Below are 72,089 nucleotides of genomic sequence, written 5' to 3' on the forward strand. Positions count from 1 at the left end.
CCAAAAGTTTCTCTCTCTCTCTTCCTCCAATGGGCCAGACAGGCCCAGGCCGCCACCACCAGTCTGCTCTCTGCAGTCTCTGATTCTTCCTCCTTTCCTAATGTATCATCTTCCAGAAAGGCACACTATGAGGACTCTCTCTGCCTATAAGGGCATGGCTGGGGGAGCAGCCAACATGGTTTATAGTTTGTATATATATATAGTTTATTCTCAGTAATTTCACAAATCTTGTCTTTAATCTTTATCCAAAATAGCTTTACAATATAGCAATTCCACGAAACATGCAGAAAATTGGCTTGGTCCAACATGTATTTCCAGCAATCACTTTTCATATTTCTATTCATTTTAGTCAGCTTTACTGGTACATAATACTGCTGAGTTATAATCTTATAAAGTTTTCTTTAAATGCCACATTAACATCAAAGAAGTCTCAGTGGTACAAATGTAATTCTGATGCTGTTCAGGAATAACAATTAAGAGATCTTTCTTTTATTGCCTCTTAAATATATCTTCCAGAGGGACTAATTTCATAAAAATATCATAAATAATAACACTTTACATGATCTGACATTATCTAATAAACAAATTTTATCACAGCATTCCTAATGTTATTATTTCTTTGTGTCTCAGACATATTTTTCAGTTGTACACACTGTATTAAAATATGAAAGATTAACACTGAAACTCTCTCATCTCACTTTATCAAAAGTGGGGAAAGAATTCTTTGTGATCAAATTGCAAATTTGAAGTAATATAGCTTTTTCCGTACTGAAAAATTACAAATCGTTCTTACTGTTAAAAACTCCTTATAATATATTATGGCAGAAACAGGTAATACCACGGGTCATAAGAAAGAAAGAAAGAAAGAAAGAAAGAAAGAAAGAAAGAAAGAAAGAAAGAAAGAAAGGAGGGAGGGAGGGAGGGAGGGGAAGAAAGACAGGGGAAGAGCAAGTGGAGGAGAGAGAGAAAAAAGGAAAAGAAGGGAGGGGAAGAGAGAAAGGAGGAAGGACGAGGGACAGGCCCGAGTCTGTCAGCGGCCTGAGGGGAATGAGCAGCCATGGTGTTGGCGGCAGCAAGGAAGGGCCCAGTCAACCACTGCTGCTGTCTGGGGCTACCAAGGCCATTGGCAGAGGGAGGCGGGTGGGCAAGGGATGGGCTTGGGCCTGTCAGTGGCCTGAGGCAAACAAGCAGCCATGGTGTGGCGGCAATGAGGAAGGGCCCAGTCAACTGCTGCTGCTCCTGTGGGGAAAAGCAAGAGCGGGGCTCGGGTGAGGGTGGGGAGGTTTCTGGGGATAAGTGGGTTGTAGCTTGGCCAATAGGCACCACAACACTGTAGCTGTGATCAAGAGGGTTTAGGGAGGAGCAGTAAAGGGATGGAGGAATGATCACGAAGGGAAAGGGGGATGGAAGCAATGGAATGGAGGAGGAGGAGCAGGAGTGCAGCTCAGGTGAGGGTGGAGAGATCTCTGAGCTGAGGGGGGCTTTGGCAGGGGGTGAGGGGAACAATAAACTACTAGCACGAAGGTGCTTTGCATGCATTAAGCTAGTTGTTAATATAATAATAATAATAATAATAATAATAATAATAATAATAATAATATTATTATATTGATTGATTAAGTGCGGTCAAGTTGGTGTCGACTCTTAGCAACCACATAGATAGATTCTCTCCAGGATGATCTTGGACTTTAAGATCTCTCGGTGATCCATTCATTGCTGTCGTAATTGAGTCCATCCACCTTGCTGCTGGTTGTCCTATTCTTCACTTTCCTTCAACTTTCCCCAGCACCATTTTTAAAATGTTTTCAAAGCAGTTTCTAAAGCAAATAAAATGAAATAACATAAGAATTATTATAATTGTGTTCACATGAATGACATGCCACTAACAGCTGCATGTTGTTGCTAATATTTAGGTCTCAGGGCATGATCTGCAGGTCTAGGTCTCATCACAGGTGGCATACCCTACGTTTCACTGATGAAATAGACCCATCAGTGATGAAAATGGTCCACAACCTCATGCCTGTGGGCCAAAGGCGTAGCCAAAAGGGGGCAGCCAGGGCACATGCCCTAGGCGCCACTCGAAGGGGGTGCAATTCCATGCCCCCCATGGCCCCACCACCCCCAAAATCCAATTTATTTATTTTTTTAAATTCTCCCTTGGGCGCCGCCGGGCGGCCCGCTGCTCACAGATGCTGCCCACGGCTGGCATCTTCTCTCCGGCTCTGGGCACTGGCGCCCACCCCCCACTCGCACAGACGCAGCAGCAGCACACACGCAAGAACTCTGAGTCTGGACGGGGTGGAGGGCCAGCACGCATGCCCACAACCTGACCATGTGGGTTGAGACAGGGGAGAGAGTGAGCAACTAGCAGCAACGGCTGGGCGCGCGTGCTCTTCGTGTGCTGTGCAGTGCTGCCATTTTCATTGTTCGTTCCTGACTGTTTTTGTTTTTGTCCTTGAGCCACCATTGCCTGCCCAGCATTCTCTTGATTCTTCCTTCCCCCAAGTCCCCCCAAAAAGTAAGTAAACTGCTCTTGAATGAATTAGAATGGATTAGAAAATAAGTGAATGACGAGGAAAGGAAAGAGGCAGCATCTACTCTGAAGCGGGTTTTCTTTTTAAGTCAGGGGGGGGAGGTCCTCTCTTATAGCTCAGTCCTATGCATGTTTACTTAGAAGTAAAGTCCCTGTGTTCAATGGGGCTTACTCTATGCAGACTCAAAAGTCCCTTAATGTGGATTCCTTAAAGGTAGTGAGGGCTGGGCTAAACCTCTTGTGGTGATCAAAGCACAAAAAAGCAAGTGGGCGGCAGAGAGACTGGAGAACCTTTCCTTTTCCCTATCCTTGGGGCGTGGCCGGAGTGCAGATCTGCTGTCGCACCCTGCTGACGAGCCCAACATTGTGCTGCTGCTCTCCCTCTCTCTATGCCTATTTGTAAACCCACCATTTAAAAAACAACAACAACCCACCTTGAGTGGGCAAGGCAAGGCAGTCACAGAGGGGCTATTCTCACGATTAGCAAAAATCGGGCTAAGAGAGCCCAGCCCGATTTTTGCTAATCGTGAGAACCACAGGGCTCGGCTGCAAGCCTGGTGGTTCTAGAGTGGGTAACCTGCTCCTGTAACCCTCCCCATAGCCTGGGTTTGCCGAGCGAGCACTCTGCAAACCCGGGCTATCTGATCGTGAATAGCTGCGGCTATGGACGTGCGGACCGGTCCGGCGGTTTGGCTTAGCCCGCTCTCCCAGCTCACCCTGCAAAACTGGGTTTCACGGATCGTGAGACCCGGCTCAGAGAGTGAGAGAGAGACATGGAGAATTGGGTGCTCACAAGGAGCCTTCCCCTTCTGACGAACGGAGCAGAGCAGGCACCACCAGGCAGCACAGTGCTGAGTTGCTGCTTATCCTGGCAGCAATTTCATTAGCAAAGGGAGGGAAGTTTCTTTTAAAACTCTCCCCTTGCAGTTTCTCTCCCTCCCCCCCCCCCACCGTGTGTGTGTTGAACTGCCTGATTTCACTGACTTTGGTCTCTCTCAAGCTTTATCCTGAGGGAATAAAATAAAAAGAGGGGTGGGGGTGGAGTGGAGAGGGGGATTATTTTCTCTCTCCAGGCAGCGTTGTTCCATCCTGAATGCATTTGTTTCTATGGCTAAGGGACGGGAGGCTGATTCCTGGAGCCTTCGAAAATAAGGGAGAGGCATGTGGCTAAGAGTGGGGAGTGCCCGCTTTTCGTCTCCTGATGACGTGACGCCTTGTTATCTTGGGAGCTCCGCTGAGAGGGAGAGGCTGTTTCCTGGGAACTGAGTTCTTCTTTAAACGTGTGTATTAGTGATGTTCAGGCCACTCACTTCCTTCAGAATAAATCATTTAGGTTTAATAAATACCTGCCAGTGGGGGGTGAAAATAAACAAATCAGGGCTCAGTCCTCTTTGGGGTTTTAGGTTGGATTTCTCGTCCCCAGTCCACACATCTTGAAAGCAGTTGGAGTTCTTTTCATATTGTTTGGCCTTGGGATGGCTCCTCCTGTGACTTCCCAATAGATAGTTCAAGTTGGATTTCTCTATCACTGCATACTCATGCCGGAAAAGTTCCATCGATTAGTTTTTTACCTGCCACACGGTTCTTAAAAGGTATATGGAAAGCAAAGAAAGGATAAGAATCCTAAGCGCAAGGCAGCACAATAGTGAGGGGAATTAAAACATATTTTGTTTAGTCTTGAAAGTTTATTGAAACAGTATTTCTCCTAGAAACTGTACAGCCTTCATCTGGTGTTTTATATGGATTCCATCTATATTACATGTAACAAACTTGGGTCCCCAGATGGAGTTGGACTACAACTCCCATCATCCTCAGAAACTGTCAAATGCCACTGGTTGGGGATGATGGGAGTTGTAGTCCAACACCATCAGGTGATCTTGTCTATAGGTGTTTGGTATTGCACCTAAAAATATACTTACTGATTCCTGACTTCATTGCAGTTAGGAACATAGGAAGCTGCCATATACTGAGTCAGACCATTGGTCTATAAGCCTCAAGTCACCACAGAATTGGGTTTGGATAAGGAGCGGGTTGTTGGGCCAGGAAGAGCAGGTTACATACACGAAGGGAAGTTGTTGTTGCCCTACTGTATAAATGCATATTCAGCAGGCCAGTGAATCTAACTATTTATTTTTTAACATTTATATCCTGCTCTTCCTCCAAGGAGCGCAGAGCAGTGTACTACATACTTGAGTTTCTCCTCACAACAACCATGTGAAGTAGGTTAGGCTGACAGAGAAGTGACTGGCCCAGAGTCACCCAGCAAGTATCATGGCTGAATAGCGATTTGAACTCGGGTCTCCCCAGTCCTGGTCCAGCACTCTAACCACTACACCACGCTTGCTCTAACTAGCTCAGCATGAACTTTAAAACGAGACACAGCAAGGCACAATGGACTTCTTTTCTCTATATTTATTTGTTTATTTTTTATTTGTTCGATTTTATTTGTTCGTTTTTATATTATTTTCTTCCCTGCTGGGAAACATTACAGCTTGTTGTCCAAGTGATTTCTTTCATTACCAGAATTGTTGCACTTCATCTGTGCTTCTTGAAGTCCCCAAGCAACTACACATTATGTTAAGTGCATCCTTGATTCTGATACCCTTTGCTTTTGTTTACTAAATAGCAGCTTTGTATTTTTGAAATGTTGTATTTTTGAGCTAATATTATGGTAAAAGGCAAGTTTCCTGAAAGATGCATGTCAGATGTTTGGGCAGGGCGAGCATGGACGGGGAGGGGGGGGATTTTGGTGCTTGCCCTAGGCGGCATTTTCCCTATTTACGCCTCTGCTGTGGGCTGCAACTCAGCAACCTTGGTGGCAAGGCATACAGTTCTGACTACAAGCATGCCGCAATGGAAAGCAGATAATAAAGAGCATGCAAGGCACAATCCAGAATTCTTACTCAAGGCACAAATGACCAGGCTCAAACTATCATACCTTGGACACATTTGTGACATTATGTGAAGACCCAGCTCCCTTGAGAAGTCCATAATGCAGCAAAAAGTTGAAGGAAAAGAGAAGAGGACGACCAGCAGCAAGGTGGATGGACTCAATGAATGCACCACTGAAGCAATGAATGCATGACAGCAATGAATGCACCACTGAAAGACCTAAAAAGCCAAAGATTATCTGAAGACAGATAATCCTGAAGAGAATCTATCTATGTGGTCGCTAAGAGTTGACATCAACTTGACGTCACTTAGTCAGTCAATCAATCAATCAATCAATCAAAAAGGCACATTATTCTCGATCATCAAAATAGATGAGTCAAGTCCATACCCTCCAATATTTTGCAGCTGAAAATAAGGATATATATACTTGCAACAACTAATTTGCAAACCAAGGATGACTGCCCAAGCCCTGCACTTACCTGTGGTGTTTCCCCTGTACAAGCCTCACAACCTCTGGGCATACAGGCCTCAGAAGGATGGGGACTGGGTTGTAAGCCTCTATCTGCCAGGGAGAGGAAATGCCTTGCTCCTCCCCAGGAGGCCATACTGGCAGCCACCCTCCATCTCCACTGGCCTCCTCATCGCTGTCTTCAAGCCCATTATATATGTTCACAGGGTCAGCCGACATCCCTCTTAACCCCTCCTTTCCCTTCCAGCATGGTTACTATTGGCTTTGTCCATGGCCAGGCAACCCTGGATGTTGACCTTCTTTCCGCTCGGTCAAGTGAGAGCCCCGCCCTGCTGGGCATCGGGGGAGAGTCCCAACACATTGCTAAAGATTAGTGTCCACCAACTATATGCTGTGTACTGCATAGTGCCTTAGTGTTATGAAGCCATTTACATGCAAGTGCACTAGATACATGATGCATCCACCCATCCACTTGGAGTTTTCATTTCTGGACAGGGAGCTAAATCTTGAAGAATGAAAACTCTAGCAACTTGTCTGGGGGTGGGGGGCTGAACATTTGGCATCCCAAGAGACAAAAAAAAAAAAAAAAGGCAGTGATTAACCAGAGACAGATTCCATAATAATAATAATTAATAAATAATAATTAATTTGATTTCTATATCGCCCTTCCAAAAATGGCTCAGGGCAGTTTACACAGAGAAATAATAAATAAATAAGATGGCTCCCTGTCCCCAAAGGGCTCACATTCTAAAAAGAAACACAAGATAGACACCAGCAACAGTCACTAGAGGTACTGTGCTGGGGGTGGATAGGGCCAGTTACTCTCCCCCTGCTAAATAAAGAGAATCACCACGGTAAAAGGTGCCTCTTTGCCCAGTTAGCAGGGGAAGACAGGGAATGGTAAATAGGAACAGCTGTAGCCTATTGTGTAACCACCTGGAAATTCCAGGTTTATTGCTTTGAGCTCCATAATAGAATGAAGGTAGGATATAAATACACACATTTGAAATCCTGGGGCACATTTAAGCAATTCTAAACCAATAACTAGTTCTCATGATCAAAAGCCATTTGGAGGAGTGGCCAGTTAATATTCAAGAGTCGTGTGCACTCACGAAAATTGATCAGGTGGGTAGCAGAAATCCAGGAGGGAGGACCAGTAAATGATCATGTGCTAAGCATAATTGTATTTGGGCAGCATGGGAATTGGACCTCTTCCACTCTAGATCAAATCTAAGATTACCAATATCTGCTTCCTGTGCTGCCCAACTATGGTCATGCCTAAGATGTGATCACTTCCAGGTCTTTCTCTCGGGACTTCTGCTGCTGACACAACGAATTTTTGGGAGTGCATATGGCTTGTGAATCTCAGCTGGTTGCTCCTCCAACTGGCTTTTGATCGTGAGATCAAGCCCATTAATCATGGTTAATTCTACCCTATGGATGTTCTTATCTCAGTATTTGAAACCAAGGTATACTAGTTGATTAAATAAAATGATCTTGTGATGATTTTGTTATTGTCAAAACATAACATGTGAACTAGCACTCAGAGTACATGACTATACACACTATTATCATAAGCCTAATATAAATAAATAAAAGAAATGTATCCTTTTCCAGCATGGAAACATAACATTTACGGAACCTCTGTCTGTCATGCAGCTGCTAGGGATGTGCACGAACTGATTCAGCGTTCTATTCCTAGAATGCCGAATTGGTTTGGAAACCCTGCGTTTGAACCAGATCGAAAGCGGGGGAGGGGGGGTGTCACTTTAAGGCGCAGGGAAGGTGCCCTTACCTCCCCTGCTGTGCTTCTCCCTCCAGTGCTGCTTCCAAAACTACTGGCAAGGGGCGACTATACCTTCTAGCCACTCCGGTCAGCATACCAATCGGAAGTGGTGTGTGTGCATGCGTGTATGATGCACACCAGGGGCCCACACCAACCGCCCCACACCAGCGGTTTTTGAAGCAGCGCCAGAGGGGGAAGTGCAGCAGGGGGAGGTAAGGGCACCTTCCCCACACCTTAAAGCGACCCCTCCCACCTCCAGGGTGTGCACGGAACCAATTCCATGCACACCCCTAGCAGCTGCTAAAGCCATACGGAAATAAGGTGGCAACCCCATACACAGATGGTGTTGGTGGTTCTCCAAGCTAGGTTTTAGAGCAGAACCCCTAATGTCTTTAACCTTGCTTCTGACACTCATTTATCTTAACAAACACACTACTGAAGTGGTCATTCAAGTCTTCCTCACAATACTCCCTGCTGGTGTCTTTCATTCATCAGCTGGCAATGTCAATGGGAAGCAGGAGGCGGAAGGCAGCACAATCACCCAAGGCACATCCAGGTCTTCTGAGACTCCCAATTAAAGCCAACAGCGGATGGAGGATTCCAAACCCCAGTGTAGACTGGGAATAGTTGGACTCCTCACAAGAAGTAGGAGCAGTGTTCTCGTTTCAAATCTGTTAACAGGAATCAAGTTTCACAGCCAAGAACAGCGTGTGCTGGCTACATTACAAACATATGAAGGCCAAGTAAGCTATTTTTCTTCAAGGCTACTTGTCTTTAAAAAGGGCCTTCCCCCACATCACTGGCAGCTGAAACCTTGCTAGGCTCAGTGAGTGAGTTTTTGTATGCCATGTTCTAAACCCTAAATTGATGTTTCATAAATAGCTATTTACAGGTATGATTCCCACCCTCACCCCCCACAATAGCTCTGGTTACAAATGATAAAAAAAGATTAGAGAAGGAGACTCATAGGAATGTTATTCAGTGATAATAGCTCAGGGAAGATTTAAGTGTAGCCTAATAACTACAGATACAGAAAGTACAAGCTGCTTCTTAATGGAACGTAAATGCAAGTAACTATGCAGCCTTGTCCTTGATGACCATGGCTTGTTTCAATAGGATCAGGAGTCCTAAGCCGTTTAGATTTCAGCAGCACATAAGCACAGTGGCAGCAAGGTGCACTTGAAGGCTTGGCCCACACTATGCCATTGCACCACTGGGATATATTGGTGCAAAAGACCAATGTTGCTCAGTGGGCCAGACAGAATTCTTCACCCTCAAGCAAGAGTACAGGAATTGGGTCATCGTAATCACACACAGGAACCTCCTTACATTGCTGCTCCACCAGATGAATTGATTGCTGGCCCTGTCAATACATCAACTGGTCTTAGAACAGGAAATGCTTAATTTATGACTTGAAAAAAAGGCAAAACGTACTGTTAAGTCTGTTAAGTTCTACTGTTAAGTCCTTGCTCTAAAAAGAAATGCAGAAACTTTTTGTAGGCCTTGGAAAAGTAGGCTGTCTTGGAGACAAAGCAAATACAGACTGAATAGGAAAAAGAAAGCAATCTCCAGAACAATAAAGGGTGGAATTTTTGGCTCTCTTCCCATACGCTGAATGCTTAATATTTAATTGTATACTGTAAGCCCTGTTCATACACTACTACACCTACATTAATGAAATCTTGTGGCACTGAATTTGTTTTGTTATGTTTTGAGTGGTAGGCTGTTTCTTCCTCAGCTGTGGCCGTGGGCACATTTATGAAGACTGGATGCCAATGCTAGGCCTCTCTTTGTTTCTTGTGCCTGCTGGGTTTGGCAGAACCAATACAGCTATAGGGCAGGAAATGTGTACTGGGCTGGTAGGCCTTTTAGACTGAAGAGAGTATACAAGCTTTTGCACTCTGTTCCTTGCCATGTATGCAAGCAATTACTCACTAAAAAAGAACAGTGCTCAATATCCACAGTTTCCTCCTGAAATGAAGAGGAGAATATTCAGAACTGACTCTGAAATTGCAATGTAGCTTTTTTGACTTCACTGGCATTTCCAGTAATGACTAGGGATGTGCAAACTGGTTCGGTTTGAAGGTTCAAACTTGGACCAAACAGGGCATTGCTTTGGCAATGCCAGTCCAAGTTCAAGCCAATCGAGCCTTGTTCGGTTCAAACCAATTCAAGCAGGTTTGAAGGTTCTAGAGGCCATTTTAGATGTTGTCCTCCATTTTGTGTGACTTGTGTTGCTTGATTTCATTGGCTGAGCTCTTGCTTCCCTGATTGGCCAGATGAGTCTGGCTCTCTGGTAGGCTCTGCATTGTGCCAGCCCTTGAGAACAGGCACCCTATTGGCCCAGGGGGAGGGCAAAGGCGGGGGCTCCAAGAGGAGGAAGTTTCAAATCCTATTTAAAACCAAGCCTCTGGCCTAGCAAAATCACCCTGGCTGGAGTCTTTCTTGACTTCCTTCTGGCCTGCTGCTGGTCTGGTAAGAGTCTGCCTGGCAGACTGCTGTATTTTTGTTCCCAGTCCTCCCTTCTGCCTGTTTTTCTGCCCCCCCCCCCATTCTCTCCCCTGCTTTAAACCCCTTTCCCCCCTGGTGTGACTGTGTTTGTGTTTGTTCTGCTTCTTTAACCACCCCCCAACCGTGAGTGAGAGTCTCTCTCTCTCTCTCTCTCCTGGGGTCTCTCTGGCCCATTTCCCTAACCTAGTCTCCACTTTCACCAATCTTTTTTGCTTTTGTGGTGGCTGCTGCTTTTAAATCTGTTGGCTGAGTTGAGATAGAGAAAGTCCTCCTCAGCTCAGCAGCCACTGAGTTTATTTTATTCTGGGGTTTTTTTGGGGGGGGAGGGGGTTCCTTGTTTTTTCTGGAGCAGGTCCTTTTCTTTGTTAATCCTTTTCTTGCTGTGCTTAGCACAATGCCTGCTGCGGAGTCCAGCACCTCTGTCTTCCCCTTTCCCCATCCCACAGCCTTTACCCCCACCAGCCTTTTTATTTATATAATCAGGGTTTTTACTTGTTTGTTTGGGTAGGTGAAATAGTTGGAAAGCTTTTCATTCTGCTTTACCCTCCCGCCGCCACGGCTGTGCCTGCCTGCCTGCACTGCCACTGGTCTGGAATGCCTTCTTTTTTCTCCTGACCAGTGTGTGGGGCACAAAGGCGTATCTAGGGAAAATAGCACCTAGGGCAAGCACTGAAATTGTGCCCCTATCCAAACAGGGATGATGGGACTTGTAGTCAACAATATCTGGAAATCCCTGTTAAAAGGAACACTGTACCCCATCTAGACATGGTTGTTGATCAAAATCTGAAAACATGAGCCATCTCTGTTAAAGACTTAGAACAACAGTCAGGAGTTATGTGAGGCTTCCAAGTGTCATTTTCTCTGTCTCATCTCATTCTTTTTTTAAAAACATGCATTTGTCCTAGAGGATCACGTGCCCAAATAGCCACTAGCAAAATAGGGGAAGAAGAAGGTGGCGGGGCGGAGGGAGTCTATAAACCAGTGAATGATTCCTGCCATCCTTTGTCTTGTGATGACTGTTGCCTCATGATGGGATATATGTGCATTCACCACACTAGTGCTTACTTTGACACCAGGAGGGAGGAGGATACATTAGTTTGCCACACTAGACAGAGGAATTTGCAACAGGAGCAGACAGCCAAGTTCTGCCAGGGCCAAAACCAGCCCCTGCCAGACTAAGAAATCATTGTAATTTGCCCCTTCCTGTCATAAGCAGTGTGCTGTTCTTTTATTATTGACTCTAACTCTCAGATATCCCAGTCATGGATGGAAAATTCAGGGTCAATTTACAAGAGACACATTTTCTATATGGACGTTCCTTCTGTGCAGGTGTTGTGCAGAAACCCATGTGCAGTGATCAATACATGTGTATCTATTCCACCAGGGGAATAGCAAGGTTGGAATGGGCCAAGATGAGATTTTAAAATGGGCCCCCAGCCCCTCAGTCCAGGGTCTCCACACACCCCAGGCCCCCAATAGGGGTGTGCACGGAACTGCAGAGCTGCGGTCCGGCACTGTGGGGGGGTTCCTTTAAGGGTGGGGGAGGGTTTACTTACCCCTCCAGTATTCTATGTAGTAATTGGGGCAGCAGGATACCTCCCTGCTGCCCCTTCTCCCACTTGAGTGCAAAAGGCTGCACGGAGCCTTTTGCGCACGCGCATGTCGCGTGCTTCATGTCTCCCCGACGTGCGTGTGGCCACGTGCTCACACGTCGGGGAGAAGTGAAGCGCGCGACGTGCGCGTGCGCAAAAGGCTCTGTGCAGCCTTTTGCACTCAAGTGGGAGAAGGGGCAGCAGGGAGGTATCCTGCCGCCCCAATTACTACATAGAATACGTGCGCTGGAGGGGGGAAAGTGGTGGGAGGGGTAAGTAAACCCTCCCCCACTCTTAAAGGAACCCCCCCACCCGAACTGAACCGGCCAGGTCCGGACCAGTCCGGAGGCCTTTAGAATGGCCTCCGGACCAGTCCGGGCCCATCCAGGCAAATCCCCAAGGATTTAAGTCTGATATTTCAAAATAAGTATGCTGCCTGGAAATACATTTTACTGAATACACACACTCACACTTCACAATATATAGTGATATACATTGAGTACTATATATTTGTGCTACTTTTACTTTTACTAGAAGCACTAATTATTAAAATGGCCCCCTTGCTGCAGATTAGCAAAGGAGACTTTCAGCCATGCAGGGTGATCCTATGTTTGTTTTCTCAGAATTCTGAACAAATTCTGTAAAGTTTTATTCCAGGAGGTTTTTCACACGGGGCTTTTAAAGCCCTTTAACACACATCTCCTCTGGAATGGAGGAACTGTATTCACATGTTGGCCAGATTTACCCTGAAGTCCCTGCAAGTTATTGGGGAGCAGTTCACACATAAGAAAAGTAAAACAAAATAAAACAAAAGCACAACACATACTTCACAGTTCTCACTCAGACCTTCTGGCTTGCAAAACAACTTGAACATAAGTACATTTATGAATGAATGAATGAATAAATAAATAAATATAATATTGTTCTAGAAGTTTTTGTAATTTTCTTCTATGAAACAAGCTACTTATAGGGCTTTTTAGATAGTTTTTGTTTTTAAAGACAGCAAATTTTCCAATCTGTTTTAAATTAAATATTCAGAGGCTTCTCAGTCTCCCCCATACACCCCATATCAAAGCCCTATGGCAAGCAGATCCCTATATATGGGGGGGGGAGGTAACCATAAAAAGAAATTCCCATTCTATCTGGCAAAAGCTGTGCTGGATGGTCTGGGCAGAGGGTCTTCTGCTGCAGAGAACTCTGCCTGCCTCCTTCCTGGCTTGCTTGGGGCCTGCTGAGTTCAGGCTTCAGGGAGGCCTGCACAGAGGCCTCTCTGTAAGCCCCGCTCACCTGCCGATCAGCTGAGAGGCGGGGAGAGAAGAGCTCTGCATTTTTCAGGCGGATCCTAGGCTGGAGGGCAAGGCAAGCAGGATGGCAAGTGGCTGAGGGACCCTGGGGCTGGGCAGGTGGGCAATGGGGTGTGTGGGGGGCAGGCACTGGCATGGCACCCCCCAGTGGCACCTAGGGCACGTGGCCTGGCTCCCCCCCCCCAATTATGCCCATGGTGGGGCAGAAGTTCTCTAGGACAATGAGGGGGTAAGTGATTACTTTTTGTTGTCCCCATTTGTCCCCTTTCCTTAAATAGGGCCTCCTTTCGTGTTTGGGTGTGGGGAGGTATATTTTCTGTGCTTTTTCTTTACAGGTTGTTGCTTGTTTTCACAGGTTCCCCTTTAGTTGCCCCCCCCTTGTGTACTTTATTGCATTGTTTTTTATTGTATTGCATTTTTGTGGGCGGAGTGGCTAGGTAGGCATATTTTTAAAAGGGTTTTCTTTAAATAGAGTTTTTTTAAAGGTCCCCTCAAATAGGTGTTTGTTTTTAAATTAAAAATCCCCCCTCCATTTTATTTTATTTTACATTTTTCCTTTTTTAAAAAAAGCCCCCATGGTCTTTGGGAATGTCTCAGTGTCATGTGGCAGGGTGGCAGGCAAAATGGGGAGGGGTCCCCAAGCTAGTGCAAGAGGCCGGGGTGCAGGACAGAGAAGAGGCCATCCTGGGGTCCCACAGGTCCCCATCAGTGAATTTTTTGTTCCAAGTGAGATGGTAGCAAGAAGGCTCTCCTATCTAGAGCCTGCTGCCGCCGAGCCAGTTCCTGGACCATTGGGTGGTGCGCCACCAATGTTGCCACCCCATGTGTAGCCTGGCAGTGCAGGGGGCTCTCCTGCCAGGGAAGCTTCTTCTGTGGTGGAGGGCAGGGACTTGATGTCTGGCAGTGCAGCCAGATTAGGGTTATGGACCTTGCCCCCGCCCCTAGGTCTGCCATCATCCAAGAGGCCCAAGACAGCACCCAGGGAGTCGGAGGCCACCCAGAGCAGTGATGTTTGGCAGCATTTTGAGGTCCCTCAAGATACCCCAACCACTGTTCACTGTGTCCACTGCAGGGCACAGGTCAGTCGGGGCAAGGATGCTAAGCATCTGGGGACAACCTGCACGTGGCAACACATGCAACGGCATCACCTGGATCTCCTTTACTTTGCTGGCAGCACTAGTGCATCTTGTACAGAACTCATACACCCACCAAGAATACACTTTCTGTTTGGACTTGCTGTGTATAAGTTGTCTCAATGAATCCCTATGAAGATCTGTCTGTACAAATAGATATATACAGACCAGAGAAGCTACTCTAATAGAGGTAGACATGTTTAAAGCACAATAAATGAAAAAAATTTGGGGGGGGGACCATGAACCCCACCAGCTTGGGGCTTCCTGGGGGGAGTTGTGGCACAACCCACCATGCCCCAAGACCCATTTGGGGTACCCTGGCACCCCCCAAAGGGGGTGAATGGGGCTGCCTCAAATCTCTATTATTCCCTATGGGAGAAATGCAAAACTTAGGGAAATCTTCACAAATTCATTAAAAATCATATGATTGCTTTGGGGTTCAGTGGATGGTTGGCACCCTGGGTGCCTACCACTCACCCCAGTTTTGTGCCCCTAGGTGCTCTACTTAGGGAGTAATGGGCCAGTTCGAGACCCCTTTATACTCTATGTAGAACCTTTTAGAACTGGATCAAATTCTGTTCAAATTCAAACCGAAGCGGAGGGGGGGAGGTTTCCAAGCAATACCAAAACTGAACCTTCCCACCCTGGTTCAAAGCTGGTTCAAATTTGAACCAAACAGGCCAAGCCGGTTTTGTGCACATCCCTAGTAGTGACCATGAATATGACTTGTGTGTGTGTGTGTACTATGTGTGTTTACGCACACAAATCATTGCAATAGTATTACTTCCTCAGTTCCCCATAATTCTGGGTTCCTTATTATTCCCCTCTATTTTCTTTACCACCAAGAACAAATTGTTTGAAGAACAGCTAGAAGAAAATAGGAAAGAAACAGATTGGCAGCATTACCCTGGGCTCATCTGCCTTTATTATCTCTTACGGCAATGTTTTCTTTGTTATTTTCTGCTGTCCCAGGGGATTCTCTGTGATCTTGCAGAGCTTTTAATCAGAACCACTACACAGGTTTGTTTTTTTAAAAACCACTGTGTCCCTGGGGTTTTGTGCTGAAGCTAAACTTTGTAGCTTTCCTATTTGCTGCCGTTTTAGTTGCCCCTAAATGATGCAGCTAGAAGTGCAAAGTAACATTTTGCCCTACAATATGTATTAGAAATATAAAATAGGTTAGACATTATCTTTAGTGAAAAAACGTTTGTCTGTTGAAAAATGTGAAAGTATCCATATTATACAGAGCTCTTTATCTGACATAATGAAAAGAGGAGGATATCAGGGATGGCCAGGAATAAAACAAAAAGATACTTGTGCAGCTAGTTCCATGATCCCTAAGGGGCTTTAGTCATGTTTTTTCTTCAACAACTGGCCTTAATGGAACATGGCAAATTGCTTTTGAAAGTTAAGGAAGTTCCAGAAACAGGTTGTGATATTGAAATCATGGGGGCAGGTGGGGGAGGGGGGAGTCAATGATTCCAAACCAAGCCTTTGGCTGAGTTTAAAGTAGTTTTTGAATATCAACCATTGTAATTAATGACTTCTAACAAAGTTATATATTCCAGCACTTCTAATAGTTTGTTAACTTGGGGAATGCCAACTTTGAGTCTGCCAAAAGTTGTTGGACTACAACTCCCAACATCCCCAGCCAAAGTGGCCTTTGGCCATTGTGGTTGGGGATGATAGCTGTGGTCTAACAACATCTGGAAGACCCAAAGTTGGCAACCCCTGCAGGGTCCTTGAGCTCAGAATTTCTATCTGAAGGCTGAAACTGAGTGTCCAGTCTTGCAGGCGTTGTAAAAGTTGATCTCCGAGGGAGCTACTGCCTATTTATGTATTTGTAAATAAAGCAAATATTATGAAGACTCTAGTGCTCTTTCATCCAAAGGAAGAGAAACTCTATTGTGCCACCCTAGAACATTTCACTAATCTGACATTTGGAGTGTAACACTATGAATTTATGAGATGAAGGAAGCAGGGTTATTTCATTTCATTCAATTACGTCTGTGGTGGGGGGGAATGGAATGATTTGAGGTGAACTTGAAAATAAATGGGATGGCATCTCACCCTATTTGGAGCACTGGTATTGAATGTAAAGCTGTAGATGAAATAATGGTTTTTTATGACAGAGGAGTGATAAAAGAGTTGTTGCGTAGTAGTTCGGGGGCGGAAATATGAAGATGAAGAGTCAAGACACTTTTGATCCATGAAGATCAAGGACAGGAAGCAGGGAAAATCAGTTAAATGTATGAGGAGAAAGGGTTGTACGTAAGGGAGAGGAGAGAGAGAGTGCACATGAATCAGAATGGCAGGCAAATAAGGTAATTTTGACTGCAATGTTTTGAATGGCCGGAGGAGAGATGAGATGCAAAAACCAAGACTGCTGTTGATGAGGAGAGACAGAGTGCAAATGAGGGGGAGGGAAAGAACTGAGAGAGCATTCAGAAGAGGCTTGAGCAGGCATGTTTGGATGAGAGAAAATGGAAAGAGAAAAGAAGCCAGTAAGCAAGAGATAGAGAAGGTTGAGAGGGAGGGAAGAAGCATAAATTATTTTCCTCATTTATATGTACTTCATACCCCTTGCTGGCTTTATTAGACTGCTAATGAAAAGTCCTATTAACTGCCACATCCCCAAGTTCATTTGGGAACAATTGCTTTTCATTTTGCTCAGCAGAGATCAAAGATCACACTTAGCAGAGTGTGTAAGTATAAATTCAAAAAGAATAGATTATTGCCTGGTGGGAGCCCATTTTCCTTAGCAAAGTTTCACTGTAACTTCATGGCCTGAAAATAATTCATGAATCATGACTGAGAGTTGGATTCAATTTTGGAGAACCATGTGCCCCAGGTATGCTAGGACTCAGAAATGAAAACCTCTCCGTTTCGCAACATGAAAGTGGCGTTTAGGTAAAGGTTTTATATACTTTTTATAAGTATATAAAAGTATATACTTTTAAAGGTATATACACCTATAAAAAGTGGTGTATAGGGTCATGTGCTTGAAGTTGTTTTGCTTATATGCTCCACATCTGCAGCTAGAAGCAGGGTGGGGGGACACCTTTGCTAGGCAATGGAAAACACTGGTTTCAATTAGAGCTCTCCTGCCCCTTGTAAAATAAGTCTCCCTATTAAAATAGCAGCCAAAGGGGCCTCTGATCTGAACAGAGATGGAAGGAAGGGTTACTGTTAGGGATGAGCCTGAAGCATTTCGGTGCCTCTTCAGAGAGGTGCCTAAACACTTGGCTCCCTGGTGCTGAAATGCTTTGTTGCAGGGCAAGGGGTTCCCTTAAGAGGAGGCGGGCAGGTCCTACCTGCCCATCCTCCAAGCCCCTGCTGCACCGCGCTGCCCCACCACAGCGCTGTTCAACCAGAAATACCTCTGTCCAAGCAGCAGCTTGTGCCTCCTTCCCCTTTAAAACACCATGCCTCAGCGACAGGATGCTTCACTGGCATTCCTCACGGGGGGACATAGCCTTCTCTTTTCATTGTGTCAGATAAAGAGCTCTGTATAATAGGACTTTTCGTTAGTAGTCTAATTCAGGAGTTCTCAAAGTGTTGTTGGATTACAACTTCCATATAAATGGCATCAGCGCTGTTCATTTCCAGATGAACAGCGCTGTGTTGGGGCAGCACGGGGCATCAGGGGCTTGGAGGACAGGCAGGGAGGACCTGCCTGCCTCCTCTTAAGGGAACCCCTCACTCTCCTTGGGATAGCACCGAAGCGTTTCAGTGCACATCCTTAGTTACTGTCCCCCCGTCCTCAGCCATGGACCCAATCTGTATCAGGGACCTATGCCATTAAACAAAGGGGTGGGGGAACTGCAACTCTGTGTGCCTACAATAACAAGCCAGTGGCTTTCATTTATGAGTGCTAGCATACCTAGAGCACATGGTTTTCCAAAGCTGAATCTAACTCTCAGTCATGAATAGTTCTCAGGCCATGAAGATCTAGTGAAACCTTGCTAAGGAAAATGGGCTCGCACCAGGCCCTAATCTCTCTCTTTTTTTTAAATTTATACTTATACACTCTGCTTAGTGTGATCTTTGATCTCTGCTGAGCAAAATGAAAGGCAATTTTTCCAAAATAAACTTGGAGACGTAGCTTTCTCTTTTCATTGTGTCAGATAAAGAGCTCTGTATAATAGGACTTTTCGTTAGCAGTCTAATTCAGGAGTTCTCAAGGTGTTGTTGGATTACAACTTCCAACATCCCCAGCTACAGTGATTGAAGTATAGTGGTGTAGCCTGTAAGCTCTTTGAGAAGGAATAGTGCCAATTCCATTTTCTGAGTGCATTTCCGAGGGCATGTTAATGATAAATACATGTTGAATATATTTACTGTTGGCAATGTATGTATTCCCCACCAATATGGCTTGGATAAACTCCTCAGGAAGGCATAACATATCAATAAAACATCAATTCAATAAAATACGCAACATTAAGATGAGGAAGTGGTTATGCTTGTGGTGTTGTACTCCAATAATTTCTTATGATTTCTCCTCTCTATAGTTTGTATACACTTTGTTACCTGCTTCTTTGTCTTTATGCCATCAGAGTAATGTTGGATGCTGATGGAAGAGCACATTCTACATCTCCAGACAGTAATTTTGTAAAATCTGGGGGCTGGGGGAATTGGCCTTCAGATCCTGCAACTCAGGCATGCCTAATATTTCAGTCAAGACCCCTGAAAATTCAGTGTGTGTTTTGTATGTGTGGTAGTGGTTCCAAGACAGGCCTGCAGAGATATTCAGTCCTTAATAGCTCAGCTTTTGAAAAGGCAGGGCATAATAGCTTTACAAACATATCCATGTGAAATTGCTAATTGCTTGATATTCTTGCATGTTTCCTGCATATAATAAATATTCAGTGTGGATTTTTTTCCCACTTCACCATGCCGTAGGCAGACAAGTCAGCCTTGTAATGTTCTGTCGTAATTGAAAATGATGAAGTGGAAGACTGGAGATCTGTATTTCAGTACTATAATCTTATATCTAAATGCCATAAGGCAACAGAAATCAAGGTAGTTTTTTATATATTAAAAAGAATGGGGGGGGGGATATTGGGCAGCATCCAGACCAGTTAGTCATGACTAAGTATCACTGAAAATAATGAGGCAAGTTAATCATGACTAATTAAAGTGGCTGACAAGATGAGGAAAACTACTCAAAGTAGTCCCATTGAAATCAAAGGACATATTAGGCAATGCTTTTTAATTTCAATTGGACTACTTTGAGTAATTTCCTTAATGTCAGCCAATCTCATTAATTTTGAAGGGTTTAGTGATGACTAATTTCATCTGCCTATTATGTTCCAAAATGATCACAATCATAAATATTTCTCTATACCATTTTTTAATTCCTTGCACTGAAGACTGTAATGTTACATTCTTCTGGCTTTCATCTATTTATCTTTCATTGGGTTCACAAAAGGAACAGACAAATTTTATGAATTTTAAAATGTTCTGAATTAAAGCATTGCAAGGTCTTTGTTTTGGAGATACAAGTGAACAATAAAATATACAATTGCAGAGGCCTAGCCTTAAGTGGCGCAGCGGGGAAATGCTTGACTAACAAGCAGAAGGTGGCTGCTACTATATCAGGCAGCAGCGATGTAGGAAGATGCTGAAAGGCATCATCTCATATTGTGCAAGAGGAAGCAATGGTAAACCCTTCTACCAAAGAAAACCACAGGGCTCTGTGGGCACCAGGATTCAAAATCTACTTGACGGCACACTTCACCTTTACATTTAGAGTCATATGTGGGGGTGGGGGAGAGGTGGAGACAGTTGCAAGTTGTTCAAACTTACCATCATCAGGGTCTTTTTTAAAAAACCTGATAATGTCTTTAAGACATACACTGGCTCTCCATACTGTGGGTGATTACATTACATCACTGCACCATAGGCTAGGGGTATGCATTAAATGGATTTTGCATTTCATTTTGAGTTTGGAACAAAACGCAAAATGCCCAAAATGTTTAGTTGAAACAGCGGCCAAGTAATCTGTTTTGACAAAAGAAACTCAAAATGTTTCACGTGTTTTGAGTGTAATTTTGGAGGGCTTTTTTTTCAGTAGAGCTGGTCTACTGATTGGGGTCAGCAGGTAGACCAGTCCTCCGAGGCAGGCCAAGGTGCTAAGTCTGGAGCGCAAACTTGGTCTACCCGTCTCATGCAGCTGCCTGGGTTGGAGGCCTGGTCTACCTTCCATGTGAGGTGGGTAGACCAGGCCTCCGCTCTGGACTTGGCATGTAGGCCTACCTCAGTGGACTGGCCTACCTGCTAACTCCAATCGATAGATCATCTCTCCCTGGATGAAATGTTTTGAGCTCAAAACATTTTTGCACAACCCTATTGTAGGCAGGAATCACTAGCTTCCGAATCTTTGCTAAAGATTTAGCATCTGAATTGCTGATACATAGTATCAACCGTAATCAGATATGCATATTCCAGAATTCATTTGAGTCAGGAGGTCATTTATGGGTTAACACTTTCACTGTTACATATTTAACAGGGATTCAAAAGTGTAAATGGGTGTTAAATCTGTAATTCCGCTCTCCTGTGTAATATTAGACCCAGCTATTTCATTTATTGCAAAATAAACATGAAAATTCCACAGCTCAGACAAGCGTTCTAAAAATTCACTGCAAGATGAATACATTATCCTAAGTTACACTATTTATGCAAATGTTGTTTGATAATTTGAGCTAATAAATCAATTGGATTAAATTTAGCAAACTCAAGCAGTGTCCTAATTGCAAAACAGTAGAAGGGGAAGAGAAGGTCAGAAGAAGGGGAAGAGGGACCAAACACATAATAGTGGAGAACAGAATTAGGGGCAGGAGACTGAAAAGCAAGGAACTGTATACTCTAAGGATCTATTCACACAACTGTGTTTGATAGCCACAGGAAAATGTTGAAAATCTGCCATGTCTCTTGGGCTTAATGTGTACATAAACATTGTCTTTGTTCTTGCCATTGATGTATTGTATGTATATCTGTGTATAGGCTTGGGGTAGAGTTTAGAATGTTCACGTCAGTCATCAGTTCTGTAGACTGATGGGTCAGTAGGTATTTCTTACTGGATGCTTGAGATCATTATTTTTCTGTTAGGATGATCTTTCACTCAGAGTAGGACTGCTGTTTATGATTTAGTAATGGTTAAGTAATAAACCTTAGTAACTTTGTTCAATAAACTTAACAAGCCTCAGTTTCTGCTCTGTCTGGACCTGTATTATAAAGTTTTGGTTAAAACTGGTTTTTGCCAATGTAGGCCTGGCTCCCTTGGTAATGACTGATGATTTTAATCATAAGTGGAAGACCTTGCTTAAAAATAAACTTCTTCAATTTGGGTTCTCCCATGAGGAAATTCTTAGATTAGGACATGATCAGGCCTGGCAGGTTATTAAGCAGCGTATTGCTGATTCATAATTACAAGTGGATACAGCCTGTCTAAGGAGTGGTATATGTTTGGGGAAACAACTTTTTAATTCCAAACTGGCAGCATATTTAGATAATATTCTTATCCCTAAATTTAGGCGTCTGTTTACTCTTGCCTGCCTAAACGCCCTTCTGACGGCTATCAGGAATGGTAGATATAAAGGGATTCCTTTTAACTTAAGGATTTGCCCCTGTGGAATGGCTGCGGAAGAAACTAACCCTCATGTTATTTTATAATGTGAATTTTATAGTGATGCTCGAGAAATCTATAGTGATGCTATAGAGAAATTATACTAATTTCTCCTCTTTTAGGGAAGTTTCCAGGTCACTCTGATGAATTTTATTTAGAGTTTTTGTTATCTAACTTTTGCTACATTGTTTGTATCACACGCTCAAGTCTTATGTAACGTTTTTTGTTGTATTATCTGGGCTATGATCGTAATAAAGTTTATTCTATTCTATTTTGCTCTGTTACACTCTGCTACATAGAGTTACAGTATGGGGCCCATGTAGAGAGAGAGAATGGGGGCAAGGCACCATTTGATGCTCCGCTTCAGGCAGCAAAATGTCAAGGGATGGCACTAATAAGATCATTGGGAAGCAAATTATGAATATGCACTGAACGATTACAACTAAAATAAATTAAATTTCAAATCAATATTTCACTGTACCATTTGGAAGTTGTCTAATTTGTATTACCTGTACAAAAGGGAATCTGGTGCTGTTGTGCTTCTGTTGTCCTATGTTTTTGTTTTGCAGTCATCTAGCATACATTTTGTGCTGCAGCTTGCGTCAGCAAGGAATTGACCTTCATTTAAGCTACAATGACAACAGTGTATGCATACTTGATGTGTAAATTACAAAATGCATGAAATGTTAATGCTGGTTATACTATACAGTTCTTTTATACTTGTAGACTTGTACATGCCAAAGTTGATATATTTGATCCTTGGAGGATACTGCAATTCTAAAATACTGCAGTGAATCTCTTCTCCACCCCTCTTTTAATCTCACTCAACCAGAAACTGTTTGTTGGCACTTTTGGACATAGCATGAAACCACAGGTTGATGAACTTGAAGTTAATTCTCAGGGCTTCTTCAGAAGCACTTCTGAAGATGAGGAAATTGGTGAAAAATTCTGAAAAGTGCGTATGCAGGAGTGCATCTGCTGCTAGGGGTGTGCACAAAACCGCCTGGCCCAGTTCGGTTTGAGTTTGAACTGGACCTGAACCAGACTGGGCAAGTTTAGTTTCCCCCCCCCACACACAAACACTGAACCATGCCCCATTTTGGTTTGGGGGGAGGGGTTCCTCAAACTTTTTTCATTTTTTTCTTGTTTCTTTAACTTACCCCTCTGGGGGCTTCTACAAGATGGTGGGGGGGATCCGTGGTGGTTCCCCTCCCCTACTGGCCTTCCTTTATGCAAAAATCATCCCTTTCCAGGCCTATTCCCCAGCTCTGTGGGCATTTTGAAGTCTGCCACACATGAACAGTGGAACCTTGCATGGCTTGGATCATGACCTGGCCATGCAGGGTCCTACTGCACATGTGTGGTGGCCTCCAAAATGCCCACTGTGCCAGGAAATATGTCTGGAAAGGGCTGAAGACCACCCAAACTAGGCAATTTTTGCTTGAAGGAAGGCCAGTGGGGGAGGGGGGAACCTCTGTGGACCCCACCACCACCTCGTAGAAGCTCTCTGGAGGGGGTAAGTAAAAAAGAATTCTTGTTTTTAAAAATGGCTTGACAAACCCCCGAACTGGGGGAGGGTGTTCAGTCCAGGGTCAAGCCAAACCGGGAGTGGTTCAGCTCAGTCCCGAACTTTTGAACTGAACCAGTTTGATATTGAAGTGGTTCAGATTCGAAACTGTTTGCACACCCCTATCTGCTGCACAAGTGCTTCTTGTGGCTGCACACAAATAGCACTGGTTAGGATGTCCACCACTGGCACCCCTTCCAAGTTAGACTTGTAAATGGCCCACAATGATGTCATTGGTAGCAGTTTATTCAGTGTGCAGAGCATGCCAAATGTCAATTTGGAAAAAAAAGGCAAAAAATAATATAAAATACACATGGATATATGAAATCAGGATGGTTTTAATAAGACTTTTTAAGACTCTGGTCCCAGATGCTGTGTCGTCACGGCACTGGAAGATGGAGGAATGGAGAGAGAGCTACTGTCTGCACAAGATCTGCCTGGCACGTATCTCTTATGATATTTTATGCCATTGCCCTCCTTTAAGCTAGAGGCTTCTATAGGAATAGGAGCGATGGGTGGGTGGAGTCAAGGATGATGTGGTGAAAGTGGTTTGGAAAGGTGGATGGAACTTGCAGCATCTCCTGAAGAAGGGGGATCCACCAAAAAACATGTCTTTTCAGAAGAGTAATTATGAGGAAAGCTAGATTCAAAACTGATAAGGGCAATTCCTATGGAAGTTACACTGTCTATATAGTGACAAACACACAATGTAGACATAGTTCATGGTTACAGCTATTGAGACATTGAACTGAATCTCATAAGCAACACTAGTTAGCTGTCCATATTGAAACATCCTGATTGCATTTTCTTCCATTTCAGAGCAGTTTCCCTACATCCTGAGATCATAATATTGAATGTTATTAAAATGTTATTTCTTATAACACTATTTTATCTAGGGAGAGGGAAAGAAACCTGACATACAATGAGACACCAAGTTGAAAGGGAGCTCGAAGAGCTGGTGTCTGACAGCTTATGCATTTAATTACTGATATGTCACAAGAAATACATGGGGAAATAGTAATGAGATGGCAGGCTTGCTAACAAAGGGGAACATTGTCTTTTTACATCTGGATCACTTAAAAAGACAGTGTGTAGATCTACAACCCCAGTTAACTCTTTAGGTTACACTGGCATTGTAATAATGCTTAGCTCTGAATCTTAAGAACAATCCAAGGCTCTGTTGCAAATGCATGTGACCGTGTCGGATTGTGGGCACTTGTTCCTCAAAAACTGATCTCCACAAAGTGCCATTCACAAATTACATTGTATGTGTGTAAAGGTGTCTGTACACATGAGCATATTCTTGCATGAGTGACTGTACATGCATTCATTTAAAAAATGAATTTGGGTGGCCCTCTCAAATGTAGGTTATGGATTGTGTGTACTGCTGTGCGCCAGTGTGAACATAATGTGTGAATACATTTACGTGCATATAACTACATCTGAGGGGGCCAGTCCATGCAGTCTATGTAACTTTTGTGTATAAAACATGTGTAAATATCCTAAAGGTATCCATGATATATGTCTAATTTAGTGAGGTCAAAATCTAATTTAAAAATGATGAACGTGCAGCCTGAAAGCTTATCTAATAATTTTCCACAGCTCCAGGCCATATACCTCCTCTATGTTTCAGGGATGGAATTTCCAGAATGAAATAGAATTCAGCCCTGAGCTACACAGTAAGATGTATGTGTATGGAACTATATTTATATAGTTCCATAGACAGACAGGCCTATTTTCACACCCAGTCTGTAGTCTAGTTCTTAGATTATTAGGAATGCTATATTTCTGAATTATTAAACTCAGTAAAGGAGTCAACAATTACTACAGTAGGAATTAAAAGGAGGCCAGAGTTTGGGCCCAGAGATTGAGGGCAGGGGGCAGAATATCCTTTAACTGGAAACTGAGGGAGCCAAATACAGTTTCCCTTCCTTTGTGTTTTTCTGAAAAAAGGAAGCTATTCACACGAATGTGCAAAACCGAGCTAAGGGAGACCAGCCCGGTTTTGCACGCACATGTGAACCGCTGGGATCTGTCCATGGTGGCAAACCGACCATGGTGGCAAACCGACCTATTTAGCCACCCAGTACAATAAGGTTAAGGAAGCAAGCACTCCATTAACCCTGTTTTTTTGCTCATGTATCAGCCATAGCTGGCACACTCAGGGAGGTGGGATTCCCATAATACACCATGGACTTGTGCGGTACATTATCAGAGCTCCAGCGAGGAGGACGCACGGTGGCATGACCTGGCACCCTGACCCTCTGAGCTACCAGGAGAGCCATTGCTCATCTGGGCGGGCAATCCTCCCACCCAGGGAAGGGGAGACATCTGTGGGAAAGGTAGGTTTAACCCACCTTCCCCACGCCCATGGGCTCTTCTCACGGTTTGTGGGAAGAAGCTCAAGGAGTTCTTGCATTGAAGGAAGATTCCTTGCTCCAGAGGGCAAGTTCTGGAGAAAGATTCCTTGTTCTGGAGGAAGGGAAACTGTGGATGTCATCCAGGCATGTCTTTGAACATGCAAATCTTGGGGGTGGGAGGGAGAGGAGGCTTTCTCTTTTGTGTTTCCTTATGACATCCAAAATAGGGATTTGAGCATCTCCCAGGAAATGTATGGACTCTCCCTGTATTAGAAACCCATCTCTCCTCACAGGGGAGGTTCTCCACAGCCCCCTATTTCGGATGTTTCAAAAAGCATGAATGAAAACAGAAAGTATTTACACATGCTTCCTGGCTTCCCGCCTGACATGCTTGAACCCAAAGCCACTTCAAGTCCCTCAGTGTTACCTCTCTGTCAGACTCCCAGAGGACAGGGTGGGCTCCTAGCACTTCTAGAGAATGACTGGGTAAACACCAAGAAAGAAAGAAGCCAGCCTCAGGAACACCTGGGGAAGAGGTTGGTTTGTCACCTGAGTCCTCCTCCTGGCTTGCTGCATTCAGCTAGTTACCTCTCCTGGAGAACTCCAGGCTTCCATACTCAGAAGCAGCTCCTTGTCATCAGTTGCCTTGTCTTTAAATGCCCCAGCTGACAGGGCTTAAAGCCTGCTTCCAGCCCTGCCCCTTTCCTGACCTTGCTTCCTGTTTCCTGTCCCACCCAACCTAGATGTCTCCCTGGAGCTGTTTCCTGCTGATCTCCCTGCCTTGCTCTCTCAACCCCACTGAGATCTGACTAGCCTGGACCCTTCTCATCTTTACTGCTCCCTGAAGGGAACAAAAGCTGCATAGGAGGGATACTACACCCTTCTCCAGACTCCACAGGGCCCCCTAAGCAACCAGGTAACATGGCATCCTGACACCCTCCATAGAATTTGCCTTTCAGTGGAGAGGTGCACCTGGCAAGTTAAAGGAGTGCAGACATTCCATCCTGTGTAGTCCTTTACATGCATATTTCATAGTGCACACGATTCAGGGGACACGATTCATGGGGAGGACAACTTCTCAGCAACAATTGCTGTGTGTGTGTGTGTGTGTGTGTGTGTGTGTGTGTGTGTGTGTGTGTGTTGCGTCCTTCCTTGGCTGTTATTCATCCTCAACTCTTGCCATGCAAGCAACACATTACAGTATAATGTTGCATGACGCAAGGCTGTGGTGGTGATGAGAGATACATAACAAAGGAGTTTTTATTCATGCTCCCAGACCTTAGTGTTAGCTAGTGGATCAATAACACCACTTGCAGAAATGTTTACAAAGCCAAAGTTTCAATCCCAGTGTTGTATTCTATCTAGCAAGTGTTTATGTTTTGTTTATTAGAAGTTTGTCCCAGTTGGGATCCTGTAGCAAGTGTGTGTGTGTAGGGGCGCGCGCGGTGGAGTCAGAAAGGTAAGAGAGGGAAAGGAGGAGGAGAAAAATTGAGTTTCTAAATAAAGTTTATTTAAACAAATATAAGATTGCTTTGTGTTTATGAAGGAAGCAGCTAATGTACACACCCAGGTACACTACTTTTGAATATAGTTAAGCTCAAATCAGTATAATTTATCTATTTCCAAACACAATATTGTCAAGGTGCAAGAAGAACCAGTTGCGTACAGTAGTCTGCAGTTATATTGATGGATGAACTGCTTCCACTCTTGAGGATTTCCTTGCAAAACTGAGTCTAGACCTGAGAAAATACTGAAGATAATTGTTTTAAAAAAACAATTGCAGGAAACTTTGTTGCCCAAAATTTCATTATGGGGTGGGGAATTACTGTGGGACTTCTATCTACATTTATCAATGCCCAGCTTCTCATTTTTAAATATCTGACAACTATATGTTGTTAGTACCTCATTCTCTGTGTTTGCTGGGAAGCCTTTAGACAAAGCTTCCTTTCACTGGGATTGTAAAATATTTGAAGTAGTAATTAGTGAATGCCAGAATTAATTTTTCTCTGATAATTATTCCTCAGGCATAGTTGACAATCCCAGGCATTTACTTCACTCATTAAAATTCAATAACAATTTCTCCAATGGCTTTCACTCACAGTAATGACATGCATTATTATGCACCACTAATTTCTGTGAAGAACAATAAGGGACTGTTTTCTTGGCATCCACAATTCTACTAATCTATGAATCTCTGTTCCTGTTCTACACTGTTCTAGCAGGTCACTTAAGCAATAACATGGCAACCTATTTAAAGACTGTTTAAATTATTATGTAATATGAGGGACCAAGAAGCTATACAAACGGATATTCCTTACTATTTCTCCAAATTATTCTGCATTAGTAGTTCAGTGGATGGGGCATTCAATTAAGAATATAATTTTAAAGAAATCTGCTATGTATGTTATAATTTCTTTTACCTTATGCTTAATTATTCTTTTTCAGTGCAATGGGTCAGCAGAGTCCTCAAAGCATCTTGAAAGAATAGAGTTCAACTGTGTGTTAATAGCTTATATTTGTGGTATTGTGGTTTTATTTCCACAATACCACAACATAAACGTTATGGTTTCTCGATATTTTGAACACTTTTCTGGTCATTATAATTCCACTCACAATGCTAAGGTATTATTCTCAATAGGGATGTGCACAAATCAATTTTTATTTATTTGATTTGTGCCTGAATTGAATCACACCTGATTTGTTTTTTGCCTGAATCTTCCCCCCGCCACAATCACCCCAGATTTGATTTGGATTCAGTTTGCTTTGGATTCAGATCAATTCAGAGCACTTATAAAGGTGCTAGGGGTATCAAATTTGGGTGTTGGGTAGGTCCCCATGGGTACCACCTACCAACCAGATTTCAAGGCAGTGGGGCACTTGGTTGGTTTTGGTTGGTGTTGTTTTTTTTAACTGATTTTGTATATTTCCACCACAGGAAATAATGGGGATTTGAAGTTACCCTATCCTAACCTTAATATGGATCTCCAGCTTATTTTTAATTTAATTTAACCTTTAAAAGCTAAGCTGTAGCCCTTGTATAAGTGGAGTTGTGGAGCAAAATGTGCAGTCACTATTTTTCAAGTGTTTGGATTCTTTGGTGTATAATAATTTTAAATCCCTAGGATTCATTGCACCCCTTCATTTCTTCTGTTCATTTTGACTGTCATTGGACAGTGCCAAATGTCAACTGCCATGTGCCAACTATACCCACCCCACCCCACACCTGCAAGGCAGTAATGTACTCAGGTTATTTTTTAGGAATAGTGAAGTGTTTAGATTCTTTGGTGTCTTAATTACACACCTTCATTTCTTCTATTCATTTTGACCCCACTGCTTGCGGGGGGTGGATTAGTGGTATCACATGTGCCTACTACTCCCCAGCCCACAAGCCACTGGGTACTCAGTTTATATTTTAGGAATTTGAGGTATTTAGACTCTTTGCTGTGTAATGAATCTTCATAGGGATTCATTATGAGCAAAGGTTATTAGTCACCAAAGAGTCTAAACACTTGAAAAACTTCCTAGAACATAAACTGAGTTAGTACTCCACTGCCTTGCGGGTGGGAAGGGAGTGTAGTTGGCACATGGCAATTGACATTTGGCACTGTCCAATAATAGTCAAGCTGAACAGAACAAATGAAGGTGTGCAATTAACCCTCAGGGATTCATTATGAGAAAAAGTTATTATACACCAAAGAATCCAAACACTTGAAAAATAGTGGCCGCACATTTTGCTCCATAACTCCACTTCTACAAGGGCTAGAGCTTAGTTTTTAAAAAAATGAAAGCTGGGGATCCATGTTAGGGTTAGGATAGTGGGGAAATGACTTGACTATTAAACCAGAGGTTGTTGGTTCGAATCCCTGCTGGTATGTTTCCCAGGCTATGGGAAACACCTATATCGGGCAGCAGCGATATAGGAAGATGCTGAAAGGCATCATTTCATGCTGCATGGGAGAAGGCAATGGTAAACGCCTCCAGTATTCTACCAAAAACAACCACAGGACTCTGTGGTCTCCAGGAGTTGACACCGACTCAACAGCACACTTTACCTTTGGGATCTTTATAAGTGGTCTGAATTGATCCGAATCCGAATCAAATCCAATTTGTATCTGGGGTGATTCAGGGGACAGATTCGGACACAAAACAAATCAGGGGTGATTTAATTTGGACACAAATCAAATTAAAAAATCAATAAATTTGTGCACATCCCTAATGGTTTGTTTGTCTTCTCCTTACTTGCTGCCATGGATTCAAACTGAGAGGTTCTTCCTCTCTCTGCACAAGAGACTGTTAGCCTGTTTATTGTTTTCTTAGCTTATGTTTAGTAAGTAATAAATATCACACACTTGTTTCTCGTTGAAGTTGTCTCCTGTTCAATTACTTATAGAGAATAAGTAATTGCTTTGCAACATTTGGTTCGATTTTCATTTTTTTAAAAACATATGAGTCATAAGCACCCTCAAAACATGGCTGAAAGCCCCATGCCAATGCTGTTGTGCTCTGAAATCCTTCTCCCCTGCTTTTCACAGTTAGAGTGTTTGTCTGCAGAGACAAATGCTGTACTCATGGAGAAATTATTCCTGTGATTAGAGTGCTCTAGTCTCCAGTATTCACGGGAAGGATTTCTTTGCAGACAAATGCTGTAACCATGGAGAGTGGAAAGGCAGGGTTTCAGAACACATTAGTACAGGGTTTGCGGGTGCACTTTCAGCGATGCTGTATGTGGATTCAGCACTCCCAGATTCCATAATTACTAAACAGGCTTTATCAAATCACACATGATTTCATTTTTGCAATCCATTAATTACTGATGATTAATTACTGATGAATGGATCATTGACTGATTTGGAACTCATCATTTACTTTTGCAAGCAGCAGTGCACCACCTCAAAGCTACTGCCCCTAGTCCTGCTAGGATGTAAATGATGTATAAAGAAAGGTCCTGAGTTCAAATTTCACCTCCACCATGAATTTACAACAAGTTTGAACATTTTAATTTTATTGACATAGTTGTTGTGGTTTCTTTGCAAGTATGCCCCTTGCACTTTCCAAAAATTTACTTTATGCATTTTCGAGTATGTTTGGAACATAGGAGGCTGCTGTATACTGAGTCAGACCATTGAGCTATCTAGCTCAGTATTGTCTATACAGACTGGCGGCGGCTTCTCCAAGGTTGCAGGCAGGAATCTCTCTCAGCTCTGTCTTGGAGAAGCTATAGAGGGAACTTGAAGCCTTCTGTTCTTCCCAGATCGGCTTCATCCCCTGAGGAGAATATCTTACAGTGCTCACATGTGGTCTCCCATTCAAATGCAACCAGGGTGGATCCTGCTTAGCTAGGGGGTCAAGTCATGCTTGCTACCACAAGACCAGTTTAATTTGGGACTTTGTGAAATGACATATTTATGAAGTGAAAATGTATATTTTAAATTTGACTTATACTGAGTTTTTTCGGGGAAAAGAAAGGTAGAAAACAAAATTTAAAATGGTGGTATCCAATATTGTATACACACACTGAATTTCTCTCTTCTGTGCCACTGTTAAAGATACATAAGTTCTGCTTGGTTTTGTTTTGGTTTTGTTCTCTTACCGGAGTATTTGAGTGTTTAGAAAAATCATAATGCTGCTTATGAAGTGGATGGCTAAACGGTTCTAGTAGATTGCTCTAGGACAGACAATAAAATGGGGAGAGCTGTATTCAGGAGTCCCTTTTGCAACTGACTATAGGCATATAATATGGGAAAAGGAGCCATATTAAGAAGTCTGAGTGGCTGAAAGAAAAGTAATTACTAGAAATACACTGAACTAGCTATTATTTCAAAAGGCTGGATAATGTGTGATGTGTTTTTATTCAAAGTGCAATTACTATGTTTGCCTAATTTATGCCTGTAGAGTTCTCTGTGGTGAGAACTTCTCTCTCTCTCTTCTACTTCCTGACTCATAAATCAGCTATCTCAAAAATAGAGGAGAAAAGTTAATCGGGATGGGAAAGACTTGCAAAAGTGCCAAATACACTTAAATAGTGCAGAATTTTAGATGTTGGATATCCCAATTGAGTTGGTTTCTATAAGACAGTGACAAATTTAGGATAGGGCAAAAGTGAAGCAACATTCTGGCCTTTTGATCAACCACACCATAGTTCTTTTTCAACACAGTAGCAGATTCTGGTTCTGGATGGGTAAAAGGTATGTTTAGCAAGTAACAATTTATAGTCCTGGAAAATTTCTCTGGGAAAGTTCATGAGTCTTATAAAAAAGATTATTTTGACTTTTCTGAAAATAGGGAGAACAAATTTCTATCCATCCCCAGCACAGAAACTTCCCTATCTATCCCCAGCATAGCATCTTTCCAGTGTCTGTTGCTAGTGTCTACCTTATGTTTATTTTTAGATAGTGAACTCCTTTGGGACAGGGAACCATCTTACTTATTTATTATTTATTTTTCTCTGTAAACCACTTTGAGCACTTTTGTTGAAAAGCAGTATACAGAAGTGCTCTTATTGCTGGACTTCTGGGCCAAGATCCAGGGGCTCCGCACCCCCTGGGGCCCCCCAAATCCTCTTTAGTCTGGCAGCTGCTGTTTGTGTCCTCCAGAACGCACGTGTTAAAAATACTGTGTGTGTGTCACGGTGTGTGTGTGTGTGTGTGTGTGTGTGTGTGTGTGTGAGAGAGAGAGAGAGAGAGAGAGAGAGAGAGAGAGAGAGAGAGAGAGAGAGAGAAGGGGGATGATGTTTAACTTGCAGCAGTAGGGTGGGGGGCTCCAAAGGCCTTTAGGTCCAGGCTACAAAATTACCAAGGTGCACCTCTGGGTATATAAGCAGTAGTAGTGTAATTTAATATGTAAACTGTCATTGGCTGGCATGTGCCTCTACAGGGAGAAATGCACTTTTCAGCCTTCAGAAGTTGTGTGCCTGGGTCAAAGGTATTGCAGAGAAATTACTTATGCTCTATAAGTAATTGAACAGGAAACCAACTTTAAATGAGAAACAAGAGTTTGATATTTATTACTAACTAAAGCATAGGCTAAGAAAACAATAATCAGGTTAACAGTCTCATGCAGAGAGAGGGGGAACCTCTCAGTTTGAATTCAAGGCAGCAAGTAAGGAGGAGACAAACAGCGACTCCGCCCACACGCCAGTACACAGAGACAGAAACATGCCCCATACAAAGAAATTAGACCATTTCTATGGCAAAATCCCAACAATAAGACAGATGCAGCAGAGACACCCAGTTGAGAAAAGGGTAAAGGCCGTTACTCTGTTCCATGCCTCAGCTGAATGTGTTCTTGGGTTTGATGAACTATTACAGTAAATGCCTACCAAATTTGGCATCCATTCTAGGTCCATTGCATGTTGTTTTGCATAAAGGGGTGAAATTCCAGTGGGGTACAGCTCAGGCAGCTGCCTTTGCAGAAGCAAAAAAAACCCTGCTGACATATTCCACCCTCCTTATTCAGGAGGAGGAGGAAAAGAGCTACCACCACCACCACTACTACTTACTATAACAACAACTACTACTTATCTTTTGTGTGATGCTTCTCCATATGGAGTGGAAGATTGACCCACAAGATGCCAGATGGTTCAGAGCTTTCATTGGCCCCAGCAGAAAAAACTACTCACAGTTCGGACATGAAGGGCTGGCAGTGGGTTGTTTTGTTTTGCTTTGTTTTTGCGGGGTGGTGGTTAAACAATTCCATTTGTATCTGTATGGAAGATACTTCATTCTTCACTCTAAACACGAACCACTGCTGGGTCTGTTTGGGGAAAATAACTGGCTTAAAAACCAATGAAATTAGGTTCTTTGTGACTTAAGGGATGCTGAAATGTAGATGATTGTGAGTACACTTCCATCAATAAGCCCATTCAGAAGTTACTAGAAAGGATGGTGTAATCATGTCCATCCTAAGAGGGAAGGAAAATCCTGCCCTGGCCTCCACTGTCTATCATTCCTCCTCACTCCCCTTCCCACGATGCTCACACTTACAGAGGCTTACAGCCATTATCTGAGGCGCCAAAAACTGTAAATGTGAAGGGAGGCACTTCCTGGAGATGTGGGCCCAGACTATATGTATGTATGTATGTACATACATACATACGTACTTACTGCTTTTCAACAAAAAAGTTCTCAAACTGAAAGTAAAAGAACAAGAATAATGAAAAGATAGGAACATAGGATACTGCCATATACTGTACTGAATCAGACCACTGGTCCATCTAGCTCAATATTGCCTACACAGACTGGCAGCGGCTTCTCCAGGGTTACAGGCAGGAGTTTCTCTCAGCCCTACCGGGACATGCCAGCACTTGGAAACTTCTGCATGCAAGCATTTAGATGCTTTTCCCAGAGCGGCCCCATCCTCTGAGGGGAATATCTTACAGTGCTCATATATGTAGTCTCCCATTCATATATAACCAGGGAAAACCCTGCTTAGCAAAGGGGAGAAGTCATGCTTGCTATAACAAGAGCAGCTCTCCTCCCATGGTTCCCTGTCTCCCTGTCTTTGGGCTAACAGTCCAAAAAGAAATGCATGTGATACCAGCAACAGCTGCTGGAGGGATGCTGTGCTGTAGTTCGACAGTTGCTCTTCCACTGCTAAATATAAAGAGAAGCACCACTTTGAAAGGTGCCTCTTTGCCCAGCTAGCAGAGGTCCTTTACAGAATTGCATCATTCCTCACCTACAGTGGCGGACTGGCCAGGGTGTCAGCTTGCCCGATGGCAAGTGGGCCCTGTGGGCCCCTGATAAAGTGGGCCGCCTTAAACATTAGACAATATGTTAAAAATGTTAATGACCTTTTAGTAGTTAGAAAATGTAATAGAAGTTCCAATATTATTACTGTATGCAACTAAAATTCACGTCATATTACTATTTTAATATATATTTTTAATAAAATCATTTTTCAAGGATACTTTATATGTAAGAATATTACGCCCAGCATGCTTCCCTTGCAGTAAACTGTCTGCATTGATGACTCTGGGATCGTTTGCTCTGGGCTGGGGCTCTGTAGGTGCTGTCTGCTCTTCAGAAGCCTGAGGCCTGCTTCTTATCCCTTGATCTTCTAAGTCCTGCCTGGCAAGTACTGCTTCTTTTGCACCAGATCAGGCTTAATAAGGGTGACTTCTGCCCCTTCAGCCCACCACCTCTTCATCATTCACTCCCACAGGTTCCATATTCATGCTTTGTACAACACAAAAAGTTGTATAAAGATTTATCCTGCTTGGACTCAGCAAAGTTTAAAACTATTGCAGAGAAGGGCCTTGAAGATGAAGCATTGGAAGGTATTATTAAGCTGTGTCCACAAATCAGCAAAGTAATATTGGAATTGTTTTCTTTTGCTTCAAACTTTGATGTATTAAAGCTATTGCTTAATGATGGTGAGAATATGGATTCCAGTTGCAACAAGTGTAAAATTTGTAGCACTTGCCCATTGTGTTTCCAAAAAATTCTGGCATCCAACAGACTTCATGACAAGGCATATGATAACCTTTATGAACTTTATAAAGTCATCTGCACACTATCAGTTACTCAGGTCCAATGTGAGAGGACATTTTCATAGCTAAAGAACATAAAGACAAGGCTAAGAAATTCACTGTCTGAGGAGAACTTGGAATCATACATGTTGCTATCCATTGAAAAGGAATTGTTAGATGAATTGGATGCAGAAGCAATTATTGACAGATTTGCACAATCATCTAGTGAACTCAAACGATTGCTCTTAATATAGTGGACTGCCATATTAGTGGACTGCCTGTTAATGTGTAAAATGTCCAGTACAAGGAAACTATTTAAAAATACCCACCATTTATTTAATTTTTTTTAAATTAAAAATTCAATTATAACAATCTGTACTGTATACTGCCAGTAATATGTACAATATATGTACACTGTAATTATTAAAAATATACATTTATTTTGCAAAAAATTTAATTGTACCTTTTTTCCACTTACGTATTTTTGAAAATTTTATTTATTTCTTTTAAAAAGTAAATGATAGCCTTATAGTTGTGGGTGGGCCCCCTTTGTCTCCTGGCAACCAGTATTTTTAGACCCAGTCCGCCACTGCTCACCTATTAGATGTCCCTTCTGCCCAAGTGAAGACCATCTCTCTGACTACAAGGATCTCAAAATCTGTCTAATACTTGTGCAGTGTTCAAATCAGAGTGGGTTGATGCAGTGGGTAAGTCTAGCATAAGCTTGTGTTAGCTGATAACTATACATTGGTAAACATTTTAGCATACTCTAGGATGTATGAGAGATAGAGAGAACGAGTGGCTCATAGATAAGAATTTAGTTGCTCCTGTGTGATGGAACATTGAAATGTAGTCCCTGTAACAGTGAATTGGCTTGCTGTGAAACACTATAAATTTATTATTTATTTATTCATTCATTCAGCACCCCAGGTGTAGGTGTATTTCCTTTTCTCATCTGAAAGATTCCCAAGTTGGAGTCAATATGTAATGGTGGGACTACAAATCTATGAACTCCCTATAAACTTTACGATAACAAAGGACTCCTGTTGCTGGTGGTGGGTATTTTCTGGAATTTGTGCCTGAGGACTGATGTATTTTCTTAACCTTGGAATTAAAATACATTTGTTGATAATACCGTATTTTATGGACTATAAGACTCACTTTTTTCCTCGAAAAATATCCGCCAAAATTCAGGAGCGTCTTATATGTTTTAACAGTTTAATATGTTAAAACTCTGAAAAACTGGATTAAAATTAAGGTGTGTCTTATAGTCCGTAGCGTCTTATAGTCCGTAAAATACGGTAATATAAACTATAACAATAAACCAGAGTTACAGTGAATAAGCATAAATATGACAATCCATATTCGTGAAACAGCCTAAACCCATACCTGCATTATTCAATTATTTTCCAGAGTATGGATATGCTAATTGTGTGCTATAAATGTCAAGAGCAATTTATAAAGTGTGTAAATTGCCTTTTATGCTATTGGTATTAAGCTGTGTCCTGCCTGCTTGAGTGTCAGTTGAAAATGTGTTGGTTTTGTGCCGACAGTGCTGCAGCAATTCTGTAATATTGACTGAATAATGAAATATATTACACAAGGTGCAAATATTTAATATTAATGGGAGAGAAAATCCTTTCAATAATTCAGAATGTTGAACCAATATTTAAGCATTTCAAACGTTTGTACAGTTAAAGTTACCTTGATATCTTTAAGTCACCCCTGAATATAGTGAATATTTCTATTTAAGAACAATCCACAAGTTGAGATGCCTGCAATTGCAAGGCTTATAAAATCAGCATGTAAAAGGCATGCCAATTTAAAGTAGGTTGTATTACATCAATAAATTCCAGCGACCAGTTTTAATTTTGGTTCTTACACAGCCTATTTATTTTTTAATTAGAGAGGTGGCCCCAGAACAATGGTCCTTGGCCATGTTATCCAGAATGGAGAGTGGGAAAATACTGGTGGACTGCCTGGCATGAGGAGCAGACTGCTGACTTTTGTGCGGCAGAGGCCTTCCTAAGGTGTCCATGTCTGTGTAAGTGCTGAGCTGACTTTCTAACTGTATCTACAATACATATGTGGAGTTGGGGGTTGTGATCATGGCAGCAGAGCTCAGGGGCAGCCCAAGGCATTATGGAGGGCCCCTTTGGAGCCACCCCCCCCCGAAAATTAAGCATCATCATGCTTCGCCGGGCAACCACGCCAGGACAGGACAAGACAGTCCAGGACAGTCTGAAGAGGATTTGGGGGGGCCCAGGGCTGTGGAGGCCCTGGATTTCGGCCACGTAGTCCAGGGGTAGGAGTGCCTCTGGGAGAGGGGAGGAAATAAATGGGATATGAATAGGGGAATGATGCTTAACTTGCAGTGGGGGGGCGGCCTTCAGCAAGGGTGGGAGCCTCCAAAGGCCTTTAGGTCCATGCTCCAAATTTACCTAGGTGCACCTATGCTCTCACACATCAGTCCCAAAGAGCTCTTGTGATAGTTGCTCATTGGCATCCCAGTAATCCATTGCCTGAGGCACTGTTGTATTCTATCTGGTTATCTTTTGTATTTCATTGTTTGGATGTTTGTCCCAGTGGAGATCCTGTATAGAGTGTGTGGGGTGGAGTCAGAAAGGAAAAGGGAGGGGAAGGAGAAGGAGAAAATGGAGTTGCAGCTGAATAAACCTTCAGTTAAATCTACATAAGATTTCTTTGTGTGTATGAGGGAAGCAGCTATAAAACAGGCTACTGTGTCACCTTGCCTCATGAGACAGCCACCGTTGAAACCATTGCTCTGGCTTCTGCATGTTCACTGCATATTGTGCAGACATTATCTGAGACCTGGGGAAATAGAGGCTTCTGGAACCGTGCAGATAAGCTTATGTTCAGGTGTATTTGTACAGGCTCCATACCCAAAGTGAAATGAGTGTGTGTGTTTGTGTGTGTGTCAAAGATAGGGTTTGCTGCTGTGATGAGGGTTACTAATCCTCCAGGAATCTGCAGGAATTGGCATCAGATGACTGCTGAAAGTTATCCTGGAGATCTTAATGGCTTGCTATTACGGGAGGCAAGGCTGTCCTTAGGGCATGGTAAGCAGGGCAACCGCCCCAGGCCCTGCTCTTTTAACCCCCATTTTAACCCCCTCTTTTAACCTCCACTGGAAGGGGGGCCCCGCACTGGCTGATTTGCCCCAGACCCCGCACCCCTCCAGGGCTGTATAAGGACAAGCCTGGCGGGGGGCGGGGGGGAGGGGATGTTGTGGATGGGGAATGTTCAGGAATAACTTCATTCAGAGTTGATCACACGCTAGCTGTGATCCTATTCCATTTGTTTTCTCTATCTATATTTTAAACACCCACTCAGGGCTCTGTGTATGTATCTGTCTGGGTAGATGTAGATTAGTGACACAATGTTATAGAATTAGAAAAGAATTTGATAGGTCATGTAGCCAAATATGTGTTATATGAGTCAAGTCAAGTTTATTTACGGTCAAAGACCAGAATTTAAAACATATGTACAAATAAGAATCAACAGTGCTAACAGTAGTTTCGTATAATGCCTCAGCATAACAAATAAAACCTGTTACACAAGCTAGTCTACTATCTGATGGTTAACTTTCCTAGCTACCACACAGAACTTTGCAACATTAGTCATTATCTCCTTCTTCTGATCAAAATTATTATTATTATTATTATTATTATTATTATTATTATTATTATTATTTAATTAGATTTCTATACCGCCCTTCCAAAAATGGCTCAGGGCGGTTTACAAAGAGAAATAACAAACAAATAAGATGGCTCCCTGTCCCCAAAGGGCTCACATTCTAAAAAGAAACATAAGACACACACCAGCAACAGTCACTGGAAGTACTGTGCTGGGGGTGGATAGGGCCAGTTACTCTCCCCCTGCTAAATAAAGAGAATCACCACATTAAAAGGTGCCTCTTTGCCCACTTAGCAGGGGTGAACTAACAGAAAGCAAGTAATTAACATTAAAAGGTCTGTATGCCCTGGATAATCGACTAATAGCAGAGCAATAAAACATTGACGAAAATCCCAGTAAAGGGAACAGTAAAGTTGTTGTTGTTTATTTACGATCTTAGATCAAACATCAATATACGCAGAATATATACAATAAAAAGAAAATAATGGAAACAAAGTCTAAAATGTCATCAAATATATAAAATCAGGAATCTTTGACAGTAACCGATTGCTGTGCTCTAGCTTCTCTTAGTTTGGTCAATGTATAACAAAATTTAGCAACCGCCAGGGATATTGTTGGGTCCCTGTCTTCTAATAAGCATATAAGAATTGTCTCCACTGAGTGGCTTTGGAGATCTTTCAGATACTGAGATAAAAATAAATCTCTTTCATCTGTATAAAGTGGGCAATGTAACAGTGAATGTGTCAGTGTTTCGGGAGCAGCTCCGCAAAGGCATAGTCTCTCCTCATAGGGTTTTCTCTCAAATTTCCCTACTAGCATCGCTGAGGGTAAAGCATTCAAGCGAGCTCTTGTAAACGCCCAGCACAGCTTTGGTGAATAGATTGTATAGAAATAAGAGGCTGTGACCCAGTCTTTCTTAGTGCTTAGGAATTGTAGCGGCCTATTTACGGAGGCCCTTTCCTCCTGGAAATTTATGTCCCTAAGCCTTTGTTTAACTAGGGATCTTGCTGTTGACTCGCCCTGTTCTAACAATTGTACTGGGCAGAAGCCCATCTTCCGGAGTCTTTCCTCAACCATCATACACCAACGGGGTTGTGGGGTAGCGGCAAGGAGATGAGGTATAAGTCCTGTCGGGTAAAGATAAGTCTTAATCCAGTACAGGATTATGAGCAGCCAGGCCCTGGTCTCCAATTTCCATAGCCCAATCTCCAGCCGTATGAAGGAGTTCGGGACACATTTTGGTACCCCCAATAGTGATCTCAGAAAGCCCGATTGTACTTTTTCTAAAGCTTGTAAGTCTTTTGGTGGTCTAACCTGAAGCCCATATAGCAGCTGAGGTATCACTTTAGCCTGAAAGGCTTTATTAGCTGCCGGAATATAGCCACCACCTTGTGCCCAGAAAAATTTCCTGATTGCCATGGAAGATCGAGTGGCATTCAATTTAGTGGCACTGGTGTGCGTAGAGGTACCACCATTAAACTGAAACACCACCCCCAGGTATCTGTAAGACTTCACCTGCTCCACTCTGGCACCAGCTATGGACCATCTAAAAACCCGTTGCTTCTTTGCAAATCTCACGATTTTAGTTTTGGTGTAGTTAATTTCCAGAAATTCCTCATTGCAGAACAAACTCAAGCATTCTAACGCTCTTTTTAGACCAACTGTGGTCTGTGACAATAAGGCTGTGTCATCTGCATACATCAGGATAGGTAAACACCTGTCCCCTATCTTTGGCGCGTGAGTTTCAACTTGCCGTAGACGGGTGATTAGACCGTTTACATAGAAATTGAAAAGAGCTGGGGCTAGTATGCATCCCTGCCGGACCCCCCTTTCTACAGGGATCTCTCTGGATAATTGGCCATTGTGGTCACATTTTACTCTCAGACTCGTGTTCTCGTAGAGTTTATATATTAGAGATAGCAATCTCTTGTCGATAGAAGAGTTTGCAAATTTCTCCCACAGAGCATCCCTGGATATTGAGTCAAAGGCACTCTTAAAGTCTATAAAGGCGACATATAACGGCGCCTTTCTGCCCTCAACGTATTTCTCTATTAAACTCTGGAGGGCCAAACAGTGATCCATCACAGATCTTCCTTTTCTGAACCCCACTTGTTCTTGTTCTAGAATGTTTTCTTTCTCCATCCAGTCCAATAATTTTGAGTTTAGATGTTTAGCGTATAGCTTACCAATTACGCTTAATAGACTTATGGGTCTATAATTCGACGGGTCATCAGACGGGCCTTTTTTGTGAATTGGAACGACAATTGCCTGTCCCCAGCCATTGGGCATATTTGTTGTTCGGTCTATATGAGTGAATATGGAGGCTAAGAGCGGAGCCCACCAGCTAACATTGGCCCTTAAGAAATCGGGGGGAATGTAGTCTTTACCTGGAGATTTGCCTCTCTTTAGCTGTCCAATCAGATTCTCCACTTCTTCAGTGGTAACTGGAGGCCATACAGGCAATTCCTCCGGGGGGATGCTGGGCCGAGATGGAAAGGTTAAGTGTGCTTGTGGGGCAGCATAGATTTTGGTGAAATGATGTACCCATCTTTCCTCTGGCACTGGAATTTGTCTGGGGAACGAATTAACCCCGGATACTGAGCGCCAAAAACTGGCTTCATCCTTTTTATTAAGGGCCGTTATAAGTTCTGACCATTGTCTTTCTTTCAGGGCCTCCTTTTTGGCTTTAATCAGAGACTTGTAACTTCCCTTATATTGTTTGAATTTCGTGTCTAGAGATAAGGTATTATTTATTTTGCGGTCAACCGAGAGTTGTAACAGTACTTTTTTCGCCTTTTTACAGTCCTGGTCAAACCAGGGTTTGTTATAAGATATGTGTGAGGCGGCCCTGACCCTGGCTTGAGTGCCTCTGACCAGAAAAGGGATAAGTAGGGAAATCAAGGCTTCGTAATTGACAATCACTTCAGTCTGAGACACCAACGCCCCTTCGGGGGCAGGTTCTTCACACCGTTTAATGCAAACTAGGGTTATTTTTTTTGTGCTCCTCCATCCCCACTTCTGAATAACACCAGCTCGTGAGTCTAGCCTCCAACTCTGGGGACCACTTAATTCTCTGGGCCAAAACAGGGGGTTTCGTCTCTGGGTCATCCCTGCGGTTGAGTGAGGGTTCTATGACCCCCTCATTGGTTAGCCGGCAAGTGACCCTCAGAGGGAAATGGTCACTCTCTGGTCTTGGGATAACCTTCAGCTCTATTATTTTGTCTATCAGCCCTCTAGATACCATTACATAATCTATTATCGAGCGTTTTGTACTGAGAAAAAAGGTAAATTGGCCAGGGCAGTCTCCATTGACAGCTCCATTAAGAATATGGAGATCTAGTTTGTTAGCCAGCTGTATCAGCAGCCTGCCAGTAAAGTTACTGCCCTGGTCTAGCAGGATACGCGTTGATGCAAGAGGTGAATCTTCTGGTGTCAAGTGGGGCATATCCCCAATACCTGAGTCTTCAAGCGCATTGATTCTGGCATTACAGTCGCCCCCTATCATTATTGCTGCCCTCGGATAGTCCATCATCAGCTGCATGAGGTATCTTTCCAAGTCACCCCAGTGGGACTTACTATGTATTCTGAGACGTGAAATAGGCATATACAGATTGACAGTAAAGTAAAATGTGAAAAATCAATTCCCGATCTCCAGAATCACACAGGCACAGTCTCTGTTCTATAGGAATCCTTCTGAACCTACCCTCCAAATCATCCGAAGGTAATAGATTAAATCGGGCCATCGTGAACATCCTGCAGTATTTAGTAGGGGTGTGCATTTGGAATTTTCTTGTTTCAATTTGTATCCTAATTGAAACACCCCCATTTTGTTTTGTACCCAAATTTTCTGAATCCAAATCAACCCTGTTTTGTTTTGTAGCCGAATTTTCCGAATCCGAATCGATTTGGATTTTTAAAAAGGGTCCCAGGGCAAAAAGAGTGGGTGGTGGTGGTAGTGTCCAATGGGTGGAAGCTACCACCCAAATTTCAAAGGAATTAGGCAAAGGGCTGATTTTTTGTGAATTTTATAAGTTTACACATCTTTAAGAATTTTCCCATAGGGAATAATGGAGATTCCAGCAAATGTATCACTTCAAATCAAGGGGAAAGAGATGACCCAGAGCGGAGTGTGGTGGATGGTAGTGCCCAATGGGGGCAAGGAAACTTCCAGAATTATTTCAAAGAAATTGGGCAAAGGGCTGATCTTTTGTGATTGGATGAAGTTTACGTGTCTAAGATTTCTCCCATAGGGAATAATGGAGGTTTAGATTTCAGCAGCCCCATAATTGCACTGGGGTAGCCCAGAGTGAGGGGTTGTGTAGTGCACATGGGGTGCCAACCACCCCCATACCCACAAGCCCGTGGGGTACTGGTATATGAGATTTTCAGTGAAAAACAAGAATCCACTCTCATATGCTACCAGAAAATCTACACTCAGAACACCACAGAATCAACAGAACCCAGCACCCCATGGGTTAACAATCCTTCCCCTGGCCAATGAGGAGTCAGTAAAGAGTGGCAAGAAGCAAAAGAGCCAATGCGGAACAAGGAGGGAATTGTCAGCAGGTCAGCCCATGATTTAGGTCACCGATCAGAAGGCTGGAAGGGTGGGAAATTCAAAGTGATGTCAAACACAAAATGGAGACTGACTCAGAGATCACCACAAAATGGAGGTCCGAAACAACAAAACGTTTTGTAGCCGAAACAGGGACATTTTGTTTTGTATACAAAACTTTTGGATCTGGAAAATGGGTGTTTTGTTTTGTCTACAAAACACCCGAAACAGGCTGTTTTGGGTACAAAACGTTTTGTATCTGAGACGTTTCGCACATCCCTAGTATTTAGCAATTGTAAGTTTATCTAAATAACTAGCCGGCTTGTTGTTATAGGGCTGTAGCCCCCAAAAAAACTTCCTTGGGGATTAAAGACTGATCAATTTGCGCCTCCATATCATAGATCCATTGTTTTAGTGCCAATCTTGCACGAATGAATCCCATCTTCAGCAGGACGTCCAAGCTAAAGCCATAAAGGCTTAGTTTACCAAAAACCGATGATTTCCAACATGAGTTAAAACTATCCATAAGGGTAAGATGAGCAAGGCCTGTAGGAAAGAAACATAACTTCAGCCAGTAACTTAAAATGGAAAGCCACATCCAGGCCTCCACTCTAGGAATACCAGCTTCCAGCCTCAGGATCACGTTTGGGATGTATCTAGGGGTCTGCAAAATTGATCTTAAAAACTTTGTCTGAACGTGTGTCGTATGAGATGTGTGTATTATTTATTTATGTAACATATTTATATTCCGCCCAAAATGCAAGTCTCTGGGTGGTTTACAGTAAAACAGCAAAATTTAAAACATTAAAACAATTTAAAAATTTTATTTTAAAATTTTAAAAATGTTATAATCGTTGTAAAGCCCCTGGTGGCGCAGTGGTAAAACTGCCGCCCTGTAACCAGAAAGTTACAAGTTCGATCCTGACCATGGGCTCAAGGTTGACTCAGCCTTCCATCCTTCCGAGGTCGGTAAAATGAGTACCCAGAATGTTGGGGGCAATATGCTAAATCATTGTAAACCGCTTAGAGAGCTCCGGCTATAAAGCGGTATATAAATGTAAGTGCTATTGCTATTGCAATTGCAATTGCTATTGCTAAACCGCTCAGGCACGTAAGTTTTGGGTGGTATAAAAATGTTAAATAAAATAAAATCTATGAGTCTAATTAAATGCCTGGTAAAGAAATGTGTCTTAACCACCTTTTAAAAAGTTATCAGACATGAGGATGCTCTTTTTTCAGCAGGGAGTGCATTCCAAAGCTTTGGGGCAACAATGGAGAAGATGAGCTGGTGGCAACTACAGATGGATCTCTGCAGATGATCTCAACAGGCGGTGGGGTTCATAGCAAAAATGGTGTTCTCTTAAATACCCTGTACCTAAGCTGCTTAGGGCTTTATAGGTTATAACCAGCACTTTGTATTTTGCCCAGAAATCTATTGGCAGCCAGTACACTTCTTTTAGTATAGGTGTAATGGGGTCTCTTTGAGATTACCCAGAGACCAACCTGGCTACTGCATTTTGCACCAATTGCAGCTTCTGAACTACATAGAAAGGCAGCCCCATATAGAGCACATTACAGTAATTAAGTCTGGAGGTTGTCAGCATATGCACTATTGTTCTGAGGTCATTTATCTCAAGAAACAGACGCAGCTGGTGTATCAGCCTAAGCTAATAGAAAGTGCCTCTGGCCATTGCCTCAGCCGGAGACACCAGGAAGAGGTTTGAATCCAGAAGCAGTCCTAGACTGTGTACCTGTTCCATTTGGGGAAATGTGAACCCATTCAGGACAGGCAGATCAAGGTTGTCTTCTGAGTTCCAACCCCACACAATAGGTACCTCCGAATCTTTGTATGTTTCTCTTTTTTCATCAGAGTCAATATTATGTTCTAAGGTGGATTTCAGCTTTTGCCGAGGAAAGCAGGGCTGGACCTATCATTTGGCAGGATGAGGTATTGTTTCTTGAATAGCAGGTTTTGGTATACTAATAACAGGAAGAAAAATTCAGTTAATTAGTTAAATAGCACATTTTGCTAAGTTGGATGGTCTGCAGCATTGGTCAACAACAATGGATGGTCAACAAAATATCTTGAGTTGTTTCTGGAGACAATTGATGTTGAAATGATTATGGGATATGGGTTTAAGAAACAAAATATCTTTTCAAATTTGTGAGAAATAAAGATACATGTTTATGATATTTAGTGTGATGGTGATATACTAGTTATTCTAACATCCTACCTAAAGTAGTGCTTCGATCGTCTGGTTTTTTTGTTTTTCTCTCTCAAATCTGTATGTGGAAATCCTCATCTCAAAATCTAATTTTGGAAATTTGTCACATGTTGGTAAAATGTCTTTAAACTCTAATGCCTACACCACAGAATTAGCAACTTTCCCACTCTGCCTGATTATCAAGTAGCTGGAAATGCACAGAAAACAGGATAAGTAGAAGTACAATAGATTTCTGCGGTTGGGTTTTGTTTGTTTGTTGTTTGCTTCCACATGAACTGAGACTTGTGAGTAATAATGTAATAATAATTGTTATTATGTTATTATATTATTAATAATAAATGTAATAATAATTATTGAGGTCGAGTGCCTTTGCCAGCTCCCTCCCCATAGTTAGTTTATCAGTGTGTGATGGGGCACAAGCTCAGCTCACTGTTTCCTTCAGGCAGGCTCCCTGAGTAACTGAGTGACTGCCCAGCTCTCCCACCACTAGGGCCAGCACTTCTTGTATATTTCTGTCCTGGCTTTATAAATGCAGCAGGGGAAAAAATCACCTTATTTTTGTTTTCACAGTTCTTAGGGAGGCACAGAATTTAGTTTCAAATGCCAGTTAGCAAACTGTGAAAAAAAAATATGCTTCAGATGTTCCTGTTTATCTATACCTATATCTTTCACTATATTATATCTGTCCTTGGTAAAACGCTGCCCACAATCTCCATAGCCATATGAGGGCAGAGCAAGAGCTTCGCCATCGCAGGGAGCCAGGACACTAGCTGTGCTGCAGACTTAGGAACATCGACCGCTGCCATATACTGAGTCAGACCATTGGCTCATGTAGTTCAGTGCTGTCTACACAGACTGGCAGCGGCTTCTCCAGGGTTGCAGGCAGGAGTCTCTTGGAGATGCAAGGGAGGGAAATTGGAACTTTCTGCCTGCAAGCAGGCAGGTGCAATTCTCAGAGGAGCCCATCCCCTAAGGAGACTATCTTACAGTGCTCACATGTAATCCTATTCAAATGCAACCAGGGCAGACCCTGCTTAGTTAAAGGGACAAGTCATGCTTTGCAGCACAGCACAGGGACAGAGGAATCAGGAAGTGGTTTTTGCTTTTCTCCCCGTCCCACAATATCCCTGTTCATTGCCAGGACTATGTGACTGAGAGACATGCAGCCCTCTGGGATATATTCTTGGTAGCAAACATGGCTTTTTCTGGAAAGGGGAAGAGAAGCAAAAAATGGCTTCCTGATCTCTCTCCCCTTGTACTGTGCTGCGAGGTAAGCCCCTGCAGCACAGCCAGTGCCCCATGCTTCCTGTGAGGACAGAGCTCTTGCTTTGCTCTCATAAGGCTGTGAGATTGTGGGCCAGTATCTCTATCTTGCTTTTGGGCTTAAAAAAAATCTTTAAAAAATTATTTCTAAAGTGTTAATGTACACAAGATTGATACACTTCCAGTTTCAACCCCCTCCTTCAGGTTCTTCGTGATGTCATCCCAGAGGACATGCACACTTACACGCACCATGACTGTGGTGAAGATGCATGTAAATATACACAGATGACTCCCTATGAGCCAAGTGCTGCTTCCCTTCAATGGCCTCATAACCACCTGTCCAGGTTGTAACTGTTGTTGGATGCGTTTGAGTCACAAGCCCTTTTTGGATGTTATGAAAAGGACATGCTATGCAAGTAGCCCTGGTGTAGTGGTTAGAGTGCTGAACTAGGACCGAGGAGACCCGAGTTCAAACCCCCATTCAGCCATGAAACTAGCTGGGTGACTCTGGGCCAGTCACTTCTCTCTCAGCCTAACCTACTTCACAGGGTTGTTGTGAAAGAGAAACTCAAGTCTGTAGAACACCACTCTGGGCTCCTTGGAGGTAGAGCGGGATATAAATGTAATAATAATAATAATAATAATAATAATAATGGAAGTTAGGGATTAACATGAGCCTGTCTGGCACTTCCTTTTTCAAGCTCTGGATGGGCTCGATGGGTGGGGAGGAGTACCTTTAAGATGCAGGTAAGGACTCCTTACCTGCTCACCCCTGCCCCACCACATTTCCCCCACCAGCATTCATTTTAGAAGCAGCTGTGCGGGACTGCAGACAATGCTGTTTCCTGCAGCCCCATGCAGTGTTGGCACACACATTGCTGGGCACATGTGCGCCAGCCATTTCCGTGGCCAACACTGTGTTGCTGACCACGCACGTGGCTGGCACGCATGCGCCCCGGCCATGTGTGTGCCGACACCACACCGTGCTGCACCACATAGGGCTGCAGCCCTGCACAGCTGTTTCTAAAACGAGCGCCAGCAGAGCGGAAGCAGTGGGGTGGGGGAAGCAGGTAAGGAGCTCTTTACCTGCATCTTAAAGATACCCCTCCCTGCCCCACAAGGGAGAGCTCATGCACATCCCTATGTGAAGTGCCTACCATCACAATGAGTGAGGGCCAGGGCAGGACTTCCGGGACACTTTGGGATGCTGTTCTCATGTAGAGCGTCTTGTCAATGTCTCAGTAGGGCTACAGACTGGCAGTTATTGTGTAATGAAGTACAGTCAGATCCATTGGGAAATAATACTTTCTTAAAACAAGCATGTCTTGCACTGGCTTGCTACTGAAGCCAGTGCAAGATAAAGGCCGAGTAAACGAATGCAACACAGAGCAGGCAGAGACATTAGTAACCTACCACAGTGGGGGTTGTTGTTCAGGCCATGATTCTGGGTGTGAAGATGAGTGTGTTACAAAGGTATCCCAATTTCACCAATGAAATATTGTAGGGTATGCAAAGTATGTGTGTGCATGCGCATGTGTGCATGTGCACACACACACACATGTTATATCTGAAGAAAGAACAACAACAACAAAACCCACAAGGAATACTGACGTAGTGATTTGGCATAAACACATGCCACTTGTTATGACTTCATCCATGATTTGAGGCAACAACAAGGAAACAAGGCAAGTTCTACCCAGTGTAAACATGAAGCCTTCCAAACTCTAGAAGAACAGAGCACCACAGAGCACTATTGATGTTTAATATCTTTTGACCCATAGAGCATTATGTTTGCCTTAGTGGAACTGCTGAGTGATGGAAGCATGAATAAAAGACATGCATCTCTTGTATGAAAAAAAAATGAATTATGGCTATGTTCTCAAAAAAGCATTATAAATGATAAAACATTTATCATCAACACACCAAAAAGAAAAAGGAAAGCAAGCCATGAAGTTGTGAATTGGGAGGCCTTGAATGACATATGGACTTTTTTTTTCTTTTCTCTTTGGCACTCAGCATCTTTCCCACAATACTGATCACTGAACAAGGAACAAGGAACAATACCCTCTGTTGTTTGGTCAAAGTCACATGGAGGTTTTGTTACTAGCATTCATATTTACAGTACTGCTCTTTTGGTCAAAGTGTTGCTTTTCCAAACCAACGATTCTCAATACTTGATTGGCAGTGTTCCTTCCTCCTCATCATTGCCATGTGTCATGCAGTTCTTGCAAATGGGGACAACAACAAGGCTATGTCTCAGAGATGTTTGTGAGATGCTGATGATGACAAGTGAATATTAATTGGGTGGTGAAGCATGGCTCCATAATTGCTCAATGTGGATGGCAGAGATGGTTTAACTGGCTGTGTGCTTCCAAGCAATGTGGGGACTCTGTGCCCTTGTACATTTGTGAACATGTTTTGACTCAAGACACCAATATGAGTAACTCCTTAGTGTTAGATATGAGGTGTGTGATGGTTAAGCAGTAGGCCAATACAATACAGTGGTCTGCTTGTCCTTTAAGGTGCTGTCCAAATTATTTGACATGGGAACAATTTTGCAATTATTATAAATTAAGACTCTTGGCTACATTAGCCAATACCATAATTTGTGCCAGCACAAATCAGCCCTCAAGCAATTGACTCATCTCTTCTCATCTTATGCAGGATGTTATGTGTATGCGATAATATGCTGCCTGCAGTTTTTTAATATTATTCCCAACCTTTAAGTGTTCACGGTGAGCTAGCAGATCATAATAACTTTATTTCCTTATGGTAAAAGTAGCTTTTTTGCAATCAAACTCTGTAGGCAATTTGGCATGGGTAATGACTTACAAAGTCTTTCGGATGCTGAGAAAGATTGCTCCAGTTTTTCTTTACTTGCGTGGTAATCCTTACTTAATTTATTTACAAAAACTGGTTGCAGAAATGAAATATTAGGTTTCAGTGAGAACAGTTTATGTCCATATCTTTTTAGGGTATATTTCCTAACCTTGTCTATATAACTGTTGCAATGGTTATTCCTTCAGATTGATAGTAGTAAACGACAAAGGGCAAATTGTTCACAATAATGCATTTTGGAAATAAAAACTTCTGAAACTGACTTTTGTGCATGGACTCAGAAAGCTGCCTTATTCTGAATCAGATCTGTTCACACATGAAAATAGTTGCAGGCTTTGGCACATGAGATTCTTGAGAGTAGGTTAATGGCACCAGATCCAACACTGCAGAATCAACATGTTTGTTCTTATACAGACCTCACTGATTACTAAACTGTCTTCATATATTTTCAGTTTATTGAGTTACAGTTTGGAAATATATAATCAACCAATGCTTAGATTTTGGCGGCATGGGACAGGGAAAGAGTGCCGTTGAAATCTTGACTCCCTCAATTTTTCCTGAATTATGGCCTCCTCTGCTCCCCACAACATAATTCGAGCTCTGTGCTCACTGCTTCTGAAATCCCATTTTAGAAGCACTTTTTCTTTTAATACAAGTTGCTTGGTTGGTGAGGGAAACAGCAGGAGAAGCGTATTGCTTTTTTGTGATGCTTGTGAGCTCCCCAGAAGTATCTGGTTGGCCTTGAAAACAAGATGCTGGCTTAGAAGGACCCTTGGTATGATCTAGCAGGGCTCTTCTTAAGTCATCTCTGAAGAGTTGTTATGCTCTAGTAAGCAGCCCGTTATTGGCGTCATAAAGGTTTTGGATGAGAGTGGAAATTATACAAGAGAGCAGAATTACTAGCCCAGGTTCTTATCCTTGGTGTCAGAACTATCGTTTCTACTTAGCATTGAACTATCTTTTATACTTTGTGGGTTTGGGTGGTGGTTGTTTTTTAAAACTGCTATCTGACAATCCATCACATTAATTTTTACAAACTTAGCTCAAGTTTGGCATCTGTTTGGGTGAATGGGGCAACTTTTTGAGTAATTGCCTTATCCCCTCCTTTAAGAAGAAGAACTCAGAATCTGGTCTCTTGAACAATAGGGAATTTCAGCTGAAATGAGAGGCAATCACTCATTTCTGACAATCGTGTTTAAAGGTCAAGCAGGAAACAGTGAACCAAATCCTTCGATACTCCATCTCCATACAAACACATCCTGGTTTCAAAACATCTAGTTTTAGAGCATCTCCATTGATAGCATCCTTTGGAATCTTAGGTATTGGAAACTTCTTGTTACTGGACTATAAATCAACCAAAATATTTTAGAGAGTTATCTATAACTTCAGTGTGGGGCTAATAGATTAATTTCAGTTATCCTGATTTCCTCTTATTTCATGTCTGACCTAAATATTTTAACCTCTAGTTTGTAATTTTGATTTCATATTTGTCCTGAATACTGAGTGATCTCTACTACACAATCTATTCAATTTTTTTCAGAAGGAAATCCTATAATATCCAATGGAGGTTACTGCCAGAAATGTTTGCATAAGATTGGAGCCAAATCATTACAGGGAAAGGTTCTGTGGGAGGAAACAATTTCAGGAAGTGATTAAGTAAGAAGCAACAATGATGTTGAGGGGAACAGATACACTCTAAACTACATCAAACAATTGTATTTGCTGTTTTAATTCTTTCTGATGGGGATACAGTGTGATAAATCAGAAAAGTATGACAACAGAATTTAAATAATTTTAAAAGCCGGATTTGTGGGAAGATGGGAACAGTAGGAAGGACAAAGAGGAAGCTGCAAAACAACCAACTCGTAACATCCCATCCATATTAAACTGTTTCTCAGTGGTACATGCATTGCTTTTGTAATCAAATCCATCCACCTTGCTTCAGATCATCCTCTTCTTCTCTTTCCTTCAACTTTTCCCAGCATTATGGACTTCTCAAGGGAGCTGGGTCTTCGCATAATGTGTTCAAAGTATGATAGTTTGAGCCTGATCATTTGTGCCTCAAGTGAAAATTCTGGATTGATTTGTTCTATGACACGTCACGGCATCTAAATATCCTCTCCAGTAACAAACTGTACACTTCCATCAAACTACAAGCTTTCCAGTAATTAAGAATGGGTTTGTGCATAATGCAAAACCATGGCTCATGTTTACCATAGTTAAGAATCCACACAGTGGTTTTAGCTTCCAGACATACAATAGGCAAACCATGGTTTACAACTGCTTTTCTGCTTTTGTTTCCCATCTACTCAGGGCCTAAGTCCTAAGCATGTCTGTGCCTGAACTGGTGCTTTAGAAGAATTCCAGACTAATGCTTCACCAGTGCTAGTGTGCTTGTGTTTCTGTGTTATTCAAAAACTTTTATGTATTTATTTATTTTAACATATTTCTGTATCACCCAAAACTCACGTCTCTAGGCGGTTTACAGCAAGCAAGCAAGCAAGCAAGCAAGCAAGCAAGCAAAAAGTTACAACAGAAGTTAAATAAAAATAAATGATATAGTAAAAGTTAAAACATTACAACAATTTAAATTTTAAAACATTTTAAAACGATTTAAAAACTACTCAAACAATATTTAATTAAAAGCCTGCGTGAATAGCTGTGTCCTTAAAGACTTTTTAAAAGTTGTCAGATATGGGGAGGCTCTTAGTTCAGCAGGGAGCGCATTCCAAAGCTTTGGGGCAGCAGCGGAGAAGGCCCATCCCCAAGTAGCCACCAGACGAGCTGGTGGCAACAGCAGACGGACCCCTCCAGATGATCTTAATGGGTGGTGGGGTTCATAACGAAGAAGACGTTCTCTTAAGTATGCAGGGCCCAAGCCGTTTAGGGCTTTGTAGGTTATAGCACTTACATTTATATTAGGGATGTGCAAAAAATTTCGGGCACAGAACGATCTGTGCCCGAAACGAACAATTTCGGGTGATTCGGGGCCGAACCGAATCACCCCCAATGTCAGCCGATATTTTTCGGGCACGAGCCGAATCACCCGAATTTCGGACCCGAAAAATTCGGGTGATTCGGTTCATGGTTGATTTTTGGCGATTTTTTGAAGTTTTAGTGACTTTGGGGCAGTTCGGGGGCATAGCATGTGATCTGGGCGAGTGGGGTGGGGTGGTAGTGCCTAATGGGTGCAGGCTACCACCCCAATTTCAGGGGGATTGGGCAAAGGGGTGATTTTTTGAGAATTTTTGAAGTTTTAGTGACTTTGGGGCAGTTTGGGGGCAGAAAGTGGATCTGCCCCAAAAGAGTGGGGTGGGGTGGTAGTGCCTAATGCGTGGAGGCTACCACCCCAATTTCAGGGGGATTGGGCAGAGGGCTGATTTTTTGGGAATATTTGAAGTTTGGGTGTCTTTGGGGCAGATTGGGGGCAGAAAGTGGATCTGCCCCAAAGGAGTGGGGTGGGCTGGTAGATAGCGCCTAATGGTGGAGGCTACCACCCACCCCCAATTTAAGAGTGATTGGGCAGAGGGGTGAATTTTGGTGAATTTATTTTTATGAGGTTTGTCTTCATAAGGTGAAGTGTGCTAAATTGATTACTTCCTCATATTATTCATAGTAAAGGAAAGTGTGAAAAAGTGAAAGTGGGGTCATGAGAGTTTAATTGAAAAAAATCTCATTTGCTATGATACAATGAGAATTCACACCTCAGAAAAAACTTAGGCACTACCATTAAAACATTAGGCACTACCACCCCACCCCACTCTTTTGGGGCAGATCCACTTTCTGCCCCCAAACTGCCCCGAAGTCACTAAAACTTCAAAAATTCTCAAAAAATCAGCCCTTTGTCCAAACCCCCTGAAATTGGGGTGGTAGCCTGCACCCATTAGGCACTACCACCCCACCCCACTATTCTGCCGCAGGCCCCACTTTCTGCCCCAAAGACATGAAATTTTCAGAAATTTACCAAAAATCAGCCCTTTGCCCAATCCCCCTGAAATTGGGGTGGTAGCATGCACCCATTAGGCACTACCACCCCACCCACTCCTTTTGCCCAGATCCCATGCTATGCCCCCGAACTGCCCCAAAGTCACTAAAACTTCAAAAATTCACCAAAAATCAGGACTTTGCCCAATCCCCCTGAAATTGGGGTGGTAGACTCTACCCATTGGGCACTACCACCCAACCCCAAAATTTTGCCCCTGGGCCCCTTTTTACCCCCCGAATTGATTCTGATTCGGATTAAATCCGAACCGAATCAAGGGTAATTCGGGTGACCCAGATTCGGGCACAAAACAGAACAGGGGTGATTTGGTTTGGGTCCGAGCCGAATCACCCAAAAACCCGAATTGCACACCCCTAATTTATATAGCGCTCTATAGCCGGAGCTCTCTAAGCGGTTTACAATGATTTAGCATATTGCCCCCAACATTCTGGGTACTCATTTTACCGACCTCGGAAGGATGGAAGGCTGAGTCAACCTTGAGCCCCTGGTCAGGATCGAACTTGTAACCTTCTGGTTACAGGGCGGCAGTTTTACCACTGCGCCACCAGGGGCTCCAGGTTATAACCAGTACCTTGTATTTTGCCCGGAAACCTATCGGCAGCCAGTGTAGATCTTTCAATATGGGAGTAATATCTTCTCTCCTAGATGACCCAGAGACCAACCTGGCTGCCACATTCTGAACCAGCTGTAGTTTTCGGACTACACACAAGGCTCCACATAAAGCGCATTGCAGTAATCCAGTCTGGAGGTGACCAGCATATGTACCACTGGTGTGGTGTCATTTATCTCAAGAGACGGATGCAGGTGAGGTATCAGCTGAAGCTGATCGAATGCACTTCTGGCCACTGCCTCAACCTGGGACACCACGGAGAGGCTTGGATCCAGAAGCACCCCCAGACTGCATAACTGTTCCTTCCGGGGAAGTGTGACCCTATCCAGAACAGGCAGATCAAACTCATCTCCCGGGATTTGCCCCCGCACAATGAGTACCTCCATCTTATTTGGATTCAGTCTCAGATTGTTATCCCTCACAGCCCATCACCACCTCCAGTCAGGCATTTAGGGAGGTTATGCCCTCTCTCAATGATGTTGACATGGAGAAGTAGATTTGGGTGTCATCAGTATATTGATAGCACCCTGCACCAAATCACCTGATGATCCCTCCCAGAGGTTTCATGTAGATGTTAAACAACATCTGAGACAATACAGAGCCTTGAGGGACATCATACAAAAGTTCAGATTTTGAAGAACAACAGTCTCCATCTGAAACCTGCCCGAGAGGTAGGAGCAGAACCACCGTAAAGCAGTTGCTCCCACTTCCAAGCCCCTCAGACTCTCCAGAAAGATACTATGGTCAATAGTACTGAAAGCCGCCGAGAGGTCCAAAAGGTCCAACAGAGTCACACTTCCTCTGTAAATTCCCAATTGGAGGTCATCCATCAGGCTGACCAAGGCAGTCTCTACCCCATAGTCTGCCCGAAAGCCAATTTGAAATTGGTCTAGATAATCAGTTTTCTCCAAAATTGTCTGGAGCTGGGAAGCCACCATCCTCTCAATTACCTTGCCCAGCCACGGAAGGTTGGAGACAGGCCTGTAGTTGTTCAACATGTCTCTGAGGGCCTTGAGTCCACTCAAGGACATATTTTCAGGAGGCACAAAGTGCTTCCTGGGGAAAGAGGAGTCTCTTGAAATTTGCCCCCACTGCTGAGTCAGCAGTGGAGCTGAATTTTTCAGAAGCAGTGGTACTTCTCTGGTTGCACCAATGCTTCATTCGTCAGACTATCTAATTGCCATTTACCCCCCCTAAAAGGGTATGGATTGACAGATTAAGCTTTCTGCACTGCTTTTTGTGTGCCAATTTGTAATATATCATCAGTCTCCATTGCTATTCTCCCAGTATCCCCTTCCCAGTTTTTAAAGTGACCTATTCTATTTGTTTTGCCACTGCCTAGGGAGAGTGGATAGTTAAAGCATTAGTTCCCAATAAATTGCTGCTAACTGCCAGCTCTAAACAAGTACTGCTTTGTCTCTCTCCAGAATAAATGGCTGTGCTACAAGAACAGAATGAAAAGGACTAAGAGAGGAAAGCTGCTTGCTAGAGACACACAGTGCCAGTGATCTTTGTATACTTTAACTGGCAAAGAATTGCACATTTGTCTTGGAACTAAACGTGTATGTATTAAAAGTAGAAGTGAGCTTATGTCAAATGAGATCTGCCTCATGGTCTAAGAAAAAAAACACCTGGAGGTTTTTCATACATGGCTCTATGCCTCGGGGTATCTGAAGAGCGAATCTGATTTGTAGCAGATTCAAGGCATTTTAATTTGAGGGATTAGATGGACCATTCTCATAGCCATCAGCACCTCCATCAACAACTTCGAAGAAAACAGAAGCCCCAGAGTTTTTATTCAAAAGCTGCTGGAAATAGAGGACTTTTTTACCCCGGACATAATTCGGGCTAAGCCAGAATTCGCAGCCTCCCTTCGGAGAAAAACAAAGCCCTGTCTATCCTGGTTCCTGATAGCCTGCAGGGAGGTTGGGTTAAATCCAGCGAATATGTGGACTGGCACACTCCAATCAGGAGTGGATTCGGGTGGGGGGAGCCCTGTCTATAAAACCTAATGGTTTGGATTTTGTGAAGTGTGTTTGATGAAGTCAATTGGTATAACCCCAAAGTATTTACTGTATGTAAATATGTGATAAGTCTCCCATTTAATTAATTTGTATAAATTGAATAAACAATAATAATATTGTTTTAAATTGTTTTAATAGCTGTTTTGTTTTGTTTTTGTTGTATTTATTTGTGTGAACTGCCAAGAGCTTTTGGAGTCAGGTAGTATACAAATAAAATAAAAATATAATAATAATAATAATAAGAAGAAGAAGATACCAAACATCTAAAACACCAAGTGAAATCAACCATCTGCTGTACATGGACGATCTGAAGTTGTATGGAAAGTCCCAGTCAGAAATTGAATCACTGCTAAACACTGTCCGTATATTCAGTAGCGATATAGCAATGGATTTTGGACTAGACAAGTGTGCTGCATTAATAATGAACAGAGGGAAAATAACAAAAACAGAAGGAATAGAACTGCCCAATGGAAGCAAGATCAAGAACCTGGAAGAGAAAGAACATTACAAATACTTGCGCATTCTCCAGGCAGATAACATTGCACACACTGAAGTTAAAAGAAAAATTGGAAGTGAATACATCAGGAGAGTTAGAAAAATCCTCAAGTCCAAACTCAATGGTGGGAACACCATACAAGCCATAAACACCTGGGCTATACCTGTTATCAGATACACTGCAGGAATAACAGACTGGACCCAGGCAGAGCTAGAGACGCTAGATCATAAGACCAGGCAAATCATGACCATCAATCATGCTCTGCACCCCCGCAGTGATGTCGATAGGCTATACCTCCCTCGCAGCTCAGGTGGAAGAGGAATGCTGCAAGTCCATCAAACAGTAGAGGAGGAGAAAAGAGGCCTTGAAGAATATATAAAGGACAGTGAAGAAGATGCACTTCAAATGGTCAATAATGCGAAACTATTCAACACCAATGAAACAAAGCAGGCCTACAAAAAAGAACAAGTCAAGAACCAAGCAGAAAAATGGAAAAAGAAGCCCCTGCACGGTCAATATTTGCACAATATAAGTGGAAAATCAGACATCACCAAGACCTGGCAATGGCTTAAGAATGGCAACTTGAAGAAAGAAACAGAGGGTTTAATACTGGCTGCACAAGAACAGGCACTAAGAACAAATGCAATAAGAGCAAAAGTAAAAAAATCAACCACAAACAGCAAGTGCCGCCTTTGTAAAGAAGCAGATGAAACAGTGGACCACCTAATCAGCTGTTGTAAAAAGATCGCACAGACTGACTACAAACAAAGGCATGGCAAGATAGCAGGGATGATACACTGGAACATCTGTAAAAAATACAAGCTACCTGTAGTCAAGAATTGGTGGGACCATAAAATTGAAAAAGTTGAAGAAAATGAAGATGTAAAAATATTATGGGATTTCTGACTACAAACAGACAAACATCTGCCACACAATACACCAGATATCACTGTAGTCGAGAAGAAAGAAAAACAAGTGAAAATAATCGACATAGCAATACCAGGGGATAGCAGAATAGAAGAAAAAGAAATGGAAAAAATCACCAAATACAAAGATCTACAAATTGAAATTGAAAGGCTGTGGCAGAAAAAGACCAAAATAATCCCAGTGATAATTGGCACCCTGGGTGCAGTTCCAAAAGACCTTGAAGAGCACCTCAACACCATAGGGGCCACAGAAATCATCATCAGCCAATGACAAAAAGCAGCTTTACTGGGAACAGCCTATATTCTGCAACGATATCTATAACAGCAACAACATTGACAATAAAATTAAGCCATCCTAGGTCCTTGGGAAGGACTCGATGTCTGTATAAAACAAACCAGTCAATAACACCTGTCTGACTGTATAAATAAATAACTGTAGTCGAGAAGAAAGAAAAACAAGTTAAAATAATTGACATAGCAATACTAGGGGATAGCAGAATAGAAGAAAAAAATAGAAAAAAAATACAAAGATCTACAAATTGAAATTGAAAGGCTGTGGCCGAAAAAGACCAAAATAATCCCAGTGGTAATTGGTGCCCTAGGTGCAATTCAAAAACAACTTGAAGAGCACCTCAACACCATAGGGGCCACAGAAATCATCATCAGCCAATGACAAAAAGCAGCTTTACTAGGAACAGCCTATATTCTGCGACGATATCTATAACAGCAACAACATTGACAATAAAATTCAGCCATCCCAGGTCCTTGGGAAGGACTCGATCTCTGGATAAAACAAACCAGTCAATAACACCTGTCTGACTGTGTAAACAAGAAATAAATAATAATAATTAAATATGATATCCATTTTCTGAGCATCAGGTCCTGGGGACAAACCACAGAGATTTTATGATATGCAATATTCTGTAAATTAGTTTCAAGTTCATGAGTGCCAAATGCATCGTGATGCTTATGGGTGAGGAAAAATTCTGGTATTTCCTTCGTACGTAAGAGAAGCTGAAACTTAAATGCAGCACTTGCTTGCCAACTACAGCTTGTTTTCTAATACATGGGGTGGGGTGGGGGGAACCCACTTCATTTTTGTTCATGGATTCATGAGTGGAGGAATGAGGAAGTATGTAACACAAAATATGCCGGAACATTTGCAAGGTGCAGATGGAAACTGCCTCCAGTAATAGTCGCTCTTTCAAGCATCATTTCAAACTTCAAATGTGTGTGTGTGTGTGTGTGCGTGCGCGCACGTGTGCATGCACATGTGCACACATACCAGTAAGAAAATGTTTTCCCTGACACATCCATGTGCAAAATAGAACAGTGATATCAGGGAAAGCTGGTTGTATACTGAAGCAAGGCCAGCTTGCACAGCAGCATTTGGCAAATGCTGGTTAGTCTGTTGTGCTTGATAAGCATCTAGAAAGCAATTCTGTAAGTCAACCACTTGACAGACTGGCCTGATAATCGTGGAGCGTCAAGAAATGTTACTGAAATTTATTAGCAAAAGGAAACCAAGGCCCTAACTGACTCTTTCTGTCACAGTTGGGGGTATGATAAACAAAAAGGGAAATAAAAAAACAAAACCATTATTTTGCAATATTATTTCTTTGTGGATATATATATACTCTGAAAATGAATCTGCCAAAATGGGAAACAGCAACAACAACAACAACAACAAAACAATTTTCACCAAGCACGCTTTGGAAGTATTTAAAAGGGGAAGGAGTTGATTGCTAGAAAGAAGACTTAACAGGGTATTCTGTCTGTAAGTTGAATCAAGTCAGGCTTCAAATCTATAGTTCTTTTCTTGTGTTGAACTCCTGCTGACACCAGTGGGAGTTTTATGCACAGAGGCCTTGCAGCTTCACGTCCAGAGCAGTTGCTGTGACAATTTGTTACCATGTTGGTTGCCAAGTTGTATTCTCAATGGGAAGCTATTATTACTTAATATATTTGTTCTCCTAGTTACCAGAGACCCCACCAGTGTGCAAGTGTCCAGTTTCCAGGTACACAATCAGGAGGGACAGTCTACCTTAAAATACTGGTTCATAGGACAGTAGAGTAATAGATATAAAGTAATATTTGTATGCATTAAAATCCATATCTGTATATGAGTAATGGTGCTTCTTATTAGCTATGCACTCTTTATTGATAAATCAATAAAGCAATGTATATTTTTAGTTTTGTTCTACTCTCAGGGCTGTAGTCAAGGCGGGGCCAGTGGTAAGACTGCTCCTCTTCGAGAAATAGTTCAAAGTAGTTTGGGGTTGTTGTTTTTTAAAGAAAGAAGCTTCTTAATTTGTGATATGTTACCTTCCATTTAGCCACCTAATGGCACAGTGGGAAAATGACTTGATCAGCAAACCAGAGGTTGCCAGTTCAAAGCCCTGCTGGTATGTTTCCCAGTCTCTGTTTCCCAGTCTATGGGAAACACCTGTATCGGGCAGCAGCAATATAGGAACATGCTGAAAGGCATCATCTCATACTGCACGGGAGATGGCAATGGTAAACCCCTCCTGTATTCTACCAAAGAAAACCACAGCACTCTGTGATCGCCAGGAGTCGACACCGACCCAGCAGCACACTTTACCTTTACCTTACCTTCCATTTAGGATGAGACTTTGTTTTTGGAATACAATAGTAAGATTTGGGGTTTTTAAAAAATCAAGTGCAGCCAGTGTTGCATAGGAGTGGCTAGGGGATTAGAAGCCCCCTCACTCCAACACAACAAATGGGAGATATTGGAGGTTTTGATTGCACAATTTCTGTTATTAGAAGCATATTGACTTGACCAAACTAGTAGGCCTCTTATCTTCAGGAGTGACCTTACAGTAATTGTGAGTCAGAAGCAGTCTGGCTGGGGAATTTCATGGTATAGTAAACAGGTAGTTAAGTTACTTAGGCTATTGCAAAGACATTGGTGGAATTTCAACATATTATTTATTTTTTTATTTGAAACATTTAATATACCACCCACTCTGAAGACTCTGGGTGGTGTACAAAAACATACAGAGCAAGTTAGCATTAAAATGACATTCTAAATTAAAAACTAAAGTAACTAACTTTACTTTGAATCCAACATGGATGCAAAAACAAAAAACCACAGACATCCTGCAGTTTGACGTAGTGGAACATGGCAAAATCAGGGAATTTCTTGGTGGGATGGTTGAGTAAAATGCTCATGACAAGGTGGGAGATCCAATGAGAAGATTCAACAACTATGGTTATCGAAAGGGTATAACAATAATGGAATTATACTGTACAGGATAGGGTGGTGCTTTTTGTTTTGTTTTTCTGTTTTGTTTTTGGCCCAAATCCAAAACACCCCCATTTTGTTCTTTCTTTGAAATCAGCCAATCCGAAACACCCCAGTTTTGTTCTTTGTTCAAAATCACAAAATCCGAATCTGAAACATTTTGTCTTTTAAAAAATGGCCCCAGGGCAAAACTAGTGGTTGAGGGTAGTAGTGCTCAATGGGTGGAAGCTACCACCCAAATTTCAGAGGAATTGGGCAAAGGGCTGATTTTTGGTGAATTTTTGAAGTTTAAGATTTTTGCCATAGGGAATAATGGAGGTTTCAGCAAAAGTATAGCTTCACATTGGGAGGAAAGGGGTTGCCCAGAGCAGAGTAGGGTGCAGGGTAGTGCCCAGTGGGGGAAAGGAAGCTGCCAGAATTATTTCAAAGGAATTGGGCAGAGGGCTGATTTTTAAAGATTTAATGGAGTTTACATGTCTTTAAATTAGGGGTGTGCAATTCCCATAGTGCACTTATGGGGCTGATGAAAGCTCCATTATAACTTCTTATGAGGAAAAACCTTAAAGATGCGAAAACTTCAACAATTAACCAAAAATCAGCCCTCTGCCCAAATCCTTTGAAAAAATTCAGGTAGCTTCCTTGCCCCAACCTGGCACTACCACCAACCCCACCCCGCTCTAGAACACCCCTTTCCCCCAGACGTGAAGCGATACACACTTCACGGGGAAAACCTCAAAGATGCGTAAACTTCAGAAATTCACCAAAAATCAGCCCTCTGCCCAATCCCTCTGCAATTGGGGTGGTAGCCTCCACCCATTAGGCACTACCACCCCACCCCACTATTTTGCCCCTGGCACCCAAAATTCGAGCAGACATCACATCCAACCTTTTTGCATTGAAGTCAATGCGATGCAAAAAGGTGGGAAATTCAAATAGACACCATAGCTCAAAACGGAGCGGGGGAAAGAAGGCAAAAAAATGGAGGTCCGAATCACCCGAATTTTCGGGCCTGAAATTGGGGTGATTCGGCTTGTGCCCGAAATTTCTCGGATCTTTTCATGGCTGATTTGGTTCGGCCCCGAATCACCCGAAATTCGCTGTTTTGGGCACAGAATGTTCTGTGCCTGAAACGTTTTGCACATCCCTACTTTAAATTCCGCATAGGGAATTATGGAGGTTTCAGCAGCCCCATAACTGCACTTGAGAGGCATCGGGTGGCCCAGAGCGAGTGGTGTTGTAGAGCACATGGGGTGCTAACCTCCCCCATGCTAACCCAGGTGGTACTGGGTTCTGTTGTTTCTGAGACGTTTTGAGTGTAGATTCTCTGGTAGCATATGAGAGTGGATTCATGGTTTGTCGTTGAAAATCTCATATGCTACCAGAGAATCTACACTCAGAACACCTCAGAAACAACAGAACCCAGCACCCCATGGGTTAGCAACCAATGGGGGTGGTTGGCATCCTATGTGGACTACACCAGCACTCACTGGTCACCCCAGTGCCCCCCTGGTGGAGTTATGGGTCTGCTGAAACCTCCATTATTCCCTGGGGGGGGACCTTAAAGACGTGTAAACTTCAGCAATTCCTAAGAAATCAGCCCTTTGCTCTATTCCTTTGGAATCTGGGTTGTGACAGGCACCCCTTGGGGCACTACCACCTGACCTACTCTTCTGCCCCCAAAAGCTCCTTTCTGCCCTGAATCCAACCCAAATAACATCAATATCACACATCAACAACAACAGCAGAGCTTTGCAAAGAACCAGGCAGATTTCCAAAGGTCATGCACATCTACATCCCCCCCCCCCGAAATGCAATTGATCTACACACAACAGTGTGAAACAGCAACAATGAAATGCACACTGCCCCACTGGCTAATGAAGGTAAATTTTACCCTTAAATGTCCTTAAAAGGAATAAGGAGGCAATTGCCAGCAGATCAGCCCATGCTTTCGCTGGCCAATCTGCCGGCTGGAAGGGCCGGAAATTCAAACAGATATCAAAACTGGAAATGGAGACTGAAGGAGAAAGACTTTTTGCCATTGCAAAATGGAGTCCCCAAACAGTATCTGAAACGAAACTCACACCCCAGTACAGGATCCTCAAGATTTTGCTGGAAGTCTGGGAATCTTCAGCCAGCTGAATATTCCTGCATTGCTGCTTACTGCTATGGATTGTGGTGCACTCTGAAATAAAGCTTTGTTAGATAAGTACAATTCTCATCATTTCTTGCCGGGTTAAAACAAAAACAAAAAGCTTGCTTGCTTGCCAGTAAGATTCTCTTCACTGCCTTATTGGCTTACTAAGACTCGGATCTGATCTTCTAAACGTTGATGCTCCAGCTGAGAGAAGGCCAAGCTCCATGTGAATAATCTAATCTAAGAAACTTTAATTAATTTAAGTTCTCTTTCACTGGTATCTCCCAGAAGTTATAGTGCTCCAATTTCCACCTGTTTGACTTCCCCAGAGTTGCCCACTGAAGATTCTTCCTCCCTCAGTGGCTTTCCACGATGGCTGGCTTAATCGCAGAATAATGCAACTAATCATTAGTCACATAGAATCCTCAGCCTGAAGCCAAAATAATAACAATTCTGGGGGCATTTGCATAGGGCTAATTCGATGTGGTATCCCCTCTATTCCTTTCAAATTTTTCCCATGGACTGTTCATCCTGCTTGCTACTGGGTCTTTCTCTGGCTAATGGCTTTCTAGAGTAGGCAGGATGCCAATCTCCTTTCCCCCCACCGCATATGCGTGGTATGCACTTCTAACAATTTTTATTTCAATGAATTAAAAAATATTTATTTATTTATTTATTTTTAAAATTAGCTTGTTTTAAAAGGATCTTTTACAAGACCACCCAGCTGGCAGCTTCCCACCCACCCTCCAGGCCAGAAAGCAGCTTCAGAGGAGGTGTGGAGAGCTAGCCAAGCCAGCCGGGTGGGTGGAGAAGCATGGAGGCGGGTGTGCAGATCCTTTCTTTCTCTTTTATTTTTCCCAGTGGTTGGTGGTATGGTTTTTTTCACCAGTGGGTGGAAAGTATTTTATTTTTCTCATCAGTGGTTGGTGGTCTTATGGAAGACCACCAGATCAGCAAAGATGCTTGTCTTGCTGGTGTACCACAAGATCACCCAGCAACGTTTTTTAAAAATGCAAAGAAAAAGGTTGCTGCTCTATCTCTATGGTTCCTTCATACATCTCAGAAGAAACATCAGGGTACTTCAAAGTATCCCAAAAAGTCACCATAGAAAGTGGACCCTTTTAGCACAGGGTTAATTCAGGCTAAGCTCCATTGTCCAGGGAAAAACCTGAATCACATATGGAGTGCTTCCCGATACCTTGCAGAGACTTTGAGGTAAATGCCCCCGATGTGCAAACACACACACCACTCCCAGGGAAAATTTGAAGTAAACTTGCCATCTGGGAAATCCCCAGAAGGATTTTTCAAGATCACCGTCATCCCATGCTTAAATAATCCGGCACCTTTCTCCCGTTATCAACCATGATTGTATTACAGGGTACTTAAAAGGTGTGAGGCAGGGGCAGCCCAATCAAAGCTGACATCTGAGGAAAAGAACAATTTAACACCTCACCTCACCAGGCCCTCCCCCTGAGCTGGAGCCTGCTGGTGCCATCCCAGAGAAATGACCTCTCCACATATTAATTGCTGGGAGAGTGAAAACCTTGTGTGTTGTTACCATGGACCTCAGTGAAGAGGAGTAAATGACAAGGGGTGCAGAAACAGCAAAGAGAGAGAAGGAAGAAAAGGGGATAACTAAAAATCGGATGCAGAGAGTTCTGTGGCATGTGGAAACAAAGCATGGGGGAACAAGAAAAAAAGTTGCAAATGTGGCACAGTCAGAAAGTACTTCTGGGTGCACAGTGACTTCAGAAGGAAGGGAAGGTTGATGGAAATCACCCCTCCTCCACAGGATGTTTTGCTGTACCAGTGCTTCGTTTGTCTGGAGGTTGGCCAATATTTCCCTGACCCTGCAATTGTGAAAGAGGGGATGGAGGGATCAGGGTGTGATCAGGGATGTGAGGTCAGGTTGATCCTACATTCAAATAAATCCAGACCACTCATTACTTTCTCTGTTTAGTAAAGAAGCAGAGGAACAAAAGAAGACTCTTCCTAGATTGAGATTTCTTTCTGGAAATAAATGAGGGAGCAAAGCCCAGTTCATTTTCTTGCATTTACTTAATTTGTTTCTGGGTGATTGCTTCTGAAAAACTGTACATTTGCAAATTTACTGTGCTATTTCCCAAGACTAAAATATATATTTGTGGACCTAAAAGCTAACAAAGAGTAAAGTCATTTCAGAAAGAACTAAAGGATCCTCTCTAAAGCTTGAACCATCAAATTATGATTTGCAATTTACATAGATCTTCAGTGCCTGGCTATTTTCAACACTTTATGCTGCCTCAGTGATAAGCATTTTGTGAGTTATTGGCAGAATAAAATAGCTTTCGTTGGCAGAACTTTTTTTTTTTTTTTTTGCCTACACACAGGAATGGAGCTTAAGAAACTCACTGGCATTTCTCATTGATAAAGAAGATCTTTGAAGCATGAAGGTACATGTTTGTGAAAAATGCCCAATTCAAGTTTCTGTTTGTAAAGAAAAGCAACAGAAAAGAAAAGGCACTGTGAAAAGTTTAAAATAATTGTGACTGTTCTTCATTCTTAACCCACTGGTAAATGCTAAATTGCCAGTTCTGTATATACTATCTTAGACTCATAAACTATGGCAACGGCTTTCTGTTAGACTTGTTGTATTGAGGTCAGGATCTGTAGCAGAACTATTATCTCAAGGCATATATATTATTTTATTCACATTTTTGTTTGGTTAAAGTAACGTAGAACCAATTTCTCAGAATGTGGTTCTAGAAAGTGATAGACAAATATCCATTGCCAGGATGAGCTATTTTCCAAACACAATTTTTAAACATTCATTTTTATTTTATTTTTTAGCATAGTTTGATCATTTGGGTAGGGTTATGCATTCAGTTTTGGAACAAATTAAATCTGAATGGAGACCCTGACAAAATTTTCTAGTGTGCCTGAGTTCTTAGTGTATATACACGAAGAGCACTGGAAACTATTTGTCTAGGATTCATTGGCCAGATTCAGATGTAGGATGGAACCACGGGTCCAATGGACCTGTGGTTCTGCCCCCCACCCCGGTCTGCATTTGGATGTTGGGGAGAGGGGCCTCTTTGCAGTCAACAAGACTGCAGAGAGGCAGGGGATTCCTTCTTGACAGAAGGACAGCCCACACAGCTGATTAGACCGGAGTGAGGAAGGATCTTCCTTCCTCAACTTCAGTCCCATCGGACCCAATGCTCTGGTACCGCTAAACCAGACTTAAGGGCAGTGAAACTCCATTCTGACAGAGTGTCAGAGTGTCTGTACAGAGTGGAGTTTGGTGAGGGAAACCGCAGGTCCCTTTATTAAACAGTTTGACGAGTTTGGGCATGTGGCTTCAGAACCTGGAGGTGAAGGAACCTCCAATTTCCCAATATGTCCTAACTTGGCCATTGTGTTTGAAAAGCTGTTGCTTGCTTAGCAGTCAGGTTGGTATTCCACTTGGGTATTGATAATTTAGATGCTGAGATGCATCTAAGCTAGGAGAACGGGATATTATATCAAATTCTTTTTAAACTGCTGCTTAATTCAATTTATCATTAGGCATGGGGGCACATTTAGATCTCAATCAAAATACTGGTGAAAACACCCAGGTCCCAAATGAGGCAGAAGAACGGACCATGGAGCTACTGCATTATGGTAGTTGAGCCATTTCCAAAAATAATGTATGAGGCAGACATAGGAGACATCCCCACACAGTGCCCATTTCTTATGCATCGTGGTCTTTGATGTCATTAAGGTACAATGTCACTGCCTTAGCCAAGCTAGGCTTCTGGTCTGTACGGTAGGTGCCGAATGCAACTTGGGGAGTTCCAGTGCAAGATCACCATCAGCACAAACAAGCTTAGCCACATCAATGAATACTGTCACTTTTTCATTTTTGTAAATGCCTTTATTTACAGCACAAGTCAGAAGAAGCCACTGTCTTGCCTGTGTTTAGTTACTGACAAAGGTTACTAAAATAAGAAAGGTAGCCCACTTTGTACCTCCCCATGTTGGAAAGATAATATGAAACTAGATCGAAGCAACAGGTGAAATTTCCCATAGCTTCTTATGTCCTTTTAAGGACTACCTGAGTTATTCAGACATAACTACTGTAGACAAGACCCTGCTTCTTTAGTCCACTGATTTCAGTACATATGACTACTGTATAGGAATGGCAACTTTGTAACAAGGGGTTGTATCCAAAGGTTTATGTCCTTTAATGGAAAGAGCTTCTTCCACAGGCACCTTTGAATACAACCCATTGGCTTACATGTCCCACAGCATAATGTAGGTGGTGCTAAACCCAGCCATGCTGTTGTGGGGTTCTAACACACACAGCAACACTGCTCACAAGAGGGCAGTACCAGATCTACCAAATTTTGTGTGATTGCACACCACACTCAATGTCCATCATTCTGAACATGCAATCATACAAGAGCCAGCTAGCTCCAGTGCTGCATATCTTAGTCATCAATACTGATACTGCCCTCTTGTTCAACATGCAGTGCTGTGTGGGGTGCTGGTGGGTCTGGCACCGCCCACATTATGCTGCAGGACAGCTAAGCCACTGTATTTAAATATATTATTTTTAAAATATGAGGAAGCAAAGAGCTAGACTGAAACATATTCTTTTCAATATTCTATTTCCCCCTAGTATACAATCATGTCTAACCTCCCCTTTCCAAGTCCTACTGTGAGGACCTTAAAAAAAGATTGTTGTAAAACCATAGAGGGGATTCACAGTAATGCTGTGAAAAAGGTCAATTCCATGCTAGGGATCATTAGGAAGGGGATTAAAAATAATACTGCTAATATTATAATGCCCTTATACAAAACTATGGTGCGACAACACCTGGAGTACTGCATACAATTCTGGTCACCGCATCTTAAAAAGGACATTGTAGAACTGGAAAAGGTACAGAAGAGGGCAACCAAGATGATCAGGGCAACCAAGATGGTCATAAGAGCACCTTTCTTATGAGGCAAGACTTCAACACCTGGGGCTTTTTAGTTTAGAAAAAAGACGACTGCAGGGAGACATGATAGAGGTCTATAAAATCATGCATGGTGTGGAGAAAGTGGAGAGAGAGAAATTCTTTTCCCTCTCACACAACACTAGAACCAGGGGTCACTCCATGAAATTGATTGCCAGGGGGTCTAGGACCAACAAACGGAAGTACTGTTTCACACAAGGCATGATCCACCTGTGGAACTCTCTGCCACAGGATGTGGTGACACCCAACAACCTGGATGGCTTTAAGAGAGGTTTGGATAACTTTATGGAGGAGAGGTCTATCAATGGCTACTAGTCGGAGGGCTACAGGCCACCTCCAGCCTCAAAGGGAGGATGCCTCTGAGTACCAGTTGCAGGGGAGTAACAGCAGGAGAGAGGGCATGCCCTCAACTCCTGCCTGTGGCTTCCAGCGGCATCTGGTGGGCCACTGTGCGAAACAGGATGCTGGACTAGATGGGCCTTGGGCCTGATCCAGCAGGGCTGTTCTTATGTTGTGCATGAATCAAGATTCATGCACAGATTCGAAGCCAAACTGGTTTGTGGGGCTGCCAAACTGATTGGACTAGTGGAAGGCAGGATGGGGGGCAGTGAACATTACCTTTAAAAGTGAGGACAGTACTTCTTCCTCCACCAATCCACACAGCTTCCTGCTGCAGTTGTGCGCCCCCCAGCAGCCCCCACACACTGGCGGCACTTTTTCCAGCAGCCCTTGCATGCTGCTGCCATGCAAGGGCTACTGGGAGGCACGCCGCCACAGCAGGAAGCTTCATGGAGCAGTGGAGGAGCAAGTAAGGAACTGCTGTCCTCACTTTTAAAGGTGTCACTCACCGCCCCCTTCAAATCTATTTGGCAGCCCATGAACCAGTTCAGCTTTGCATCTGTGCACAAATCTCAATTCGTGCACATCCCTAATACATAGATCTCCCGGAGAAGATGTACATTCTTTTCCAGTATTGTGTTGTATATTACAATTTTCTCTGGGTGTGCAGAAGTGCACTCAGAGACAGAAAAAGTGGGCATGGTGATCTGAACTGACATTTTCCAAACTATGTTCACTGACTTTATTTTCAAGTGGTGTGATAAATATTTAAAATTAATGTTTTGAGGTTCATAGCACAGAATTCCAATGATCTGTCTAAACCACAGTCTGCCTAATATATTGCCAGCATACAATAAAAATGTGAAGGTAAATGGGCTGTTATGAACTAATCTAGTGCATTATAATTGTATTTCAGCACTCCACACTCCTTTTACTGCCTTCTTCAGCTTGACCTTCTGCAAGACAATGCATGATATTTGAATACTCAAAGAATCCATACCATGCTGTACTATATTTCAATGCAGTCAGCACATCCTCCAAAAATTCTGGCCACGAGACAAAGAACAGCATGGGAGAAGCATGCAAATGAAGGGTCCCTTCACACTATATCTCAGTTACCTGAATCCTGCCTCTTGACAGGCTCACAGTGGGAAAGGAGGGATGTAAACATGGCACAGCCCAGCAGGCGATGCAGTTGAAATTGATGAGCTCAATCAGATCCGGCTGGGCAGCACTAATGACTGCAGTTGACGTATCTTTGGCTGACCCTCTGAACAAGTCTGGTCCACCGGAGATCATTCATTCCATCTTACTCCCAACTAGGTGCTAATTCCCTGCTGTTTTCCTTCATCTGGACATAAGTACATAACATTGTGTTTTATGTCCTACATATGCACCACAATCCTAAACATGTTTACTCAGAATTAAGTGTCATTGTGTTCAATGGGACTTACTCCTTGGTAAGCATGCATAGGATGGGAGCCTTAGTGTAGTCATCTTGATGAGCTTAAATGCTTTGTTGTTAAATTGTAGCCAGCTGATTGGCCCTGAATTGTGGCATAAGTCCAATTGAAACTAATGAAAGAAATTGTTGTTGTTGTTGTTGTTATTTCTTGTTTACGGAGTCAGACAGGTGTTATTGACTGGTTTGTTTTATCCAGACATCGAGTCCTTCCCAAGGACCTGGGATGGCTGAATTTTATTGTCAGTTGTTATAGATATCGTCGCAGAATATAGGCTGTTCCCAGTAAAGCTACTTTTTGTCATTGGCTGATGGTGATTTCTGTGACCCCTATGGTGTTGAGGTGCTCTTCAAGGTCTTTTGGAACTGCACCCAGGGTGCCAATTATCACTGGGATTATTTTGGTCTTTCTCTGCCACAGCCTTTCAATTTCAATTTGTAGATCTTTGTATTTGGTGATTTTTTCTATTTCTTTTTCTTCTAATCTGCTATCCCCTGGTATTGCTATGTCGATTATTTTCACTTGTTTTTCTTTCTTCTCGACTACAGTTATATCTGGTGTATTGTGTGGCAGATGTTTGTCTGTTTGTAGTCGCAAGTCCCATAATATTTTTACATCTTCATTTTCTTCAACTTTTTCAATTTTATGGTCCCACCAATGTTTGGCTACAGGTAGCTTGTGTTTTTTGCAGATGTTCCAGTGTATCATCCCTGCTACCTTGTCATCCCTTTGTTTGTAGTCAGTCTGTGCGATCTTTTTACAACAGCTGATTAGGTGGTCCACTGTTTGATCTGCTTCTTTACAAAGGCGGCACTTGCTGTTTGTTGTTGACTTTTCGACTTTTGCTCTTATTGCATTTGTTCTTAGTGCCTGTGCTTGTGCAGCCAGTATTAAACCCTCTGTTTCTTTCTTCAAGTTGCCATTCTTAAGCCATTGCCAGGTCTTGGTGATGTCTGATTTTCCACTTATATTGTGCAAATATTGACCATGCAGTGGCTTATTTTTCTATTTTTCTGCTCGGTACTTGACTTGTTCTTTCTTGTAGGCCTGCTTTGTTTCATTGTTGTTGAATAGTTTCGCGTTATTGACCATTTGAAGTGTATCCTCTTCACTGTCCTTGATATATTCTTCAAGGCCTCTTTTCTCCTCCTCTACTGTTTGATGGACTTGCAGCATTCCTCTTCCACCTGAGCTGCAAGGGAGGTAGAGCCTATCGACATCACTGCAGGGGTGCAGAGCATGATTGATGGTCATGATTTTCCTGGTCTTACGATCCAGCGTCTCTAGCTCTGCCTGGGTCCAGTCTATTATTCCTGCAGTGTATCTGATAACAGGTATAGCCCAGGTGTTTATGGCTTGTATGGTGTTCCCGCCATTGTGTTTGGACTTGAGGATTTTTCTAACTCTCCTGATGTATTCACTTCCAATTTTTCTTTTAACTTCAGTGTGTGTGATGTAATCAACCCAAGTATTTGTAATGTTCTTTCTCTTCCAGGTTCTTGATCTTGCTTCCATTGGGCAGTTCTATTCCTTCTGTTTTTCTTATTTTCCGTCTGTTCATTATTAATGCAGCACACTTGTCTAGTCCAAACTCCATTGCTATATCGCTACTGAATATACAGACAGTGTTTAGCAGTGATTCGATTTCTGACTGGGACTTTCCATACAACTTCAGATCGTCCATGTACAGCAGATGGTTGATTTGACTTGATGTTTTAGATGTTTGGTATCCGAGGCCTGTTTTGTTGAGTATTTCTGAAAGTGGGGTCATGGCGATTACAAACAACAGAGGGGATAGTGAGTCCCCTTGGAAAATGCCTCTTCTAATGCTAACCTGTCCAAGTGTCTCGCCATTGATTGTTAACTGTGTTCTCCACATGCTCATTGCTTTTTTTTATAAATATCTGAATGTTTTTGCTGACACCAGTTGTTTCTAAACATTTTAGTACCCATGTGTGCGGCAATGAATGGAAGGCTTTCTTGTAGTCAATCCATGCAACACTTAGATTGGTTTTTCTTCTCTTGCAGTTTTCTAAAATCATTTTGTCAATCAGCAGCTGGTC

At 42.7% G+C, this 72,089-nt stretch overlaps 1 protein-coding gene and 1 long non-coding RNA gene across 8 annotated transcripts; one reads left to right on the forward strand and one right to left on the reverse strand.

Annotated features, from left to right (window-relative positions):
* Positions 1-223: 223 nt before the first annotated feature.
* On the reverse strand, positions 224-8,237 carry LOC128328073 (uncharacterized). The gene is made up of 3 exons (XR_008308984.1): positions 8,144-8,237; positions 3,880-4,117; positions 224-1,817 (listed from the first exon to the last, which is right to left on the reverse strand). It is a non-coding gene; the product is annotated as an uncharacterized LOC128328073 (long non-coding RNA).
* A 1,838-nt stretch (positions 8,238-10,075) lies between these two features.
* On the forward strand, positions 10,076-58,673 carry LOC128328439 (uncharacterized). Of its 7 annotated transcripts, XM_053258431.1 has the most exons (5): positions 34,813-35,051; positions 37,150-37,287; positions 44,698-44,786; positions 54,430-54,588; positions 55,822-58,673. In XM_053258431.1, exon 5 carries the CDS (start codon positions 56,717-56,719, stop codon positions 57,818-57,820), a length of 1,104 nt encoding a protein of 367 aa, XP_053114406.1. In that variant the 5' UTR covers positions 34,813-35,051; positions 37,150-37,287; positions 44,698-44,786; positions 54,430-54,588; positions 55,822-56,716; the 3' UTR covers positions 57,821-58,673. The 7 variants fall into 7 exon arrangements, with proteins under 7 accessions (XP_053114412.1, XP_053114411.1, XP_053114406.1 ...); XM_053258433.1 differs by having other exon boundaries at positions 44,695-44,786; positions 54,430-58,673; XM_053258432.1 differs by having other exon boundaries at positions 54,430-58,673.
* The last annotated feature ends 13,416 nt before the right edge of the window (positions 58,674-72,089 follow it).

Source organism: Hemicordylus capensis, chromosome 5, assembly GCF_027244095.1.
Source record: "Hemicordylus capensis ecotype Gifberg chromosome 5, rHemCap1.1.pri, whole genome shotgun sequence".
Taxonomy (NCBI): Eukaryota; Metazoa; Chordata; class Lepidosauria; order Squamata; family Cordylidae; genus Hemicordylus; species Hemicordylus capensis.

Excerpts from the sequence above, each read along its gene's own strand:
- LOC128328439 (XM_053258437.1), top strand. The coding sequence starts at position 56,717 with ATGGACGATCTGAAGTTGTATGGAAAGTCCCAGTCAGAAATTGAATCA.